The 65,598-nt window shown below is 41.9% G+C and overlaps 1 protein-coding gene across 1 annotated transcript; it reads right to left on the bottom strand.

Moving 5' to 3' along the window:
• Positions 1 to 13,280: 13,280 nt before the first annotated feature.
• Positions 13,281 to 40,062, bottom strand: rtn4rl1b (reticulon 4 receptor-like 1b). Its single transcript, XM_030066405.1, has 4 exons — positions 39,880 to 40,062; positions 38,054 to 38,108; positions 16,692 to 17,143; positions 13,281 to 14,562 (listed from the first exon to the last, which is right to left on the bottom strand). Exons 1-4 carry the CDS (start codon positions 40,060 to 40,062, stop codon positions 13,663 to 13,665), a joined length of 1,590 nt encoding a protein of 529 aa, XP_029922265.1. The 3' UTR covers positions 13,281 to 13,662.
• Between the last annotated feature and the right edge of the window lie 25,536 nt (positions 40,063 to 65,598).

Genomic DNA, 65,598 nt, shown 5'->3' with positions numbered 1-65,598 from the left:
TGACAGTCCTTTTACATCACTATTACAGCACCACGCTGGAATTCAGTGAGCTCCTTAGAACGAGCCATTCATTCACAAATGTTTGTAAAGGCAGACTGCATGGCTAGCTGCTGGATTTTATACACCTGTGGAATGAAACACCTGAATTCACTGATTATGAGGTGGGTCCCAATACTTTTGTCCACATAGTGTATTTGTGATGGACAGATATGATCACAACAAGAAGTCAAAAGATAGGTGCTGTCCTTTAGACTTGTGACGCCACAAGTAAATAAGGAATGCAAGATTCATGGCCTTCCTGTTTTCACAATCTCTGTCACCATGGAATGATCACGTAAGGACAAATAAACTCAAAACAGTTATGGAGAGAGGTAGAAGATAAATTTCAAGATCTTGCATTTTAGATGTATGCATTTAATTTACTTGCTTCTGTGCATGTATAAATTCAGTAAAGCAAGATGAAAACCTTTCCTAAAAATCAATGTGGCTACAATAAATCAATTTGTTCCCTCTCATCCTTTTGCAGCCTCTCCATACGTTAACAAACAAGCTTGTTTTTCTGACTTCACTCAAGTATTGACCAAACACCTTGCCTCCCAAGACGATATTGACATCACCGTGTTGTCACACCAGATTTAAACCACGAGGGAGATCCTGTGAAAACAAGACCTGCTCCCTGCCCTGACCTGGAGCTGTTATCTGGTGTTGGTGTTTTGGTAGAACAGAAATTATAGAAGTATTACACTGGTCCTACAGCATCTCTTGAGCTGCCATAGTCCTCGCACAATTAGCTTGGAGAAGTGCAAATGCACATATCCAATTAGAGCCTAGGCTGATACACTTGTCACAAAATCAATGCAGATCTGGCCCCTAATGCGGGAGGCAGCCATGCCTGAGATAGTGGAAGTGAACTGACACCTTTTTTACGGTTTAGCATACTTTTTTATCCCTCTGCTCAATAAACGTGCTACACCAGCCTTATGGTGTTAAAAAGCTCTCGACAGATATTATCAGAACTGCAGTGGATCACAGTGTAATATCTTTGGATATTGTTGTTTTTCATATTGCTTGTTATCTCTGTCTAGATGGGTGCATACTTAGATGTTTTGGTCTTCAGGCAGTCTGTCATCTAACTGGAGAGATCTGGCACATTTCAAGACTGGTGAAAAAAAAAAGCTAACAAGCATCTTAAAGCGATATTTCCCTTTGATAAAGCATTTTGTTTTTAGTGCATGCTCAGACAACCTTTGGCATTTGTTGCCCATGGAAAGCGTACTCACCCCCATTGTTTTCTCAGCAAATCTCTTGTGCTGATCATAAACAAATAAATATAATAGATAGATTTATTTTCTGGAGTGTAAGGCTTTTGTATTATACTGATAATGATAAAAAAAAAAAAATGCTCCTGATTCGAATGTTATGGTACCATTGAATGGACATTACTAGTGATAATCACCCACACAGCTATGGGTTAGTAGGTTCCTACTGCACCTTGTAGTGGGTCAGGAGGCCGTTATAATCTGTTCCTATCATCGATCCATCTTGACCAATCAAATGGGACCTTAGAGCCAGACGTACGGTGACATAGCATAAAGACTGACGCCGCCGGTCGCAGAAGGAGGGGGCTGGGGTGGTGGACGGGTCAATCACATGGACCTTCAGTCCAGAGCCCCAGGATGTGAGTCCTGACTCAAGCAAGAACCATAACGTTAGTTGGCAAACAAGACTGAGTTGGAATGTTAGTAGCCTTGGCTATTACCTTTTCCTAACCATAACCATCATGGCGGACCCTTTCCCGCCCTTAACAAAGACCCTCTCCTAACCTTAAGACAGTAGCTACTGTAATGAAAGCAAAGATAATGAAAGTGCATAAAGCTAATGTTTGAGTGTTTAAGAGCAACAGACAATAGGAACAGATGATGATAACAGCCTTCTGACCTACTGGCGTTTGATTGGTTAAGACAGATTGACAACGCAAAAAAGACCAGCATAATTTGGGGAATGTGTCATAGTTATAGTGTTATATGTTCTGCAGTGTTTGTATAAGAGGAGACAAAGCATGACACCCACCCAGTCTGTTGGTAGCTGACGGATGAAGAACCACATTGAGATACTGATACCAAAAAAACAGAAATATTCCCCCAATGCACAATACTGTTTTAAAGACTCAGTAAGAAAAAATACTGACAATTTCTAGTTTCCTCCAGTATCCTAATGTGCAAATGTGTATGATCAAATTATTATTTGGCTTCCAAGACAAATTGTTTGGGTTTGTCAGCTGGGTTTATTTTCTATAAACTCAGCTCCTTTGGATTCTGGTGCTTGTGCGTGGGTGCGACAAACCTACTTGGATGCCAAACCGGCACACTGATACACCCATGTGTGGTAGTGTGTGTATCTCGCAGAGAAAGGGGTGAGTGGCACCGCATGTAAAATATGTGTTTTTAACGGCGTGTTTGTGTGAGCATTATTGTGATGTGCAGCGCTGTGTGTCAATGTGGGTGTGTTTATCTGAGCAGTGCCTGTGCCGCAGGGCAGAGGCAGAGAGAGAGGGAGTGAGCGAAGCTTGAACTCAACCTCAGAGGCCCTGCAGCTTCCCACTGAGTGGGAGAGCGTGGATGTGTGGGGACACATTTCTAGTCTTCTCTTTGTTGGAGAAGAAAAACTTTAAGTGGCAGTGCTTTCTAGGAAGAGCGGCTGGAAGAGCCTCTTTGGAGATAGAGATTCACACTCCCTGCGCCTCCTCTGTTAATATTTCTGACGAGGAGTCTTAGCATGCTGATACACATGTGGTTGTTTAATTTGCTTATGTGTGTTGCATTTGTTTGTGAGGATGCTCTAATTTGTTTATCTGCATTGTATTCGTTTATGTGGATGCTCTATTTGTTCATAATCTTCAAAACGGTGTGTGAATAGCAGTGTTGCTTTTAAATGGTTAGAGATAAAGAAACAAAAACCTCCTTTGTTTATTAAACACAGTTTTACTGAAGAAGCTAATCAGCATGCAGCTTCAAAGTGTTGGTTTTGGGAGTATTGCCACACACTATTGAAATGTGTGGAGACAGTACGACAAGATAATTAGACACTGCTGGCCCAGTGATCAGGCCCATCGGCTGCAACTGAGACCCATCGCTGCGTTTGAAAAGCTCATTTGCAAAAACAGACATCTATATTTGTATGACTTGCTACAAACCATATTTTCCCAGGTAATACCCATCAAAAAAAATAAATCACTGGTAGGCTAATACATAGGCAATGTGGCTTTTGCAACAAAATGCTGGATTTCGATTCAGAAAGTGTGTAATGCCAGAATCAAAATCAGAATCAGTAATACTTTATTGATCCCTGAGGGGAAACCGGGTCAGGTTACAGCCGCTCCTAGGAGAGTAAAAAATATAAACACGAGTGAAATTGTGAAAAATACAAAATAATAATAATAATAATAAAAATACAAAATAAGAAAAAGAAATATGTACATTATATTACAGCATAAAACATCCATATGTAGCAACTGCATACTGAAAAAAGAGAAATAAATAATATGTAAAAGTATGCACATAATGCTGTAATATATAACAACAGTGTTAATAATGCTGTAAAATGAGGTCTATGAAAGTGTTAAAATGCAAGAATAGCACAAATTAGAGCTATTAGCTGAGGAGATGCAGTATAAATGCAGCACTAATGCAATATAAATATACACCAGAGTGCTGCACAGCTGGATAATTGCACAGTTATACAGTTAGATTATTATACTGTACAGTCAGCATTGCAGTTGAGAATATGAATTATAAATGACAAATGTTGAGGTTGTGAAGCTGCTGACAGGAGTGAAACGAGTCCAGAGGGTCGGACTGTTAACGCCGAGCGTATGACCCTCTGAGGGACCAGTCAAACAGCTAGATGGCGCTCTGTGGCACACGATGCATTGTTAATGAACCCTTACATACAACAGTCAGCTCTTTTGGGCTTTTTTTCTTTGTTGTTCCAGGAGCGGCCTCGTTTTTGCAAATAAACTCCTCGTTTAAAACGCCGCGGTGTTAAACCACAGCGGAGCGTCCCGGCTGCTCTGCTAAGTAAGCCGGTCCACGTTCCTCCTTTCTATTTAGAGAGGCGGAGAGGATTAAACGGGTTTGGGGGTTTCTGTCACTGTGTAGCCTCAAGGTGAGAGAGAAAATCATTCACAGCATCAGCATATTTCATTCTCGTTATACCCAGTGGTGAGAAAGTCAGAACACCAGTTTATATCTCTCGAGTTCAAAAGGGGAAGCAAGTTTGTAGAAGGACTCTGGAAAATGCACTCGGAAAGTAAGAAAGCTGGTTAAAAAACGTCCTTTTCCCTGTGTGGCGACGCTCAAGCAGAGCCGAGCATGCTGCCGGCCTGGATTTGAAGCTGTATGTGATGATCTGGAGGGCTATGCCACTCTAAAATAATCCTAGAGGGAATCAAACAATCAAATACTCATACTCCATTTTAATGCAGGAACAATGATAGAACTGAATCTAAAATGATAATATGTGAATCCCTTGGTTAGAAAGATGGCAAAAGAATGGTTGGGTTAAAATAAAGTTAGTACATTTGTTAGAAAGCTCTCATTTCAGTTGTCTTGAATGAATGCCTGGTCTGAGCACTAATCTGACAATACCTGCACCTCAATGGTGTTCACGTAGTTTTCCAAAAATGATCCTTCAGCATGGACGCTCTCTGGCACTTGTCCTTCTATTTTCTCATACATATGTACAATACAAGTGACTGGCCTTCTGTGGTTATCTTTGCTTCTCAATTTACGACAGACAGTATGTTCCCAGACCCCGAGGAAAGGGGAGGGATTAGGGGGAGCTGCTATCACGTCAATCTGATTAAACAGAGTCAAAGGAAAGTAAGACACTGCAAAACATCCAGTAACTTTGCCTGTTTTTGATTGCACATTTGCCCTCTGCAACCTGGGCAGATGCATTAAAAACAGGGGAGAGAGGCAACGAGCAGCTTAGTGAGAAGTGACCCATTTAGCAAGAAATGAATAAAAAGTTACAACATTTTTGAAATCAAATCAATGGGCTCAGGTCTCAAAGGGTCTGAGCACAGTCTCATGCGGCGTTCAGGTGCCTTTGACAAGCATTTAAAGACAAGAAATCTGATGTCCGTCCAGGTTTCAAAGGGTTAACCCAGGTGAAAAGAGAGAATTAGTGATTTCACACATCCAGCATATACACCTATAGTATATGGGGAAGTGATGCATGGAATGATTTCTTTCCTTTTCGAAAAAAAATCTATTTCAACAACACTTAGATCTCAATTAACACCTCAGAAATGATGTTTCAGTGTCTCTGCACCCTTTCAAGTGTCAGTTTGCACAAATGGAAGTTTATTTCTTGAATTCCTACAGAGGCAGAAGTCTGTTTTTTTTTTCCCAGAGACTCTCATTTATCTCCATAAGATTACAGGGGTCATCGGATCCTTTTGAAGATCTGCCATCAGCGCATCTCCGTTTCTTTCTTGACCTCTTGTGATCTGCCGGCTTATCACCGCCCTCTGCTACAACATTTTGCGCAAAAAAATTGAAAAGACAGGCTAACGTAAACTTTGAGCGTACAAAATACCGGTGCTCACTCCCAAAAGTTAATACATCTTTCTTAGGTAAAAAAAAAAAAAAATCATCATACAGTTACATAATTAATAAGTGTCCAGTCTATAGAAATGTTATGACTTTGCCTAACGAGGACTGAGAGCAATGTGATAAATTTGTTGTCAGTAATTTCCTGAAAGTAACATTTCTTAAAGGTGGGTTGTGTCATTTTCCAAACTCCTCGGCTTGACACCTGGTGACAAAATAAACACTTCAGAGGTGTCATCAGCAGTCTTTGAACGCACACTGTCAGCTTATGCGACATCTTGAACTTTTTTCACATTCATTTGCATCCTTTACACCCTTTTCAAAATTTCCCCTTGGTGAGTCACAAAATCTTTTGCTGCAACTGGAACTATGTAACATTTACATTTGCACACATTCAGTGAGATTACCGCACACACCCACAAGAACACACACACACACTCACACACACACACACCACCTCCACCTCCACCAGCAGCAGCAGCAGCCTTAAAGTGGTTAGAGGAAGAGACGGTGCTGCGGAGAGGAGTTTGCCATCTGTCAGATCCACCAAAGGAGTGATTAATCGGGGGGGAGAAAGTGCTGTGTGTGTCATTAGCCTCTTGTCTGGAACGTGGACTCGTCCGCGAGTGATGGGCCCCGCGGCTTCGCGCTCAAAGGACGACCGCTCTGTTTTTCAGGCCTTTCCAATTGATCGCGCGTGTTAATTGCAGGCATTGATCAGAACAAAAGCAGACAAGAGGCTGCTTCAATAGGCCCATGTGCTCAAAGTGAGTAAAAGAGAAGTGCTCTCGCCTCAAAAAAAAAAAAAGCTATAACAAAGTTTCCTGGTCAATCCCACGAGCGGTCTCGAGGAGAAAGGGTGTACGTTTTAAACACCGCATGAGCGAATTTAATTCATGAGAGGTAACCCTGCTCGCTGTCATGCCCGCATAAAAGCCGAGGCCCTCCCTCCGCCCTCCACCATAAAGAAGAATCATTTAACCTAGACGCATTGTTATACAAAAACATGCCATGCTGACTTTCAATAATTTTTCTGCATATTCCATCTGACTTGAGGTCAAACAACAGAGGATTAGTGAGCCTCTAATCCATGCAGGTGGTGGTGTGGCCTTGGGCTGCTCAAGTTCTCTCAATTTAGTATGCAGTCGAGCTGGTATGGAGAATTGGAGTACACCACTGCTCTTGGGGGATTTTAAGCTAAATAAATAGACAAAATAAAAGAGCTGGAATAAGAATGGGGTTTATGGAGAAAGAGGTGATATTAGCTTTGTGATTGAGTGGGGAGAGTGGGACTCCGCAGAGGAGAGCGAATGAAGAGTTACACTAGGTATAAGTATTGTGGCATTTTGTGGTGTTTCTGCTGTTAATTATTATGTCCCCCAGTGTGTCGCCTCCCCCTCTCAGTGCACCTACTTTCTTTATCTCTTTTTCAATTTTCTAATTGCTTGGTTTTAATTAAAGCCACACAGCGGTGACAGTGAGTCAATTAAAAGCGAAGAAATGGGCACAGATAGAGAAAGGATATATTTTTTTTGGAGGGGGGGGTTCTTCCGGAGAACGCCGCATCCACAGTGCGACGGCGTCTTGCGATGTCTCAACAAGCCGCCTCTGTCCTGCATGAATAAGATATGCGAGATCTCACATGCTGGGTGCTATATTGGGAAGTCCTCAGTGTGTTGGAGTGATGTGTAATAAGGGCTTTGTGGTGCTCGCCGCCACATCTACACTGTGCACTATAGGAACAGACGTCATGCCTCTTCGGCGGCTGGCACATGGATTTTTAATTAATGTGGTGGTTTATTTATTCTCTATATCATACAAACAAGTCACTTTGGTGTTATTTCCTATTTTTTTCCTCACTCTTCCCCTTTGTCCCACTCCTTTGCCCTTCTCTCCACAGTGTTATGGCGATATCTTATTCTCACGGCTGTGTTGTTGCCTTTGTGTGGTTGTGCTGTCTTATATTTGTGGCTGTGCTCCTTTTGTATGTCACCCCCCCTCCCACACGAATCCATGCCAGTTCCCCTCCCTTTAACTGCTCACTTACTGAAGCACTCAAGCCCCTCGCTCCCTCTCCCTCTGGTTCTCTCATTTTCTTAATGATACATCGCATATTTTGGAACTCGTTTTGCCTCATCCCATCTTTTAATAATGCAGTGTATTTTGGCTCAAGCTTCTAACGATGTGTTTGGTGTCCTACCTGCTTTACACAGAGGATCCTCTGAGCAGAACTAGGTTCAGACTGTATGCCGCTCACTCTTGGATTCCTCTGCAATGAGACAATTACAATTAGGCTCTTGCCTTTGAAGTGCCTTCCAAATAAGTGGGTCAAGTCAGATGAGAGTATCTGTGAGTGAGATACTAATTTACCTCAAAGTTGAGGAAAATCAAACAATTCTGTGTAAAACTCTCCACCAACAAGATAAAGCTTCCTGAAAGTGATTACCGCAAGACTTCGAGTGTCATTTATTTTCTGTTAATTGCCTATATTTGGTCCAGCTTCATTAGGCCAGCAATACATCGCCATTACACCGTGTAGTTAATCGGATGTTATGACTCTGGCAATAGAAAAGCTTGTTCAACTTAATGTCACCATGATTGCCTCACTGATGTGGGCTGTAATATAAAGTGGTATCATAGTAAACTGTTTAACTGTCTGCTTCAGTCCTAATACAGTGGTGGAAAAAGGTTTTCGGACACCCCATGCATTTGTGAAATATTGCATTAACAAATCACTCTTAGGTCTTCAAGTGCAATTTCTTTTAGTACAGTCACAGCCAAAATACTAAAGAAATCCTAAAAAAGCCATTAAAAACTTAAAATTGATTGGTTTCATAAAAATACATAAAAAAATTTGAGTATTGGGTCATTTTGGTACCAGTAGTGAAGGTCGTTCTTTTTATTAAAAGACACAATTGCCAAGCTTTGTGTCTATATAAAGCCAGCACATCTGGAAGTTCTTCAGACACAAAAATGGCTAAAACAAGAAACCTAACGCAGGAAGATAAAGATTAAACTGTCAAGAATTTAGTTTTGTTAATTTTTCTTGTAAACAATAAACAAAATAATATAATTTGTATTTGTTTGTGTCTGTCTAATGCAGCCACACCTTTTGAAACACAAAAAAGATTTTTCCACAAATATTTCATGATAATATTTGAGATTGTGAGATTGTGTAAAATTTTAACGGTGTCCGAAAACTTTTTTCCACCACTGTACATCTGCAAAATCAGCTTATAGTTGAAATAAATAATGTCAGCCCATGACATGTTTTTTTTTCCAGTGTGGAGACCTGACAGAAAATGACACTGAATCCACATTTTTGCCAAGATTTGGGCTTTTAAAGGCGGTGGTCTTAAACTTTTGATCAGCTGATGAACAGCCTATTTCAGTTTAATGGTTGTTTGGTTGCTTACTCAATTTTTTTTTGGTCTCACTCCCATTTCTTCTTTTTGCATTTTGAAGCTCTACTTAGAACCTTCTTACTCCAACAGTGCAAAATGTAAATTCTTGCAATTTCTCAACTGATCTTACTGACAGAAGGAATGTGTATATTAGATTTCCCATAAAAGCCATAGCAGAATTGAAAACATGAATGCTTCTACAAGTGTTGCTGGAGGTTTCAAGGCCAAAATAAGGCAATTTAAGTCCCAATTTGTTTGTTTGTTTGTTTGTTTGTTTTTCAGAATGACAGTTTTCTGGATACTTGAAAAACAGATTTGCAAAGGATAGTATTTGCAGATGGAAAATAAGATGGATTCTATTTTTTTTACATTGTTATTGCAGTGTTTCTTAACTACAACTACTGTTTTTCAAACACCGTCAACTTTAGACTCTAGACTTTGAATGCAAACCGTCATAAAATGTATTCAGACTGAGGAAGAAAAAGCCTTTAAATCTTTACATCTTTAAAAACTTTGCCTTTGAAATATTTTGGAAAAAAACAACACCAACTTGGCCTCCAAACAAAATGAAAACTCATGATTACCTTTCATATAGTCTGCTGACAGTAAAAAACACATAATATAGTAAAAAACAACAACAACAACAACAACAACAAAACTGCATAGGGTTATCATTGCTGCCCATGCACATTTGCACATTTACTCTCAGCCCTCATACCACCAGTGATTGAAACACCCTTTTTCTAAATGAAGGTGATGGATTTGTCTGTATGTGTTTAATACAGCATTCACACGCTCTCAGCTCCAGCTATTAGTTACAAGTGGATGCTGGAATACCCCATACTTTTCCTTTTTATCATTTAACATCTGATTCAACCCATCCAAAAAAAAAAAAAAAAAAACAGGATAAAATCACCCCAAGCTTTGTTCATGTTGAAGCTGCTCATTATAAATGAAATGAACTTGGAATCCAGGAAAAAAAGCAATTATTTCGAGGCATTTATTGGCGTTAAAAAAAAAAAAAAAACACATTGTCAGAGGGTAAGAAGTAATGGCAGCAGTGTTAAATTCTGTGCACCATCATCATCAAAGCCAGAAAATTGGCATCACTTTTGAATACACTTTGTGACCAGAGTCTGCCAGCGTGCCAAAGCACTCATTCTGCACCATTATGTGTAAACATAATGCAACATAATTACTGCAATTTCAGCATTTCAGCAAATTTATTGTGGGAAATTGGACCTGGCTTTATTACGGCTACACTCTCAGTGTCATTGACAGAGAATTCGAGTAGTGAAATATCTAATCCAAAGCACAGTGCACTGAGGAGCACTGGGACCACTGCTCACTAAAGCAGGTATACTTTATGTCTTAAGTGCCAATTTAAGTCTTTACTCTAGCATGCTGATGAATTTTTAAGCTCAGTTTTTGGTCATAGAGATGGTTTATAGGAAAGAAAACTTGAAAATTCTCAAGTCAAATATCTATGAGGTTTTTTGCACATTACCAAAACACACTGATGAATATCCAGAAGCACGGCCTACAGCTCAAATGGCATCTTGTACTCGTCTGTACTGTACTGCAGAAATCAAGTGAGAGGTTTTGGTGGATTACGTGGAGAAAGGCAGAGGAGCGAGTGTGTAGGAGGGTGTGGGGAAATAGGACGTTACGAGGTGGGGGTTAGAGTAAGTGGGAGTCACGGGGTGCGGGTGATGTAGATGAGTGTCCAACACCAGATGCGAGACCTGCCCATCAGTTCAAATATAATTACGCAGCATCCGCGTCCATGCATATAACCACCTATGCTTTATTCATTTTTCATTTAACAGAATGTGAAAGGAGAGAAAAAAAATTAATTGCACACTTACTTGCGGATCAATTTCCATCACACTGTGTGGAATATTGAGAAGAGGAAATAGAATTTATGTTCAAAAGGTCCATTAATAATAATAATAGCCTGGAATATCTACAGATTCTGTGTGACACTTTCATTAATACCTTTTTAAGTGATTTATTGAACTGCAGTTTATCATGCCACAGTCTGCATGTAGGCTTTGAATTTGTGTTGTTGTTGTTGGTTATGAACTCACTTCATGTTAAATCCCCACATGTCTAGTGTTTATTAATAAAATGTGCTTTTTGTAATTCCAGTCTGACAAAAAATTCGGTCATATTTGCATTGCATACTCTCTCTCTCTCTCTCTCTCTCTCTCTCTCTCTCTCTCTCTCTCTATATATATATATATATATATATGTATATATATATATATTTCCTAGCTGCATTGGGGAGAAGTACCTCTGTTTGTAGAGAGCAGCTAGTTTAGCCAGCAGGGTCTGATCAGGGGAGACAGATTGCAATGTAGAGCAAAGATGGAGGGGAAAACAGGGTGGAAAAAAAGATAAACTTGCTGACAGAATCAATTTCTGGTTTAAATTAATTATAAAGAGAAAGACAAGAGAGGGGGAAAAAGCGTGGCTTTTACTTTCTCCAGACGTAGCACCAAACTCAGCCTGCAAAACACAGCGTGCATGAATAAACAGACTCAAACTGCAACAGTTGACATAAGAAGATATAGATTTTAATATCTTTATAAACATTTTTGTACTGTTGTTCTTCGATGATAACTTATTGAACAATTGAAGTATGGCAAAGAAAGGAGATGAATAGGCATACAGTAGAACAAGAAATAGAGGGGGTGAGGAATTGTGCATTGTTTGGCAAATAAAGGTTCTAAAAGTATATCATGAAAAAATATGTAAACAAACAAATCAACCAGAAAATCAAAAACTGAAAGACTCCCCCTGACAGGAGGAGTAGAAAACCCTGTTATCATCATTGATGTCACTGATATTATTTTTCTCATAGTAATACAGTAAATGATTAATATCAGCACTGCAGGAAGTCCTCTTATTTCCGTTGTTAATGGTACAGTTCACATCATTGATACAAACACCATGTTATCATTAGATTTAAGGGAGGCACAAAAGCTCCAGAAGTACAGCAAGATGTCCTGTAATAGACCCTCTGTCTATTTGTATTGTACTGCATCCCCTTGTTACTCCAGAAGCGATTGTCTTGCTCTTGGATCCCCACATCCATTGACAGCAACATGAGTTAATAAAGAGGCATAATCGCAATTCTCTCTGCATGTTCCCTGTTTTGCCATGCTCGGTTCAAAATGTTTCCTCTTCTTTTTCTTCTTTTTTTTTTTTTTTTGTTATTAAATCTTTTATCACATAAAGTCGTTTAAGGTACACACACATTTTTTTCTGGAGTCTTGTTGGTCTGTTGTATTCCTTTGAAGTTAAGTGATTTAAGAAAAAAATATGTTCCTCACGTTCTCAATGAGGAGGGACGGCCACACTGAGCAGAGATCAAGTTCAGCACAGTGCAACCACACTGGGAAATTGAGAAAGCCCCCTTCGCACCCTTAACCTCTAAGGCTCCGGCCCCCCCGCCCCTGTGTGGTAGGGATCCATCTCGCGGTCCTTTTGTGTCTTAGCAAAAATCAAATGAACAACATCTGACACAAGATATAGACAGACTCTTCAGTATTCACAGCTTGTTCTCCCAGAGACACACATTGTTTCCCAAGCGAATGAAAATAGCACATGTCAGTCCTTGTCACTTCAAAACAGACAATTAGCAGCTTAATATTCAGTTGCACAAGGGAGGAAAAATGGTGTGATGGAGATGGAAGCCGGGTTATGTAGAAATGCTATATCAACGAGATAACACTGATAGGCAGGAGGTTGGTACAGTACCCGGGAAAAAAAAAATCCAGCATTGTAGTATGTTGTAAAAGAGTATTTGTTACAGTTGTTACTGCATCATACTGTGTATGAGCTAACTGGCTGCTCTGTTAGAGCTGTGGCTATAGATTTCCATTCTGTTAAGCAGTGAGCGTAGCACATTCCTATGTCTGATACTGAATGATGATTTATTGCCCTGTGTACAGTTTATCTCGCTGTTTATGAGAAATACTTCCACCCAATTGCTCGGCCCTGTTGTTGGCAAAGAATGCAATAGAAAAATACATTTGGCAAAATGATATGAGAGCAAGATAGGGCAGACAGTGGGGGCTTTACAGGGTCATCTATTTTCCATTTGCCTGGTAAGAATTCACAAACTGTGAAGTTAAAATTAAAGCTGGATGGAACACTTAGAGAGTTTGATCATAGCCATTTCAAAGCCAGCTATCTTGCTTGAGTTTTACTTCCTTCCCCTCCCCTTCTCCTCTCTCTCTCTCTCTCTCTCTCTCTCTCTCTCTCTCTCTCTCTCTCTCTCTCCCTCTCTGCGAAGTTTGGTTATCTGAGTGAAAGACAGAACTTAAAAAAATAAGAGATAAAAAGACAACTGAAGATGAAATCATACTGGCGTAAGTGGCAGTGCAAGCTTGGTCTGCGTTTCCCTTTCGTCTTTCCGTGAGTCTAAGTTCCCATGAGTCTTTCTGCTGTAGATGTTTGATGCTTGGATGTCTATTTCAGAGTCTAAACAGTAAGGCTCCCTACACAACATTTTACACACATAATCACACTCACACACACATACATAAAAGACACAGAGGCCTTGTAGTGCAGGAGCAAGAGAGGGTCTGAGGGCTGCATTTTTGTCGATTAGCATTTATTGAACCCTCTGTGCGTCAACGGAGAATGTAGTCAATGTTTATTGTTACCAAGGCTCCCAAAAGGGCATAGAGACATAGTAAGGACTGGGGTAAGGTCGCCCTATTGTTGGCTTGCTGAACCCCACTAGGGGGGCGAACAGTGGTCCGGGGTGTGCACTTGTGCTTCCTCCGTGTGATGGTGCCATCTGGGGATGTGTGGTCATATTTGCCCCCATCTGTGAAATCTGGGGAGGAATCCTCCTTGTCTGCCATGACCTCCTTCGAGTGGTGAACCTCATTGTCCGCCTTTCCCTTGTTCGCCCTATTACGAGGCTTTGTGCAGTTCCGGGAACGGCCGGGCCTCGAGGGGTGCACTATACGGGTCTGCCCCCCTGACCCCACGGCTACACCACCATTCATAGATGGGTTCACTGTGCCAGATAAGTTGCTGGTCTTACTCTGGGCCCTGGACTCAGAATTGGGTACAGTTGGCGAACAGTTAGGGAAGTCCTCCTTCTGCAGCTGTTTGAGGTCCTTCCCGACCATATCAGCTGGTGCCTGACAGCCCACAGAGGACGTGGAACCTCGGAAACGTTTCAACCATTCCCATAGCGACAGGGCCTTGCAGTCACATGACCAGGGGTTGTCGTTGAGGCGCAGATATTCCAAGGCAGGCAGCGTGTCCAGGCACTGTCCGGACAGCTCGATCAGGGAGTTGTTGAACAGGTAGAGGGTAGTGAGGCGTTTCAGGTCATGGAAGGCCAGGCGGTCGACCCACTGGATCTGGTTTTGGTGCAGAAGCAGACGGTCCAAGGCCCTCAGGCCTCTGAAGGTGTTCTGGTGAAGGCTCCACAGACGGTTCCCATGCAGGAACAGGTGGCTCAGGTTGTGGAGGTCCACAAAGGTGTCGTCCTGCAGGAACTTCAGATGATTATCCTGCGGAGACACAGACAGGACACGATCACAGGATTACATCTTATGTATTCATGCAATCAGATGGCTGTCATTCCATTGTTGCTGCTTTGTATGACACTTAACTGGCATACAGAGGTGTAACAATTTTATACCAAAGCTGAAATTCTGCATCCTTGGTTCACTACAATGTACACATTCGGTGAACCAAGACTTATTTTTATTGCCACAGTTCTTGCAGCTGATGTTTTTTTTTTTTTTTTTTTTTTTTTTGGAGCCTCATAGGGCTCTCTGTTGTGATTCTGCACACCTGTTACAGACCACTGTCAAAGGTCACATTAAATATTTTAGGCTTTATTCTTAGTATATGTTTATTAAAAGGTATAGATACAAAACAAACTGTGGCCTAAAAACCGAGGTACAAACCATGAAAACCTGTTACACGCCTACTGGTATAATATGTTACTGTAAAGCAGCATTCCTCAACCAGGGGTCTGGGAGGGACTTCTAGGGGATCTCCAGAAAAATGGGGGAATATTTTAATTTCACTATTATTTAATAGACTAGAAGTTAGCAAAATGTAAGAATGTATAAGAATGACTAGTTCACTTCATAGGTTTCACATCTTTCATTCACTGATTCTTGGGAATTTGGATAAATCAAGGATTTTGGATTTTGGATAAATCTTGGATAATAAGAAAAATGCTATTTCTGTTGGAAATTTACAACATTTTAATGAATAAAAAGAATCAAGGGCATAATCAGGGGGTCCTTTGCACATTTGTAAGGTTCTTTCATAGGTTTATTTTTAATTTGTATTAATTTAATGATTATATGTTGGCCCATGGCCTACAAAACCAGTTGTCCTCGGATAGGAGATAATCATTTAAACTTGATTAAAACAACAAAAAGTAATAATTTCATTGAATAATATATTTACCACATGAAAGAGTACATCATAATATGGATTAAAAACTACAAACAATGAGTTTTGAACAATATTTACTATTATTTTGTGGTTGCTCAAAATGTGTCCCACATATTCGTCACCACCGTCAGATATTTATTTAAAAAATAATAATAAAAAAACTACAAGGTCAACTACATTCCTGAGGAGCCCTTTTCAAACCTTAAGCTCTACTGCATGCTTCAAGACCGCTCAGGCTCCTGGAAGTTTTCTATTTTCTTTTAAATCTCTTCATATTTTGAGACACTGCTACTGTCACAACACCGTCACTTTTGTATAAAAAATATTAGATTAGATTATGGCATAAATGTATACTTTTTAAGAAGAGGTCTGATGCAGGTAGCAACAGGGCGAAAACAAGCTGGCTAATGTGAACAACTCATGCTTATCATGTGAAAGAGTAAGTTTTTGTCACCACCGTCAGACGTCACCACCGTCAGGTTTTCTGTCTGACGGTGATGACTGAAGTCTGAAAAATGCTTATAGCAGTGCTCAGGATTGTTATTTTTTGTACCAAATAGTTAAATAAGTTGTTAAGCAAGAAGTCATTGACTTGAGTGGTATAAATTTTGGAAATGTATGTTTTAATGAGGCGACTGTCACCACCGTCAGATTAATGTCACCACCGTCAGAGGCAGTTATATTTGTTTTAAATGAATATACGTACAATATGTCTCTTTGGTGCTGTTGAGTTATTGAAGTAATAGTCTCTTTTAATACAAAAATGTGTTTTTCAAATAAAAAAAAACATTACGGTGACGGTGTTGACAAGAACAAAGTAGCCTAATAACTGGGAAAACGCCTATTTTATGAAAAAAAAATGCAAAATGAGGAGGTTGCACCGGTACATTGCTGAACAGCCAAGACCTTGGCCTATAATGATATACCTTCAGATTTTGTAATTTAACTCACTTTTTTTTTTTTTTTCAAAATTAAAACCTGTTTTATCCAAATTCCCAAGAAACAGTGCATTGTTAGTCTACCAATCTATAGTATAAGACAGTTATGGGATAATTAAATCTTATAGGCGGATCGCTGAGACTACATCTCATACGGGTCCACAATCTGACGTGCATCAATTTGGGCCGGTCCTCCAACCAAAAAGGTTGAGAAGCACTGCTGCAAAGGGATCAAGACATTTTCCAATGCAGCATACTATGAAAATCAGTTAGGAAATTCTTCGTACCTGCAGGTAGAGATACTGCAGGTTTCTGAGGCCCTGGAAGATGTTGTTAGGCAGTGCACTGAGTCCACAGCGGTACAGGTGCAGTGCGTGGAGCCGCCCCAGCCCGTGGAAGGTGTCCGCGGCCAGGGAGCGCAGGTGGCGGTTGTCTCCCAGGTCCAGCTCCTCTAGCAGCGTGAAGCCGTGGAAGGTGGAGGGTTCAATGTATGTGATATTATTGGAGTAGATCCAGAGAGTGACCGTGGTAGAGCTGAAGTGGCCCCGGAGCAGGCGGTGGATCTTGTTGTTCTGCAGGAAGATGCGCTCGCTGTCGGGGGGAATGCCTTCGGGGACTGACAGGAAGTTGTGGGCTTGGCAGGAAACGGTGCTGGGTGCAGTGTAGCAGATACAGTGACGAGGGCAGGACCAGGAGAGCTCTAGCCCACAGAGAACCAGCAGGAACTCCAGCCCACAGCCTGCAGCGGGTGTACAGGCACACACACACACACACACACACAAAGACAGAGAGGCAGAGAGGAAAAGAGAGAGAGAGAGAGATTACAGACAAAGAAATCACACAGACACACACAAAGAGAGAACAGAGAGAGTAAAATGAATTAGCGGAGGTGCATTTGCAGTGCGGATTTGATTCTGAATTGAAATTTAGCCTTAATACTTTGATGTCCAATTCAGAACTTGAAAGGGAGAGAGATGTATGAAAATTGACAGTATATGTTTTGAGGAAGCCTGAGAAACTGGTTGGGAGAAAGAAGCGTTTTAAGTGGAATCAACTTATGCAAAAATGAGACAAAGAGGAGAGGCAGACAATGACGGGGAAGATAGGAAATACTGAGACAGTACAAGGCTGAACAGTGAGAGCTACAATAAGAGGGATTAGAGACACATTGGCAGTCATATTCATTTTACACAAAGAACCTCTACTCTGACAAATGACTTGTGCCAAACACAGCTACCTGTTGCTCAGCCTATATCTTTTTTTTTTTTTTTTTTTTTAATAAAATGACATCAATCTGAGGGATTGTATTCGTGCCGCAATACGTGGCGCAAACATGGACACTGCTTTGCTCTTCTATCATTGTTTAGACTCTTAAAGTCTAAATCCCCAAAGTGCCCGAGTGGTTTTCCCTTTTAGGTGTGTGCTAAAGAGTCTATTGAAGAGAGCAAACAATAACACCTGCTCTAGTGAGTCACAAAATATCTCAGTGAGGCTGACTGGATCCCTGGTGCAACAGTGTGTTTCTACATATATACAGTGATTTCACTCCACGGTTTTCCAATATTCTGCCACCTCCGGGAGACGTGCTGTTAAGAATTCCCCTTATCTGGGTCCACTGGCGCTACTTTGCAGCAACAGGAGGCCCTGATCAGTCTGTTTGTGCTGTTTAATGGGCCGCGCAATACTCATTTAAACTTGTAGTAAGCTTCTCTGCGGCGCTCAGCCTCCGTCTGATTGGTGACATGATTCCCCAGATCCTTGAGTCAGGAGTTGCGACTTATCCACAGTCCCATCTAGAGTGAGCAGAACTCACATCCCATCATGAAAGTCCCTTCTGAGAACCCCTGGCTGTCTTCTACTCAATTTATTATTCCAGGCGTAGTGATGGCGTGATTCACTGCCTCTAATCGATACGCCTCTGTTGCCTTTTAACTCACCCTGTAATCCCGGGGCTTTTACGCTGGAATTCAGGAGCAGGAGAATTACTCTCCACCAAGAGACAGGCGTATTTATCTGAATATATTTTCTACCCAAACTGTGGCTAAGCTGTGACATTCAGCGTCTGACTCCACTGACCTTTAGCAGTAATTCTTTCTGTCTGCTTGCAGTGCCGGAGCACCGCGCTGTGTGTCACCTGAGCGGGCGTGCGCTCTCCCGGACACGGCTCTAATCCTGTTTGTTAAGCCACGCTGGGCAACAATGCAAATGCATGCATCCTCCCGAACCACCGAACAAATGTGCCCCCTAAATGAGGTGATTCTTCACAGTAGAAACAATTGTCAAAAGGTTGAATGACTGCACGAATTGTGTGAATATGGGCGCATGTGTGTCTGCATCATGTATTTGCAACTATGGCATGCCGTGAGAGGGCAAGGCCTTTCTCTTTCTTTTTTCTTTTTTTTTTTTTTTTGTAAAAGGAACAGTTCGCCTAAAACATAAAAAAAAAGATATTTTCTCAGTGCCGCCCGGTTATTAACAAGATCCAAAAAACGAGATTACATCAACCCCTTTGCCTTGCATCCCTTCACCGCCTCCCTGCTCATTTCAGAATCAATTTCAATATTTTCCTGTTGTGTTCAAATCTCTCCGTGATCTCACCCGTCCCTATAATTCTGAGCTTCTCACCGCCTGTAACACCACCAGGTCCCTTAGGTCCTCCCACTGCGGATTACTGTCCATCCCCCGTTCACGGATAAAAAAACGCAGGAGTTTTCTCCATAGCGGCCCCTTGACTCTGAAACAGCCTGCAAGAGACCATTAGACGGGTCGAGTCAATTGAACTTTTTAATTAGTTCCATTGTCATTTTTATTTTTCTGCAAAATTCTGCCTCCGTCCTGATCTGTCTGTGCAGCCTGTATATACTACCATAATATTTTGTCTGTGTATTTTTTTGTGTTTGTGAAGCACTTGACTGCAAAATTTGTCTTTGTTTTTAAAGTGCAATGTAAAAGAAATAAGCTTGAAACCTGAAATTGGTGCACACTAGTGACTTAGGCAAGGCAAGGCAAGTTTATTTGCATAGCACATTTCAGCGACAAGGCAATTCAAAGTGCTTTACATAGAGCATAAAGGCATTAAAACAATATAAAAGCAACACAAGAAAACATACATAAAAACAATTAATAAAAAGAAGCTAAAAGGAGAATAAGATAGAGCAGGAAATTAAAAGTTACAGCGAGGTGTTCAGTCTGCTGCAGTCTTCCCAGTCTTCCCTTCACCCCAATGCACAAACCGGCAAAAACCTACAAGTGAACAACTCAACACCAGCTCTCTTCCAAAAGCTACGACACAGATATCCAGAATAATCGACAGTGAAGAGTTTTACTGGGAAGTGTCTCCTGCCAAAGAACACCGGCAAACTGTATCTAACTGTATTGGCGCTCCTTGGGGGCGGACAGATACGGTTTGCCAGCGTGCTTGGGCAGGAGATAGTTCCCAATGAAACTTGTCGCCCCTGAGGGCTGTGGATTATACCAAGCATGTGTGTCATTATTTTTGGAAAGAGCTGTTGCTGTTGAGTTTTTTTACATGTAAATTTTTGATGGGTTGAGCTCCACAAAAGCCCCACTGAACTGGGGTCCTGGGAGACAGGGAAAGATCGTGGCGGAGTGGAAATCTCACCAAATCCCACAGAAACTGACTCTATTAGGGGTAAGAGGAAAAAATATATGAATTTTTGCTGTTTTTTGGGGGGGAGCCGTTCATTTAACCGTCCACCAGAAGGTCACCGATGTCATGAAAGCTTTTGTGGGTCGCCTGTACCAGGATGCACATCCCTCACTCAGAGAAAACTGCATTACCTGGATCTGTCACGCTGCCAAGGATAAAACAAGACACGCTTTGACTTTCTCACTCCACCTCTCTCCCTTTCTGTGTTTCTATCTCTCTCTCCCTCTCTCTCGCCTGCATTTCCATGGAGATGTATCGAAATTGGCATCTGCTCTCTGACTGAATAAGTGAAAGCGTTTTGCATCACTCTCGGGAAATAAAGGTTTGCCGGAGTTATCAAACAAATAAGCAAGACAAGACAAAGTACATCTTCAGCCTTCTGTTTGAGGAACATTTGCATCGGATGCAAGCCACCAGCAGGTACCTCAGACACAGCTTTGTATTCACTTCATTGACAGCCTTTCAATAAACACCGATCCACTTAAAGTTTTATTACAACATCGACCCCAACCAGGAGAACCATTTTTATATGAATCATAAACCATACACAATATAAAAACAAATTTCACCCAATATCACTTGTGAAGCTTTTCTGCTTTTACATGCCATTTGGACTGACACAAAATGGTATTTTTTTTTTCAATCAATTGCCTTAGCAGGAAAACATCCAAGGGAGATTTCATTATTCATACAACTGATGTTCTTTTCAGTTCAGTAATTGTATTTTTTGAAGCCTTGAACTCTCTCCATTAACACTTTACTTGGTGCATGTCTTAAATAGAATCAGGAATCAGACTCCTAACAGGAAAATGATCAGAGCGGCTGAGAGACACAGACTGATAGGGAAAGCGGGTGAATGAGAATGTAGATCCCGCTTAGATAGTGAGACCATTTGAATCAGTGATCTGCTAATCATGTTGGACATATAAGGATGCCCGTCCCCTCCTCTCTCTCCTCAGCTTGTCAGGACGCAGTAATTGATTCTTTACCGTGCTTAATCCGTTTCCCTCAAATGGCTGCCTTTACCTTCCCTGTCATTGCTATATGAAGAAAAAGCATTTGGAGAAAGGAGATTGAACATAACATATGTCGCATCAGAGATTTCCTTCCCTTCCTTGCCTGCCTGCGTTAGCCCTGATGAGGCTTGAGGAGGTGGGGTCTGTTCATGTGCATGCTCCTAAGGTCTTGAAAATATCTTATGTGCTCTCCTCTGGACGCAGTCAGAATGAAGAGAGGGAGGCAGCTCCACCCTTTCCCTGTTTTCAGCCACGCTCGGGGCATGGCTGCTATCTCTTATGCAGCTGGCATAACCGGGCCTGCCGCTGGAGACCTCCACACCTGCCAACTCACCGATCTCACCACTCCCTGTACCAACAGCATCGCTCCACACTACACACAGACCCATGCACTCACACGGTTAACAAAACGCAATACGTGGAGGCTACATGCGGGTATGCAAAGAAGCGAGCATGAACACATAAACACAAACGCGAGCACAAACACATTTGGAATGAATGGGACAGATTACGTCAGTCTGACATGGATAAAAGGCTAAATGACACTTGTTTACAGAGCACAGTGGAAAGCAAGCATTGTGCCGGGCTCTTGTCATTAAATGAAATTGTAGGAAATGCATGTGTCGTTAACTGCATTGTGCACTCACACAATGAGCCATTCAGCTCAAATTGTATTATATAAATAGCTTTGGACATGACGGAGCATATATATGCCAATAGTGCCTATTGGAATTTGGCAGAATAAAGGAGAGGCTCTGAAAGAGAGAAAATGTGTTTTTGGAAATTAAGAGGCACCGCTATTTCTGGTACGAGTCTGAGCTGCGTACAAATACCCTCATCGCAAGTCTCTCACCTCCGAGTCTCCATCGCCTCCCCCGGCTTCACGGGGCCCCCCTCTCCCTCCCCGGCTGCTCATGACGGGTCCTATTGATAGCTCTTTACAGAAGACTGATTAAACAGCCCGCAATAGGCTCTGACGTTTGACCCCGTGACCGCAAGATCACCAAGTTCCTTTCTTGCTTTCGGGCAAAAAAACGGAAGAAATAAATAAATAAATGAATAAAATAGAATGGCTTAGGGTCCCCTGACAGACAATGAGAGGCAACTGTGTAGAATATCAATGAAACATAGTTCACACTAGATTTGCCCTCATGAATAACACATCTCTGCTAATAGGAGAGAAATGGTCCGTCTGTAGCGCTGCGTGACTCTGCCCACCATTAGACTGGACAAACTCAATTTCCTGTGTCTCTCCGAGGAACCTGATAAGCACCCTGGTGTTTTCGCTCCTGCTGTTGGCCGGTCAGAAATAGCACCTTGGCTTGCTCCCCACTCCAAAGGTGTTTACAGTCATGCTCATATGCAGTGGTTAATAATGGCAAAGCAATAAATTATGCTATTGATTGAATCTTGAATCAGCTCGTTGTTCTGGGGAGCTTAAAAAAAAAAAAAAAAAACAATGTCAGAGAAAACGTGCGGATTGTAATTATAACCCTGTGGTGTCTCAGGAGCATTTGCCATGATTCCCATCGCTGATGTACTCACAGTGAGATCAAACTGTGTTAATACTGCAGGCTCACTGTTTGGCAAGATCAAGTCACTGCTGCTACGGCATCTATTCCGTTAAATCTGTAAAATCTTGCTTGGTTTACTTTATCTTGTCCCTTTATCAGTAAGAGCCTTGGTATCTGCACTGATGTATGAAAACTGTGTTATTACTTGTTTATAACTGTTTATTAATGATTTATAAAGTGTGCAACCTACTTTATACCTAATTATTATACCTAATTATAAACCATTCATAAACCTTTATAAGGGCAGTCTTTTTTTTTATACACTTATGCACACGTTTTTTTGCACATTGCTTTTTGCACACTGGGTTGTACTTAGATCTTATTCTTTATTTTTTATTTATTTAATCTGTAATCTGTGGATACTGCTGAAAAACTGCGAATTTCCTTCGGGATGAATAAAGTATCTATCTATCTATCTTATTGCAAGGTTGAAATTAAAGCACTAATGAGATTATTTCTTGGGGATGAACACAACACGAGCGCTACAAAATGATTGCTTTCATTCCAAAAGTCGCTCACTACTTTTTTGTTTGTTTGTTTGTTTGTTTCTGTTTTTTTGACACACAAATTCAGTGATAATAACTATCTGCTGACTGAACTGCAAACTCAGAGATGGGGCAACCTTGCCAACAGCTATGACCAGCCAAAATTTTTTTTTTCCATGGTGTGTTTGTTCTTTACAGCCTGCTGCAGAATGTTATCTGTATAGATTTTGTCTCATTTGCCATTCCCCATCCCTGCGGAAGGCGATATTGGCCGCATTGCCTCAAAAGGTTGCCTGACTATCTTTCTAGTGAATGAAAGGGAAACAGGAGAGAACTACGACAACTCTGAGATCTCCGGGAAAAGAGTCGAACAATTGCAAATACAGTACGTCACCGTGATATTATTCGGGCACAGACGCAACAGCAAGTATGAGATTGCTTGTGAGTGTGTCTGTGTGTGTGTGTGTGTTGGGGAGCAGCATAACTGGTCTCATCTCTTATCTCATGCCAGCACACTGCAGGAAAATTAGGTCACACTGAACTCCAAGTGTAATTAGTATATACACTGAATGCACAAAATATGAGAGACTTTTTCCTGATACTGAGTTGCAACTCCTTTTGCACAATCCATATCTCAATTGTCTAAAAAATTAAAAATCCTTCCGCTTCTTGTTATCGCCATCTCTCCTCCTCAGTGATCTGTATACATTTACGAACAGATCAAAATGCAATCGCGGCGTTTACCTAGATTTGTGAGCGTTAAAACGGTGACAGTCTCATATTTTTTTTTGCGAATTCACAGTCGAGGACAATCGTGTCAACATGTTCAGAGGTCCCAATTTTATCTGCTATTCTGAGCCGTCAATTTGCTGGAGTGTGGCTTTGTTCCAAGTTTGCTTCTTTTATCTTTGCACCATGCCTGCCAGTGTTTCCTGCAAAACTCAGAATGTCAGAATGTCTCTGCAGCAATGTCGCCAGTTGTTTTACATTGTAACTGTTGTTCTTCTCTGTGTTTGGCTTCACTCCAAGGGACCAGACTATCACTCCTTAATCTTTTTTTTGTTTGCATCCCGCTGCCACACTTACAGTTGAAGACGAGAGGTGAGAATCGGAGGCCAGTCATTCAGCAGGTTGGCACGCCGTCGGGTGCCAGGCTCTGTCAGCTCTAAATGGATCAGCGTGCCTCCTACATTATTGATATTTATGTCTGTTAAGTGCTTTTTTATTTTATGGCTGTTTGATATTGTGAGCAGCTGTGAGTGGTCAATGAGGCGGCTCTGCCAATAAATCTCTTCGGATTTCAAGTTTGGAGCGAGCAAAGTGAGAAACGGAGGCAAAAGAGAACCATAAAGTGAACAGGATATGGAGGGAAATAATCAGGGAGAGATGGAGGGATAACAGCGTATGGCAAATTGGGACAGAGGCCTGCCTCGCCCTGAAATGTGCGGCGCAGACACCTGCAACTCCGACCAGACGAGGATCTTATTGAGAATATTGCCTCTCAACACCCAAACACACACATACAAAGCAAAGCAAACGAAATGAAAGCCGAGGAGAGCAAAGCCAGATACAATAAGAGCGACAGCCACATTTTTCAGGTTGAAGAATCAGAGGGTCTAAAAATAACTCCCCTAAACAAGCGGTGCCATATGGAGCATGTACAGAGTGAAGGGGAAGACGTGTGCCGGAGCGCGCCGGCGAACGAAGCTCATTTGTTTCTGGGATGGAATCTGAAGACGCTTTGAGGGGAAGCAGAGGTGGATGGCTGTCGGCTGAGCTATCCGCGGATGTTTAATATCTACATTTTAATTAACCGCCTTAATGGATGTCTGGTTGGTGCTAATTCTGTTTACTGACAGTCACAGACCCATTTGTACCCACTGGTCTTTCACACCTCGTGACGCTCTGTGTGCTGTGTACTCTACTGTGGCATGCACACAGACGCACTCCCACACATAAACACACACGCTGCATGCATGAACGGACACAAGCATGTACAAAGGCGCGACAACAGCACTGTTGGGGGGCAAGACTATCAGCCACCGACTACATTCATTCATCATGACAGCACGAAGCCAAATGATTCAAATATGTTACATTCCCTGTGGTGGTGTTGTGCTACACTGGCCAAACTAAACTAATGGTTCTGACAAACTCATATAAATCATCCACAGTGTGTCCATATGTAGTTCATATATTTCAGTTAAAGTGATGCGGGGCATGTATAATAGCATTCCCCATTGTTTGCAGTGGTGTAGATGCTAATAATTATCTTTCATGGTTGATGGTGTGTGGCTCTCAGGGGGACGTGATGCAACACAGGAGCCTTTAGTGTGAGAGGAGGCCTCGCGGTGCAGCCGCCTTCCCCAGTGACAACACGAGGCTTCGTCACATCTCCTCTGGCCTTGATCTTCCTGGCCGTGCCTGAATAATTCTTCGAAATGATTTCAGCACCTTACTCAGCCGGCGTAAATAATGATTCCTAAATTGTTTGCATGAGATGTAAAGATGAGAGTATTCTCTGATTAAGGTGGAACTGAGAGGCATAGTGACTCTCATGTCACCGCAATACCTACGCCAGTGAAATTTAGCTTTGATGCTGAATGCAGCTTTATTATGTTGCAAGTTTTCAACAGCACTCCTCTCATTTACCATGAAATTGATTTAGACAAATGAAACGTCTTGTGGTTGCCCATATCTTTTCTATAGCACTCTTATCCCAGCATGCACTGCGGTATGGCTCTGGCGTGCCTTAAAATACAAAATTACAGACTGCTAAAGATACCTCTGAGTGAGATGTTAAAAAATGTGTTTACGTGAAGTGCAAAGAGTGTTAACTGTGTTAGGTGCCTTCCAGGGCTCGGGGGTGCAAGCCTGTGCTGGCAGAGGAAAGTGTGAGCAATGTGAACTTTCTGTGGGGTGTAATGTCTGTCACCTCCTCAAAATTCACTGTCATCTGTCTGCCAGAGGAGAGCACAGTCTGAACCCGAACCCCAACCAAACAACCTCATTTGGATTCTTCACATCAAAGAGTAGAAGAAATGCTCAGTTTTTGTTGTTTGTGTGCATGAAAAAAAAAGTTGACCAGTTAAGGACAAAATGTAAAAAAAAAAAAAAAAAAAAAAAACACAACTTTTTTTTTTTTTTTAGTTAACGAGAATTGCTAGTGGCAGCAGAGAACTATTTCTCCCAGTGCCAAAACATTCAAATTTAAATTTAGTTGAACTACAAATACATACGGTGAAACTGCTCTACAACGCTGGTGATGCATTATGACCCCGAGTCAGATGACCTGGTTTCAAGCCCCTCGTCGGCTAGCATCTGCCTTGCTGAAGTGTCCTTGAGCAAGACACTGAATGCTCACCATCTCCAGGGCTGACGCTGTGCTTTGACCTCTTTGTGGAAAGGGACGAGCGAATGCGCAATGTCCTCATGGGGACGGATAAATTATCGCATTATTTAGACAAGGGTGAATGAGAGGACCAGTGTTGAGACAGAAGCAAAAGGGAGAAGATTTATTTCTCCCTCTTGGATCAATACACCGATCAATGTATTGAATATGCCAATGTGCAGCACAATTAGTCCCAATGTGTTGTGCATTTTTATCTCGAGCCGCTGAAACTAGAAACAAACTACAGCAGAGGAGCGTTTAGTTTCTTGTAGCTACCAGTTAGAAGCATTAACCCCGATGTGCATGGCCTGAGAGCAGTTTGCTGCATGACTACACAACGACCACGAGCGAACATGAATTATTGCATGCTAAATACCACACACATTTTAATTGACCTTAGTTTCTACATTTATATCGAGTTGCTGCTTGGTTTCCGCGAGTTAAAAAGCTAATTGTATTGGCTCAACCATCGACACTCTTTACCCACCATTAACCTCTGCCTCTCCCTCTGCCTTGTCTCCATTTATCAACTCCTCTCTCCATCTCCTCATCCCTATTCATCGCCGTCGTTCACACTCTCAACCCTGACTTTTCAACTTCTGAAAGCTGCTAACTAAAATTACATCATATTGATATGTGAAGATAAAACCCTCCGTAGCCTTGGACACACACACACACACACACACACAGACACACACACAGAAACAAACATGCATACTCAACTACAGGTCAGTAAAAGCTTTTCTTGATGAATGATTTATAACTTGTGTTGCTATGTTTTGTGCCCATCATCAGGTAGGTGCAGCCGTTGATATACCTGTGCTGAAAGGTGACATTTTCCAGTTCACTTAACCGCCCCCCGCCCCCCAACACACACACACACACACACACACACACACACTCCACCCAGCCACCCTTTACATGATTCCCCCAAAAAGAAGCGGTAAGGAACCCGCCTGCTGCAGCAGCTGCCTAGTTGCATACAAACCTCATGCGCCCTAGATTCAACAGATCAATTATTCATAGCAGGTGAGTTTGGCGCTCCATGTACGTAAAGGCACACACACACACACACAGAGTTTCAACAGTCTCAACTAATAGCATCAGAGAGGCAAGACGAACGGTGAAATCAAGCAGAAAAGTGTGTGGGGGGAACAGCGAACGCATTGTTGCTCATTAGCTGAAGAGGCAGTGGGCTGACCAAGGCGAGGAGAGGACTGACTGGGTGGAAGAGCGCTAGTTAGACTTGACAGGCAACCTAGGGGGGGAAAAAATGGCATGAGGAGTGCACGACACAAGCATACACAGCCATCAGAGTGCACTGAGGTGTGCACGTACAGTGTAACACACTTCCATCCACACACACACACACACATACATGAACACGCACACTTCCACTTATGCACAGCACATGTGCACACATCTAAAATACATCACACTTCAGGCCCATTGCATTAAGGAGTAAAGCAGAGGAGGCACACACTGACATGCCTACGATACCAAGTGTGCACACTGTAAATATTGTTGTTTGCATGGGATGACTTGATCCAATTACCATGCAACCAATAACACACTGCGCAGTCATTGTGAAGCATGTTTAATTTGTGTGCATGTGTATGCGTGTGTGTGTGTGTTTTAGTAAGATAGGCTGGGGTGTGGGGTGTGGGGGGGGTAAAAAAAAAAAAAAAAAAGCAGAATAGAGTACAAAAGAAGAGAAAAAAAGGAAGAGGGGGAGGAAGGAAGGAGAAAGACCTTGATCTTAAGAGAGTAATCCCTTTTCATTAAGTGTAGTTTTTCAGACCCTGAGAGCTTCACCATTGATCCTGGTGTAATGTCAATTCATTAACTGTACTGGGCCTCTACAGGGCTTATCACCATGAAGGCCGCCAACACTCTCTCCCAACACACACACTCAGCATTTCACTTTTTCCACAGTGGGAGCGGTAAAAAAAAAAAAAGAAATTACACACACACACACTCACAGCAAAAAAAAAAACCCTCACACGTTATTCTCTTTGCCCGTCCCATACTGTACCTTCAATTTTCATCAAATCAATTCATCTGCTTTTTTTTTTTTTTCTTGGACTCCATCTTGGCCTTTCCAGTCTTTTGCCTCACTGTTCTGTCTTCATTCAGTCTGTCTTGGGTTTCATATGGTCTACCTCCAGCTTAGGATGATAACTTATCATCATTTCTTTCGCTCAATTCTCTGCAGTGTATTAGAGCCGGCCCTGAGTCACTGTTGTGTCTGCATCCACACTCAATGCACACACACTATAGCTGCGCCTATTGATTCTACACTGTCTCAAAGGATTTAGCAGCTTCCATCTTGAGATCACATCTATTTACATTGTAAAAAAAGACTCCTTATTGACCATAAATGTCACTAATTGTATATTACTGAGGGAGACCCAAGTTATACATCCTCAGTGCTGTTTGTGACCACTGGTGGCGCTGTAGTGCACACTCGGCAAACTGGGTCCTGAACTGTTTACTTCATATGTTCTACCAGAGCACGGGGGAGACGTATTACACATGCTGAAGCAAACCATGCAGATTTAAAAATACTTGAAAATGAGCAAATGTAATTAGTCAGGAAACTGTTAAGGTACTGATTTATTATTATTAGGATTATTAGGATTTGATTACTTAGGCCCAAGTTATTGTTTACAGTCTCAAAGGGCTTTATGGGGCCACAAGTTTACAAGACACAAAACAGGGCTACACCTCACTGTGGACAAGGAAGAAAAAAAAAAAAGAAAGAAACACCCTAAAAAAAAAAAAAAAAAAAAAAAACAGGGGAAAAGGGAAAGAAGTCTTGAGAAGGACCCGATTGGAGCGAGCCCCATCCTGGCCTGTCAGGGGTGCCATAGTTGCTCACCATGGGCCGGATTCTCCAAAGGTTCTTAAGATTAAATTTCTTCTTAAGTTCCACTTTTTTTCTTAAGTTTGGGTTTAAGAAGATATCTTAAGATATTTTCGAATTCACAAACAAAATATCTTAAGAATCCAAACAAAAGATCTTAAGAATGTTCGCAACTTTATTCTTAAGATTTTTCTTAAGAATAAATGGGATTCTTGAAAGAAATGATCTTACTATTTTTCTTAAATAGTATTGTAACTTTAAGACAGGTAAAGGTCGTCTTAATTAACCACATGCTGTGTGAAGGTAAGCTATTTTTCAAACATCTTTGATTAATTTAGAGCCAAATTTGATTATATAACATAGATTAAGGTAGTAGGCTAATACCGTAATAATTTTACATTGTATAAGTTAACATAGTGATAATCGTTATCTAAACTGTAATTCAGCCTAATATCTAAACAAGTATTGAGACACATACAGGCTATTGTTTCTGAGTCTATATGAGGACATTTTGTTTTGCCACCAATCACCACTCAACTGTCAATTATATTTAAATTCTATTAACTAATAGGTTAGTAATATCGTCGCTGTCCAATACAAAGTATGTATCTCAATTTTTGAGAAAACACTTTTATAACATCAAATCAAAGTCAAGACTATAATGGATATTGTTTTGTTGTATTTTAGATGGAACTGCTGTGGGTTGCAGCTCGAGGCTGTTTGTTTACATAAAGGTAGAGAGTTGAGAAGTTCGTATGTGGAAAAAATTAAGAAATTCTTAAGATAATGTGTCGTTCTTAAGAAAATTATGGGGAATAGCACTTGAGAACATTCTTATGAACTTCTGATTTTTTCCTCTTACGAAACGTCTTAAGATTATTAGTAAGAACTTTTTGGAGAATCTGGCCCCAGGTGTGCAAATTATTAAACTTAATTAGTAAATTACACTGGATTGAAAAACAAATCAAATCTCCAAGAATGCAACATGCACTGTCAAAAAAACAAATTCAATTAGCTAATTACACAAGAGCAGAACAAGAATATGAGATATAAATTATATGAAGGAAACATACCAGTGTGTGTTAACCAAGCATCATCTGAGCCCCTGAACTGCAGCCTTTAAAAAGACATGTCAGCTTACCCAGACATGCTGCTTCCCCGGCCACCCCACTGCTGACTTCTCTGTGCGTTGCTATTTATTGTTTCCGCCCACCTCGTCCCCAGCTTCACCTGCCTTGATCTGTTTTTATGTGCATATCTCCATGGACTGTATACATGTTAAACAGTGATTTGTAAGATCAAATGTGTGGGCAGCAGCAAACAGAAAGTGCCCAAAGTCAAACTCACTGTCACGTTGCACAATTAACAAACACATTTGTGCATGAGTGGTCGTGACTGAAATAAGGCTGTGCATGTGCGCTTTGCGGTGGGAAATGCATTCGACGCGTTTATTAAGCCTCAAGGACACGCGCTGTGAGTTATGATGGGAAATTTTCAACGTAAACAAAATCAAGTGTGCTTACAAGGAAAACTACATTGGGTGCCTTTAATGTCGCTCGTGCTCATTCACAGAGCTGCTTCTCCCCGCAACCTGTCCCTTTCTCCCCTTTTTTTACTCATCCCCCTTGCTGTTTACTTGATTCTGTTGTTGTTTTCCAAAGCTGCAAAGCAGGAGGCTTCACTGGATAAAACACAGTCACTGCCTAGTTGTGATTAAAGAGAACCCAGTCTGGCCGTTTGAGATAGTATAGCAGCTTATGGGATTCACTGAGTCACTGGAAAGCACTACACCAAACCACAGACTCACTTCAAAGTGTTCCATCACCAACTCTTCAAACGCCTTATCCAATAATGAATTTCTAATTCTTATTACTTTGCCCCGATGCCTCTTTCTTATCCATAGAGGGGAATCTGAGGATCATGACAAATCACTTGACAATCTTTTCGCGAGACACTGTGGTGTTTCATCACCGACTGAGCGAGGGGTGCAGCTTTGCTACAGCTCTGCCATTTGAAGTTTCTATTTTGCGTTCCTCTCCTCTATTGTAAACCTGAACACTCTTGAGGCAAACCACACAAACTACTCTGCTTTGTGAGTGCTTTCTCCTCCCTCTCAGCTCCTTGTTTGCATGCAACTACCACTCACTAGTGAGTGCTCCCAATCCCCTCTCTCCTTATAAAGCCAACTGCCTTGCTGCAGACGTTCCACAGATAAGTGGTTTATTTTTTTTTTTCCCCTCCATACTGATGGCCTAAGACAAATTTTCACTGCATGTAATGACTTGGTCCCTTGAACCTTTCAACACATGACCATGGGAGAGGCTTCCACCGAAGAGCGCACCAAGTCATAAACAACAATGATGTGCAGACAGGCACTCGCTAAAGGAGACGTTAGGACTCCATCTCAGCTCATATGGTTAGATGATGAAACACGATTCCCTCCAGCCCCTCTCCCTTCTCCTTGAAGACGGCTAACGAGAGGCAAAGTCAAGGACAGAGAGAGCCAGTGAGGAGTTTGTTTACACAAGAAATTGCGCGTATGGTATTTCAAAGAGAGAGAGAGAGAGAGAGAGACAGAGAGAAGAAGAGAAAAAGATAGGAAGGCACAGAGAGAGTGAGAGAGAGAGAGGGAGAGAGAGAGAGAGAGAGAGAGAGAGAGAGAGAGAGAGAGAGAGAGAGAGAGAGAGAGAGAGAGAGAGAGATCCAAGGCCACCAGAAGTAAAGACGGAATAAGTTGAAGATTATGCCTTCAGCTTCTGTGTGCAATGCAGGACTCCTTCACAGCAGACTGACCCAGCCTCGTAAAGCACCCCTGCCTTGCATATCTCCCCACTGGGACTATTATCTTCACACCTCTATGCCCTTACCACCACAAATGCTGGCTCCCCACCCTGTCGCCCTCTCTCACCCACCTATTCTGCTCTCCCCTCAGGCAGCATTGTTGGCAGGGCTACTTAAACTGGGCCCCAGTCAACCATGGGAGGCTGTGATGGCAAAGCCCAAACTCAAACACACCGGGTGTGTGCCCAAGTGATTCTTTCTGCTAAACTCTCCTACTCTTGCAATAATAGCAAACTTTATTTGTGTAGCACTTTTCAAAAGGATAGGCTCCAACGTGCTTTCTAGACAGCAAAACAAAGAGAAGTAAAAATCAATAGGATGAACAATGAAAATGACTTGACAAGAGTAAAAAAAACAAAAAAAAAAACACAAATGCATCAGGGATGAAGTAAGTGAAAGCAACTTATGGAAAAATCTGTTGTCTGTAAAAATTATGTTTCACAGTGAGGTTTGGCTATCAGTTCAAAAGTACGAACGGCAGGGTCGGGGGCTTTTTAGGTTTGCCTTAAGTGATGGTAGAACCATGATTCATGGTTACCTTTCAGGCAGAAGTATAGCGATAATTAGAAATTATTGAAGAAAATGAAATCTTTGTGGTGTGATAATCTAACAGGAACACTGTGGTTTACAGTATAATGCCACTGTTGAGCTTTATATTGAATAAAATACTGCTGGAAATCACTGATGGTGTTAAAATTGTGGCTTTAAGTTAAATTTTATTGTCGATTTCAACATAAAAGTGAAATTCACCTGCAGTAATGTACTAACTAATCTCTAACACTGGCATTACATCTCCTAAAGTGCTAAAAGTGCGACTGTGAGGTGAGGGAGTGAACTGCGAAGAGGTGCACCATCTATGCAAATACTCCTCCCTCACCGCCTCCATTTTTTGTTTCTGAGAGTGCAAACCCCTACAGTGTATAATAAGCTCTGTAGTCAACATTATAATAAAACGTAATGTAAATTATATTAATGGATATCAATCTTAATATGCAATTTTTGATATCTATGTATATTAATCCCCTTTCCCCATCCCTTGAAGTCTATTATACAACATCCAGACTTACTACAATAAATGTAATGAATCTTACTTACACAGAGAGATAATATGATCCTCCTTTTCCCTGCTTCAGCAGACACTCACTAACCAGTTTATTAGACACATCTATCTAGCACTAGGTGGTCGCCCGCTGCTAACACGTCTGTGACAAGTACCAGTGAACTCGGTGCACTGAGAGGATGTTGTACTATCTGTTGCTTGTTTGTTTGCTTGTTTGTATTTTGCAGAACATGTACCAACAGAAACTCAGTCTCTGGTAATTTCGTCACGGAAAATCGTGCACATGATTGTGCGAGGAAGGTCCAGGGAAGTGCTGTTTTTGCATTCTGTGCAAGTTGTTCTTTGGCCATTTTTTGCTTGATAGTTAACAGTGCAATAGGACAGGATGACATTACCACCAAGGTTATTAAATTAACAAAAACAAGGGGTGAAAAAAACATTTTTCATGAACTGAAATAAAAATGAAACGAGGCTTTGCAAAAAACAAAAAAAGATAACGAACTTAAATTGAATTGTGTGTATACAAAACTAACAAAAATGATAGAGACAATTTCTTTATTTTTCATCTCTGTCAGTTTATTTGGTTGTTCATCTGTCTTGAGTGAATACACTTTCTACAATGGTATGATGTTTTGTTGTTTTTATTACGCAATACTTTTTTCTGACTTTTTTGAGGCTCACCCCTGACAAATACTCTATAAAACTAAAACTGAACACTAAAACCAATAAAAACTAAACTAAAACTAAGCATTAAAAAAAACAGTAAATCTGCTTTAAAAACGAATAAAAACTACACTGAAACTGAAAACAAAAAGTCAAAATGATGAAACTGATGATTTGTTTGTGTGCCAATAAGACAAGAGATGAGAGGGAAAGGGGTAACACATGACAAAGGTTTGAACCCAGGATATTGCAGTCACAAGGTGTGTGCCCTAGCTCACTGAGTCACCTGGACACCCGCCCAGGAAAAAAGGGTTTCTGACCTGGGACCAGTGTGTCTAATCCCATTTGCGGTCAGGTGGTGTGAATCACTGGTCGGTGAGACAGTAGCTCTGCCTGTATGCTGCCTGTCTGCTGCATGCTGTACGGTAAATCACAGCCAGATGACTCACTGTCTGATGAAACTTTTGTACTGCTCCCCTGCTCTCACCTTTTCACCTGCCTGCGAGCCATCTACATATGACACATTTTCTTTTCATTTTCATTTCGTCTGTCCTACAGATCCCCATTGCATTCCGTTCACCATCTCGAGATTCTTTAGTGCTCTCGAAGCACCACTCAGCGCTTCTATAAGAGCCGGATGCTGTGTGTGTTCACACGCTCCCTTCATTTGTTTGTCTGCGTGTATGTAGCGCTTTTCCCCATGCGTAGTGCTTAAGGGAATTACATATGCAGTATTCGGGCTTTGAAGAACCCCCAAATCCCCTGCATAGGAGAAATACAGTGCATGGTCATGTAACAGGTAGTACCACAGGAGTCAAAATAAACATCAACCAGCTCGACATTGACCCGCTGTACGTCCACACAGAGGGCCACAGTCCAGTGCCAAAACATGCCCGGACCCTAGAGGACAGCGAGGCAGCAGTGATTTAAAAAACAAAAAAATATTCAGACATCCAAGTTCATTTAAAAAAGCACACAGTACAGAGGGCAAATGGTTTGAATGTATCATGACAACACAGGCAAATCTCTGCAGCCCTTTCAGCTAGATAGTACCATGACCCCAGACCCTAAAGGAATACTCCAATGTTTTGGGGAAGAAAAAAACAAAAAAACAAAAAATACACTTTTTCTGACTCCACCAGACTGAGACGAGCCATTTCAGGAGCATTTAGATGGTTGGAACTAGAACCGATGTACTGATGTAAGCACGGTACAAGCACCTTCCCATATTGTGATATCACTAATACTTTAATTATTACCTGTTCAGGCCTACTGGCAAGTCCCAATATTTGCTCCTTCATTTCACTGCCTAAGTCAAATGACCTCGTTGGTGGAAGACTTTTGGATGGGGAATGTTAACTGGTGTGCTGACACAGTCTGAACATAACTTCAAAAAATTCTCACCACCAGAGGGGGAAAACACAGCTTTAACACTGCCAGGAAGTATTGTGATTTTCTAACTGTAACGGGTGAATCAAAGCATAAATTAATTCATGCACCAACACTTTGCACACAGCACTTTGGTGTTACTGGAACAGGTGGTGTTTTTAAAGTCAGCATAGCCTCGCTCAGTCCAAACATTCAACAGCCTCTCCAAGCACCCACAAAGGCACGAGTGCACTTTTGCTCTCCATCATAACCAGCCGGCGCCTGTGTGACAGTGAGCGATGATAAAATAATTATAGAAAGTAATGACAATAAGAAACTACATCTGTCAATGTTAAGCCTCACTTATGAATCAAATGTATGCAGCATAGCAGAATGGAGTAGATGGTGTTCAAATCAGCAGGCTAATTCTGTGGTCCTGTGAGTTTGCATGCACAGCCCACTACTGAATGACTGAGTGAGAGTGTGAGTGACAAATGGCAGCGCGTTCATTACAATCACCTCTTTGGCATTATAATCCCGAGGCTGCTCGCTCCCTGCCTACCAGTGACAGCCTGTGTGTTTGAAAGTGTAAATCTGTGGGGAGATAATGCAGTGCACCCTGTACTTAGAGGAAAGAGAAAATGAACCTTTTCTCTCTCCCAGAGACTAATGACACCAGGGGAGTTTGAGAAATGGTGATGGTGAAAAAATGTGAGGCAAATGCTTCTCAGTCAAGAAGAAGAATTTCCTGTTAAGTGTAGGAGATTTTTTGTATCCTCTCTCTCTTTCTCTCTCTCTCCCTCCCTCTCTCTCTCTCTCTCTCTCTCTGACATGTACTTTGGTACTCTGACGGGAATTCGTTCAGTAGATTGCTCCAGTTAGAAATGACAAAATAGAAATTGAAGGAATATTTCTCTTACGGAAATAAACTGAGCTAAGGCCGAGGAGTCAGACAAATGCAGCTGATGTGTTGAGGGATGGAGAGTGAAGCACTGCATCCAGTTTAGAGCCATTTCAAATTTTTATAGTCCACCTGGCCCACAGTCATCGGCGATGATGAGCGTAAGACTGATGAACACATTCATATTAGATGCTCTAAAAGCAACAGGACCTCTTTTCGGCTCCCTGCAGTTTCCGAAATAGCATCTGTTACGGACCATTTTCTAGATTTGGATTCATAGCAAGATGTGGGGTTGGCAAACTAAACTACATTTGTGCACATCTCCAGGTGTGCAGTGCCGAGTTGAGGTCAACTCACTTCCAAGTCTACACTTTCAACTTCAGTCAGTCTGAGGCTCTGGATTAACGTCCAAATGTTCTGATAAAATAGTGACACTATGAACCGATAATCATGCTCATGTGCATTTGCATGCTGCCACTGTCCTGTACATATAATATTTTATAAAGGGGCTTGCTAGTAATTTGCATATCAGAAGACACATTCTGCATATACTTAACCTGGCATTTAATTTTTTACAATGGATGTCTACTTGCCAGGATACTTGTATACACATCCTGTGTTCATTTCAACTCAAATACAAAAAAAAAAAAAATAAAAAAAATGATTTAGGTTCAAGTGATGTCAGAGCACATAAAAAATAATGGAAAAGTTGTCTTTTGTTTTTATGGTTGAACTAATATAAGAATGTCTCTACTACTTGAACAAATACTGGAACATAAACATTTATTCCCCTTGGAGGAAAACCCCATCTTTCTTCTTCATGTTGCCATCCATTTTTTCATGAATTGACAGACAATCTTGACACAGGTTGAAAATTTGCAAGTCCTATGTTCGAAGTAGAAGTGAATGCGGCGACATGCATGACCTTTTGTTGACTACATGTGCATTGGACACATGAGCTACTTGCACAACATGTTTATTTCTGCGCACGCACATTTGCTATTGCCGATTTTCCTGTATTGCTGCCATTTTTTCATATTACACATGAATATAGTGTGAATATATATTTATTAAATATTCATGAATAGATATTTATAATCAGAGTCGTGAGCAGTGAGTTGACCTCCTCAGAGTCACACGCCTATCAGACGGACTGGGCCGGGCCTCTACAGACGTCTCCCTCAGGAAACAGAGATGTCACACTCCAGTGATTAACTGTCTAACTAAATGCACTCTTCCTGACATAACATTAGTCAAACTTCCATCAATGAATGTTGACTGAAGCAAATAAACCAGACTCTTTTGCATGAGAGGAGCCTAAAAGGCTGGCTCGCATCTCTTCTTCCAGTCCTTTCCCCTCACAACAAAGATTAAATATATAGATAAGATGGGTAACATTTAATAAGATTTTATTAAATGTTATTTGATTTATTTATTTATTCATCTTTATTTGATTTTATTTATGCATGTAACAGGGAAAATACATTATTCAATCCAAGAATAACTTTGCCAGTGTAGGCCAATTGGCTAATTTTCAGCTGTGGCCCCAGATTTCAAAAGCCAGAAACCGTCGTTAAAAACACAACAAACAGATACGATTCAGCTTCCATACAGATGAACAGTACAAAAACAGCAGTTAAAATGCAAGCAAGGTAACATCATAATTAACAGGCACACCACATATCATACAACTTCAATGAGGCTATGACTTGCAAAATAGGCTAATGCACACTACACAACTTTTAAAAAATGCAAAATTGCTGCAATGCTTCGATTCCACCACACTGTCTGTATGTGCACACGGCACAACTAACCACAGACAAGGTTCACAAATGACAGGATCTTTATCTGATCCTGAGACTCACAAAACTGCATGACAGAAGCAAAAACACATGAGAAACGACAATTTTGCCACAATAAGGCCAGACAGGGAGGAGCTTCTTGCTGTGCATTTGTAAGTGGCGTCAGCATGGCTTCATGGTTCCTTGGCTTATTTTGCTCTGAATAATGAGAAAGGAATTTCACATGATCATCTCTGTCATAGTCCCAGTTTATCGCAGACTTTTCAAACATAGTACGTTTTTAGCTATATGTATTTCTCTCTGTTGTTACCGGGTTCTTCTATTTCTGTAATGGTTTTCAGGCTGTTACTAAAGGCAGGCTAAACACCTCGGACTCGCACTCTTCTCTTGTGCAACCGAGTGAGTGCATACCTGCCCTACATTCCTCTGATTGGCTAGTAATTGTTGCCTTTTTTTGTTGAGGTTAGGGTTAAGCTTGGGTTAGGATTAGTCAATCAGAAGCAGGGTAGGGGCGGGTCTTCTCAGCTGGCATGCCGGGTATTCACACCCAGTGCATCAGTTTAGTCTCTACCCTCTTGCAGCAGCAGGAGATTTGCTGACAGTAAAATTTGCTAGATCGGGGTGAAATGCAAAGTTGGGAAAAGATAATATCGTCGGGGTAAAGTGACTAGAGCAGAGGCTCAGCCACCGCAGGTTATCTGGGCCAAGAGTCTACCTTGCTTTTAGCAAAGCAACTGCTTTGACTTGAAAAGAGAAATCAAAAAACCCCAATCACCACAGAGAGGCATATATGCATAAGTAAAAACGTTTAATTTTTTAATAGCCTATGCTGAAAGCAGACTGTTCGTAAAGGATTCTTGTACAGTTTAATCAGTCTGTACTATTCATCGCATTGTGTGTTTTTTTTACCATTTGTAACAGTGTTGTATTTTACCTTTTGTTTCACTTTCCATGAACCTGCCTTGTATTGTCTGCATATCCCAGAATGCATCCGACAACCCCCTGAGAATGTGCCTGAACTTCCTCTTGCTCCATTCAGCTGCAGGTTATACGTGTAGGTGGAGAGAGCAATGATGCCAGTGATAGCCATAGTAAGGGAAAGTGAGAGAGCTTTTCTAGTCAACAAAAAGTGAGTCATGCCCCTTGCTCAAACCGCGGCTCTTGGCTGCACTGCATTATGGTCTGTCGAGGCAGCTGTGGATGGAAAAATTAGTGTCTCTTCCGCTTCTCTTTCTCCCTGTGTTATTGCTGAAAGGTTAGGGTTAGGTGCAAAATGTTATGTCTAGAAAGAAACTATTTCTGTTTGAACTGAAAAGGCTGACACCAAAGCCTGATGTTTAGCACTGATGTTTCTCGATGGCTTTCATTTTTGTTTTTTTTGTTTTTTTTGTTTTTTTAACTCTATAGTAGCTGCTCTTGGCCATACAGAGGAATGAAAAAGCACACTACAAAGCAATAAAACGCACCCAACAGACCCAGAAAAAGATACACTGCCAAAAGCTCTTTCTTAACACTACTGAAGAAGTATGAGGAAAACTCTACTGTCTGCTCACTGCCTCGGAGAATAGCTGATGTGTATGATAGCACTTCTTCACCAACCACCCCGTCTCTTTTACATGATGACATAATCTTCAGAATAAACTTTCCTAAAATGAGTTCAGCACCAATCAAGTCTGATCACGCTTTGCACTGCAAGCCAAAGACCCCTCTCTTTTGCAGGACTCTGTGCTCTGCAGTCAGGAGGAGTTCTCTTCAGACAACCCCGTCACCATGGCAACGCTTCAAGCTCACAACAACACATGTGGATGCGGCCCAATTCAGCAACCACTTCTCCTCACCCAGGTAACTGCTCCTGGGTTACCGACTGAGACTCCACCCAGGTAAACCGAGTTCATTTTGTTTATGCTTACGCCGGCCTCCTGTTGCAGCTGCTGCTGCTCCTCTGCACGATCCCTCCTCTCCCTGCCAAGATCTGTGCCTTCCAGCCTGAGCATCCAGCCGATGAGGATGTTGCCACCCATCCCACGTCTCCCTCTTCAGCAACTGCTGTTAGCTCCGCTGCATTACTTGCCTCATGTCTGCCGACTGCATAGTTTCAGAGTAACACTATTCTGGCTTTCTGTTTACCCATGCTAATTGCACAGAATGTATTATATGTGTAGTTGGTAGGAGTTCAGGTTAGTTTGTCTAATTTATCCATTTTAAATATGACACTGCCAGCTGACCCTGTATGTTTAGTAAGTTCACCATCTCATGTCATTTATCCTCTGTATATTCCCACTTAAGTGCACCACGTGTTTATCTTTGAAGCAGATTTTTTTAGATATAAAACGCAGGTGAAACAAAAAGCCGGGCAAATTGTGTCTGATCCTATTCATCCCCTTTTGAAAGAATTCATAAAACTGCCCTCAGGAAGACGCTATAGAGCCACTGCAGCAACCAAGAACATAAAAAAAAAAAAAAAAAAACCCACCAAACACCATTCACACTGGAGCCATGTCTGTTTTTGTTATCTGTACTCTGCATGTTGTGCTTTTATTATTGAATATACTGTGATTTACTCTGATGTGTTCCCAGCTTGTGAAGCTGAAGGCTAATTTCTACATCTGTGGACAATAAAGATTTTCTTTTCTTAATGAATTGCATATTTATGAAGACCTTTGGCTTCCGTGCAAGATGATGAATCTGCAAGGCTGTACATTTACTAACTTCAGATAAAGACTGACTGTAAATTCTTCATTTTGTAGCCCAACGCTGTTAAATTCTCAATTAGTCTATTATGTTGTTAGTTTTATGTTTTTGCATTCATTTAAACATTGCATTCATAGGATTATGATAGATAGCTTAGATAGATAGCATAGGGTTTGCAAACAATTTTTAGCAAAGGAAGCTTCCCAGTTTTGGGATTTGAAACGAAAACTGACTTAATGAATGAGTTGTTTTGAAAGTGAATTGACCTCAACTGTGATATAGTGCAGTGTGTGTGTCACGCTGGGGGACCCACTGGGCTTCTCACAACCTCATTATTCATAGTAACTGTCCCACATACGATTAATGTTTTCTGCTTGGTGAGTGCATGGAGTCCATAAAAGATCGATACACCACATGAGGATTTCAGCATAATATATTAAAACAACACTGAAGCCCTTATCATGATGCGTCGCTTGTGTGAGGGCAATATGAGTGGTAGAATGCCTGGCCTGTGGTAACAACCAAATACACAAAATGTTTACTGATACTCTACAACATCCCTGCAGTCTGCACGCTGACGATGGTGGAGCTCATTAGCCTTTAGTGTCAGTGGCTGTTGTTTCTCACTGTACCCGGGCCAGGCTGGGACATTAATTGAGGCTGGGAGTCACACACCCATCCAGGTCACTTTGCCTGCACATAAACAACACACACTCCACCACTGAATACATTACAGTGAATCAATAGAATCCCCATTAGTTTGATCAATTCATATACTTTTCATCAGTAATCATCATTCAGTTCAAGTCTGCAAATAAATATCACCAATATTCAACACACAAACTCACACACACGCACACACACACACACACACAAATCATGAACTGACTTTTCTCCAGAAGTTTCAGTCTCTGTCACCAACAGTGCAGCAAACCAACCAACCATCCATCCATCCATCCATCCATTTTGCATACGCGCTGATTACTATTCAGGGTGAGGCGGCTGGAGCCTATCCTGCATTGGGCCAAAGGCCAACAAACCAAAATCATATTCAATTTTGGCTGAGAAATTGCCTAACATTCTGCGAAAAGATATTCCATTTTGGACTGTTAGCCCTGTATGCCATGTAGACATAATCACTGCAGCTCAAGCAGCAACTGTAAAATGTATGCAGCCAGTCAGGGTCAGGGGCAACTTCAAGTTGATGGGTCTTATTGTTCAGTGAGACAAAATAAGCAAAGTAAGCGAAATGAGACAGATACAGGACTGGTCTACCTTAGCAACACTGTTACTTGCAAAGGCGAACATGGGGGCCCTTTTTCAATACAACACTTAAACCTATTGCTGTACCTTATTCAAAATATATACAACTATATATAGTTGGGTGCAGTGAGGCGCTCACAATGTGTTACACAACATGATTTCACTGATAACGTAACACTTGCTGCAGTGGGCCGGCCCAGTGTCCACTCAACAACGTTAAATGCAGCTCATTTTTTATACCGCTCACTGAACTGGTCGAGGGCTGTTCACTTACCTCTCCTGCACAGGGAACACCACTGACTTTATCTTTACCTTACAGGGAAACAGCACACACAACAGTTATCTATTCATTATGGTGACAGTCTCATAATTTATGGTGGTGCTGCATGTCCTCCATTCACATTGCCGATAGCACAGCTGCCCCCATGTTGTGCAATTTACCTAACAATTTCCTCAGTTATTCATAGTAGGTGCATGTGTGACTTTGGCTACACTAGCTTAGACTAACATTTGGGCTGCTCAAACATGCTCTTGACATCACAACTGAGCTGGTAAGGCACCTCTGTGCGCTTACATTGAACCACATGAAATTTGCTTGGCAAGAAATTCTTTCACTCGAATAAACAGGTAGACTCTTTGCTCGATCGTGAAAATGTGCCTCCGTGTCTATGCTGGAAACTATTTCTTCCTGAAATTGCAAGAATCGTGTTTTGAGTGACCCATGCTGAAAATCACGGTGCCAAAGGTTTGACATGTATTTTGTATTTTTCTTTTCACATTTTTTTCTTGATTCCTTCTCGCTCTGCTCCACTTTTTCTTTTCCTCTGACCACTTCCCATTCATTCACACTTCGTGAACTCATTCAGAAGCAAACTATACAGACCAGCTCCGTTATGCCATGTACTGACTGATGACATTTTGACCAGTTCCATATCATAACCAGCATAAACAAAATTCTCCACTCTCAGTTTGACTGGCCACTCAGTTTCTTGATGCTATGCTTTGATCACGGACCACAGCCACAGGCCAAATCAATGACCAGGCAGGCTGTCGGGAGAAACCCCAAACCTCCAAATGTTTTATTTCATTCAAACAAAAATGTCTAGCATGGCACCGCTGACAGTACGTCACGCCTTGATAACTCAGCCCCTCATGTTTTTATCTGAAATAACACTGAACCAACATTATTTTATGCTATACTCAACCAGCTGAATATTCCTATAAAACTATTAAAAAAAATGCAATAATGAATCAGTCAATTAATCAATCAGTGAATGCAATAAATAAATCATTGCAAAGCATATTCAGTTATGACAAGTGAATGAAATCCATTTCAAAGTAGCCGCAGGAGCTTCACAGACAAAAGAACATGATAATTGTCTTTACCTGTGGGTTCATATTAATTAATTTGTTAACACATTATTAAATTGTGTGCACAAAATGATGTCCATCCAGTGCTTACTGTAATGCCAGTGGCATCACAGTAGGTAGCTGTAGTATACCCCTCATCTTTGCAGTCTTGCAATGATTTGAAAAAAATGGGGTAATGGCTCATACTGTGCGTTTCTGAATTTAACAACAAGTCAGTCAGAGAACACAGAGACTACACGAATAAGACCCGTGTGTTGCTTGTATGTTATGCGCCCCTCTTGTTTTCACTTACAATGCCTGCTGAGCTGCTAGGTTTATGGGAGCCACAGACAGAGGCAAAGCCCTCACTGGTTTCAATAAGCACCATTCTGTGTGCTGGAAAGGTGACAGCATTGTGCCTTTCAATGCAGAGAGCGAAGTGGAAGCGCCTTATTGTTTCACTGACATGTAAATGGCCCTTTGAAGGAATAATCACCCTTGAAACACTGTTAAACACTGTGTTTACTGGTGTATTTTTTGTATTCATACGGATATCTGGTAACACATTCGGCAGAGAGACTGTCAGGCTGTGGTATTTTCAGGACAGCTGCAATGGAAAGTTATATCACAAAAAAAAAAAAAAAAAATGAGTTATCTAATTCATCAAACATCAGTCCATCAGAATCAAAGAGGATGAGCCTCCTTACAGATTTGCCATTTTGCACTTGCAACAATCACAGGGAGAAATCCACAGTAGAGGAACCGGAGAAGACAATTTCTCCATTGATAATAGTCTTAAAAGACCATAATGCAGAACAGCCACAAGACAAGTAGCATTTTAAATAAGGAGCACACAGGAAAATGTTTTGCTCTCTTGCCCTATTGCTATTGATTGCTTTGCCTACACAAACTGTACAGTGTAGCTGAGAGCAACAGGTTTTTCCCTGTTCTCTAGAAATCATGGTTGAAGTAGAAATAGATGAGTTATGTTGAGGGAAAGTGGGCACACCAAAGAGCTTTTCATCACAAAATAAACCTGCAATGCAGTGAACATCACAATGATATGTAGCATAGGCATATGTACAATAAAATAGCGAAAGGGTGGATATTTCCTTTAAATATGGACATTTGGGGCATTTCTTCATTCTCAGAAATTTCAGATATTTTGTATGTAGTGGGGCTGCCTCACCTAATGAGGCCAACCAATTACACCTAATAACTCAATTCACTTGGCAGCCATCAAAAGAATAATGCAGCTGGGGACATTTCACTTTTTATACCTGGTCAGTTCAGGTGACGTGTATCTGGATTGGATCCAGACAAGGTCTAGTTTCTCCCTTTGAGCAGAGAACACTGTACGGTACACTGAGGTAATGAACCCATGACATACGTTTGAGTTTACAATCTGCTGCAATGCTGCTGCAATGCTGCAACAATCTGCTGCTGTGCATGAGTGTGTGTGTATTTTTGGGCCAGTCTTTTTGGGCCAATACGGGCCAGTCTTTCTCTCTGTCACGAGCGGTACAATTTTGGGGACTTTTACGAGAGTAACTTTATGATGCCGTGCTGTGTTTTGTGTCAGCTACCTATCAAAGAGTTGAAGAAGGAACTGCAACTCAGTCATGTTTGATTGAGAGTCTGTTATTGAGCGACACACTGCTCTGGAAGCCCATTTCAGGAAGAAAAATTTGCATAATTGGTGCCCTAAAATGTGACAGGCTATGATTATGTCTGGACAGCAGCTCTCTTTCAGCCCAGCTCAGTTTTTTTTTTTTTTGAATATCATGTTGTCAGAAGTGACTGGACACAAAGCCCATATTCTGTCTGTGCTCCATGTCGCTCCTCATTTCTCCCAAAACACTTAAAAGCTATATTGTCGTGGTAATTACCGTCTCATACCTCTGATCTTCTGCCAGAACCTCAATGTTTAATCTTATCAGAAGCAATCAACACAAGGAACAGCTCCCATATGCTTGATGTGAGACTGCAAATCCAATTCCCTTGATGTTTTTATTCATTTTTATCCTGCAAACCATCATATTTGTACTTCCTTGTATGAATTAGGCTGAGCTGAGCTGAGAAAGTGGCTCCGCTATGCTCCATTACAGCGATGCATTCCAGCCAATGAAATTTTGGGCTCATTTTCAAAATTGCTATTAACACGCACACACACACACACACACACACGTATGCAGACATACACAGGCACACACACGCAAAACTTCTACGTCAAAGCAAACCAAACCGAACACAGCCTTACTGTGAACTATTTATTGCGTGATGTTACTACACCTACCCTGTTTTACCAAAGTGTTATCTCCAAGGTAGGGATACCATATGGCAGCCAGGTCTATGCATGGCACATTTGCTGATGATCTGGGCTGTTAAAAAGACTACTAAACTAAGCATGAAAACTACACAATATCCTGTGCTTCCTGGCTCAGAGAAATCACTTAAATGTCACACATGTGACTAAGGTCAAATGTGAGTGAAGTCTGCGTAATCCTTTTCTGATGAGTCAAGTAAAGTGTTTGTTTTTGGTTTCTAGCGGTTGAGTCACACAGCCAGAGGATGTAGGCCCTTATGCTCAGGGAGAAATATGTGAAACACGGGAGTAAGCAGCATAATCACCAGATGACATGCAACTCCACTCGCAGACATTAAGGCGGATTAGGGTCCTTCGTGCCAGTTTAATAGCATCTCATGGCACTGAAGTTTAGCATCGTTTTGTCAGAGAAAAAAAAAGAAAAAAGAAAAAAAAAACTTCTCATGTTCTTTATGGACAGATTTGTCATCATGCAGATGAATATGTAGTAATGACCTAAGGAGCTTCAAATCAAAACTCTCCAGTGCACAACACAAACTTTCTTGGCACAGCCACTGTGAGGAAATCTTATTTGGCCTAAGCTCCTGTGATCTGCAGCTTTCTTTTCAGTGCTGGAGGTTGATTGACTTTGCTGTGGTAGAATCCCACTTCTTAATTACCAGTAATTACATGTTTCTTCTACCATGCCACTGTTTACATGTGCTGCGTTTAATTTTAGATTGCGGCATCAAATGATTCCCAACTGTCGTACTTATCCATGAGAGTGGCAATAATTATGGTGATTTGCAGTGTTTGGTAAAAACGGCGAATCAGAAGAGGTTTTCACTATCATGTCTATGAGAGGCTGGATCTCCTATTTCAATGCTGTTACAGATCGCAAATGGCAGGTTGGGAGCTGAGTGATGTGTCTGCTTGGCAATTTTAGCAGGGGACAGGTACAGTGTAGGCTGTCTGTGCACACCTGTGTGTGAGATGATCCCAAGAGCTCCCTATGTCTATCTATCAATCTATTTATCTATATATCTATCTGTCATTAGCTATTATTTAACACCAGCTGGAATGGTGATATCCTATCAATTACAGTTTCTACCAGCTACAAATAATAAAACAGTTTTAGTGCAATGTGGCAGTGAACTCTGATGGTTGGGGAATCCATCCACCAATACGTGTCCTATTTTCTCTTATCTCTGCGTTTGTGTACAGATGTCAGCTCACAGACTCGCCTATTTTGTGTCGAATTGTGCAAATGCCTTAACTTCAATTGCTCTTTTACACTAGCGTCGTCCTACACAGCACACCGTGTGAATAGATGGCTCGGTTTCCCTGTGGTCCCCGCAGTCTGGAAGCTTTGCCCCTGCCTCCTTTGGTAGCTGGCAGGTAAAAAGCCCGCAGAGGAAAGGGGCTGTGTCTTTCCAAATGTGGACAAACACCTGGCTCCCCAGCCTGAGGACTGTTGTTTTTAACAAACACCAATTATTTCCCCTTAATGAGCTCCCGTAGTGGTGGATGTGCTGCCCCATCATCATTACTGTAGGGACAGCAGTTGCAGCACGGGGTCTGACTGGCAGCTTCCGCAGACCTGTTCCCCCTGACTGACTGCAGCCTGAACTCCCTGACAGCTGGCAACCGGCCTCCCAGCACACATGCGCAGGAGATTACATGCCCATACATATGCGCGCGTGCACACACACACACACACACACACACACACACACACACACACACACAAACTACACAAGTGCACAGTAGTCTTGTCACCAAACTCGACTTTGATAACATTATTAAGCTTAGTAATCAGAAAATTCAATAATACTAATTACTACATGCTACTAATTACTCTTAATTCAATACCATGGCGAAATAGAAAACAAGCAATGTCACAGCACCGGCATCCTGCTTTAAGGTTCTGTGATAAGCAGCATAAATTCAGCATCTCTTTTTCTTCTTTTACCTATTCAAATACATGTTTTATGCATATCTCCATGCCCTCTTGGGGTGATGCTGAAATTGAATTTCATCTTGTAGAGCATATTTGGTGGAAGTATCTAACGTTTATAAAATTAAACATCAAATTCAATCTCTTGTAATTTCAAATCAAAGCAGTGTTGAAATTACAGTTTTGTGACCGCGCTGCTACAGTCACAAGAAATTGATTATGATCATTTCTTTGGAATTTATATGATCTGTAAGTGTGTTGAGTTAAACCCTCTTCCCTCCGTCTCAATCCTCCGATCTGTACCTGCAGATTTTGGATCGACCCCGGCATCACTAGTCAGCAGCAGCACAGAAAGCAGTCGCAGTAGCAGACCTACACATAACTAGTAGTATTACATCAGCACTGTACTCTGGCTCTCAGTGTGTGCTTTATGCGGTTAAATTAGTACAGTAGTAAATATCCCTCTCAAACTTTGAGAGACTTCAGTTAAAACTCTTCAAAGTGCAATTGCCTCTTCCCATGATGTGTCATTCTGATGATTAATATAACTTGCATGGCTTCACAATAGCTTTCACATCACATTTCACAGTATTGACTCTGCCTGCGGGCATTGCATGCAGAGAAAACCTCAAAAAGAGCCTAAAAAGCGGCTGAAAGAGAAGCCTGAAAAACAGCCATTACGCTGCAGCATGTTGTTCATACACTTTCATCTCGCTAAATGTAGTATGCTTTCATAGAATAATTGTAGATCCTATTTCCTCTGACCCCATTTCCTTCACTTTATCTCTGTACAGCAGCTCCCTATCTGTTTCTGTCACTGGTCACTATGCCAGCATATTTGTGTTCGGCCACATTTGACATATTTTTACTGGGAGTATGCTGATTTGCACTTTCCTTCAGCAAATGGAACTGATGAAACAAAATGGGAAAACAGAATATTGCAGCAATATAAAACAAATGCTTTGCTCAGTGTTACCACAAGGTGACTATGTCCTTAGACTTTCATTGCTTTTTCTCGCCGAGACTCTCCTTTTCTCATATCTTCGCTGTACAGAAATTGTAATTCTCCAGTCCATGTACTACGTACTGTAACTTATCTGTGGACCTGGCCCTCATCTGCTGAGCCCCACCACATTCTCCCAGGCTAGCACACAGGCAGCCGACTGGCCCGGGTCTGGCTGGGACCTGGGAGCCCCGGGTAAAGATGGGTGCATCGGTTTGCAGTGTCACCCAACATGTCTGCTACCCAATGTGTGATGCTGCCTGCAGGCACACTGACGCAAACGAGGAGATTCACCATTTCAGTGTTGTGCGTGCATTGTGGATGTGTCATATTTGTGTCTTATGTCCTAAAGGCCGATTTATGCTCCTGTGTAGAATCTACCCAGAGCCTATGATGTCGCCGACACAGCTTTCACACTAGTCACTGGAGTGTTTACGTCGCCCTGCAATGACATAACCAAAAATGCTAGTTGGCAGCTGGCGTTTCCATACCAGTTTGTATACCTTCTCTAGACAGCAGAAGTTTCTCTATCTGCTTCAAACGTTGGCGACTGTTACCTTGGGTTTTGTGTATTTGTGAAAAAAAAAAAAAAAAAAATGCATATGTAAAAGCATGTGTAAAAGGTTTGCTTGTCCAATTTTGCCTTAAATTAAACCTAAACAAATGTCTGAAAAAAGGAATATTTGTATTTAAGACTTGTTTGAAATGTTACAGCAGATAGGGAGAGAAAAAATATAATGAAGAGATGCTGAGAGAGTAATATTTTGTTATGAAGCAAAACCCAAAGGGCTATATTTTGAATATGACTGAAAGTCCTTTAATTTTCGGTTGACTTGATGCTTGTGGTTTATGGTCACACCATTAAAATAAATCAAGGTAAATGCTGACTGTATATATAAGGTGGAAAACCTGAGTGTTAACCCAATGGGAAACTGTTACTGCCAATATAAATGAGAGGCTGGGAGTGTTTATAATGTTGTGAAGGCAAGTCATACTAAACCATATTTGTGAATCTCCTGAATTAACCTCTCCTCAATTTGGCCCATGGTTCCCTCGACTGGCTGGTGAAGAAGGAGACGGAAAGGCGTAGGAGACAGAACAGTGCAGTCCAATCACAGTTGTTGCAGTCTGCATTGTCAAAGACGTGTGGTTAAATTTCTGGGTATGTGCCAAATCAGGTTATAATGTAGCCTATGGTGTCTGGTACGGGGCCACCGCAGGCTGCACCGTAATTCTACGCAGAAGCATAAATCAAGCCTAGCGAGGATAGAAAAACAAAGAAAATCCCCCAAAGTGAGGACACTCGGCGTCGCACACTGGTTGGAGCTTGAGTTTATGCACATATAGCGGAGATCAGGATTAGGAAATTACTGTAGCCACTGAGGGGCCTCAGAATATAATAATCCAAATGTCTCTGTGTGTATAAACATTGTTGGGTGGGTATTAGGAATATATGTGTGAGTTTGGCAGGGTCTGAATGTGTGTGCGTGTAGGTGTTTGTGTGTGTATTTAATTATGCATGAGCAGTGGAGGCTGGATAGTAATCTTTTGTGTATGGTGTGTGTGTGTGTGTGTGTGTGTGTAAGTGTGTGTGTACATGCATTCAAAAACTAAAAAATATTCAAGAGCATCTCCCTCTGACTGAAAAAGGAGTGGGTGGTTGTGGAATACTCCTGCACCTTTTTTTTTCTTTTCTTTTCTTTTTTCTTTTTTTTTTTTTTTTTTTAGGGAAAATGTTGATGGTTTAATAACTGAAACCTCCAATGCTTCTTGCACAAAGCCTGCAGAGGCCACCAGCATGAATTGTGTACATGAGTATGTTTCAAGAAGTTCTCTATCATTCCTATTAAAGTTACCCTAACATTTCGCATTAATTAAATGCCTTAAGGCAGTCAATTTCTGACAACTTTTTTTTTCCATTTAGAATACCCACTAATCTCAAGTTTGTTTTATCTAAAGGGAAATCATTACTAACGTACAGACTGTGTAATGTTGTTTATTTATAGTTTGTCCTACAGAGGGTGGATAATGAGGGATTATTTTCAGCCCTTTTTATATGTAATGTAAATGGAAGTTTCTGTGGAGACTTAATGATGTGAAGTGAAATTGTTTTGTAAATCCTTATTATTTCTTTTTATTATGATGCTTTTCATGCACACATTTCTCAAGACACAGCGTGCTCTCCCTTATTCCTCATAATTACAGCCAAAAACCCGTGTTTGTAATAAACTGACATATGACAGCATCTTAAAATTGCTGATTTTACATAGGTGGTATTTATAAATGTGTATTTCCATGTGCACAATTTATAGGCATATATAATTCAGAATATTAGCAAGAATTATAAACACGTAGAGAATGTTTGTGTAGGTGTGCATGTGTGTAGTGGGTGCTAGCTTGATTTGGAGAAGGTGGGGCATAAACTCCAAACATTTATCTACTGAGTGAAAATGCCCAGATTAGGCCTACTGATTACAAAATAGGCCAGTCCGAGTTGTTAGACTAATCAGCCAGACCTGTTATTAACTGAACTGGTGATGTGTCCATAATGAAAACTCACTAGATGCGTGAATCTTGCCAGTGGAGTTGAATTGGATGAGGATGATAAACGGTCCAGCGGCATCCAAAGAAATAATTGGCCAAATTCCTTCATGAGTGAACCTCTTAGAAAATACCTGTACATGCCACCGTGTAAATGTTGTGCTGTCCACCACACTGATCACTGCAAACTCATGTGGAAAAATAGTGTAAAATGCTATAAAATGTGTAACACACATGTGCACACTCATATTATACGGTATATTCACAAAGACCATGTCATCAACTATGTCTGATTTCGGACATATATTGACACTGAATAGGGATGTGGTGGATAGCGGATTGATGAAACTTGAACTGATTGGTTTGCAGTGTGATGCCACAAAAGAACAAGGGAACAGGGAGGTACAGGGGAAGTCAATATTTCAAAGAAACTGTGGCAAGAGGAGGAGTTGAGGTCCTGCCCCAGAATCTCTGAGAATTAAAGAGTAACTCAACACTAAATCACACATGGCAGAAAACCTCTGAGGGTCGAGACTTTCAGGCATGTTGCACTTCTGGTTACACCAAATCAGTGATGTGGCAGCAGGTATTTTAGCAGCTGTCAATGGCAGAGTACCTGCGGCTGCATGACTGATTGGGCGTGGCCAGAGCTAAAAGATGCCTGGAAGTTTCAACCTCTAGAGGGCGTTGCGGCACTTCAGCTATTATGTAAATCTCTACAGTTCGTACATGTATGTGTTAATTAACATGCATGCACACATACATTTGTATCCGATATCCCCACGTGTCCAATACTCGGTAAGAATAGGTCACTGGGCCAGTCGTCTCTCCGACAAGATGACTGCACCGGGTCCTAGTGCTCTCCAAGGTGGCCGCCTAACTGCGCCTAATGAACGGGCCAGCTGTGATCAGTGGATCTTTGCACCGCCATCAATATCACACTGAATGTGCAGAACACAGTGACCTTGATAGCCAAGCTCAGAGTGGATAGAGAATGAAGATTGACAGAAATGTAATGAACTGTTTGGGAATATTAAGTGCCATTCTCGGTGACATTGGATTGCAGTTTAGAGGAGATATTATTCTAAAATTGCCCACTGCAACTGTAGAATTTCTATCCAATCCCCAAAGTCACCCCATAAACTATATAAAGCTAAAGACAAGAAAATAAATGGGTTCAGCTGATACCGACATCTGTGATGAAAAACGTGCAACTTTCCTGTCTGGCTTTGATTAAGTATAGCAGGGAAACTGTTACTGATCATCATACAGTGAAAAAGACCTTAATTTTGCCACTGGCAGAGATGAAGCAGGTATGTAGTAATATAATTGTCCAAGAGGTATGAGGTATTTGACTAGATCTATAAATTGTATACAGACAGATACTTCAGGGCTTGTCTGCTTTTCCAGACAGCTACTTGCCACGCACCCCCCCCCCCGCCCTTATTTTTCTGTGGCCTAGATCCCCACTCCATCGAACCATGATTGCTTCTTGAAAACACTGTTTTTACCCCTCTATCCCCACACTGCACAATTGCAAACACTTGAAAAAATTCAGAGTGGGAAAAAAAAAAAAAGAAGAGAAAAGAAAACAAGAGAGCAAAAGAAATAGTGCCAGTGTGGCAAGGTCTCATGCACATATTGGAAAAGGACATGTAAGATGAACTTTTTATACTTTGATTCAGTTTCTCACACTCGGGTTGTCTTTGCCCTGTTGTTTTCCAAGGACTTGAGGAAAGGTTTTGATACATCAACAAGACATTTGTGATTTTTTTGTACATCTTATCCCTTGTGCTATCAGCTGTCTGCAGTATCTATCATGCCTATTATTCAGCACAGTGTAAGGAACATGTTTCAGTTTGTACTACAACTAAGTTCAATAAAACCTCATTTACATGAACTTCATATTTTGCCAAGTCTATAAAACGAACATAATGAACCATGTACGTTTGAGAAATTCAAAAATAATCTCCACTCTGCACAAAAGTGGGAATTTGTAATGCATGCAGTTAAATGGTGTTTTAAAAGAAATGAATGAATATTGCTTCATAAATTCTCTGCCAATTAATGCACTTCAAGCAGCTGTATATTTTTCTCTGAACACTTTACTTGAACAACCCCTATTTCCAAGTGGTGCACAATGACTACAATGACTCATAGTGAAGAAGAGGGTTTCAGTAAGAATAGCAATAAAGTATACATTTTAATGTAGCATGTGTGAGTGTGCAAACATAATCAAAATTTACTTTGTATATTAAACATTCTCACTGCAGTGTGTACCCCTGGCATGATAACTCTGTCCCATCCAGTCGTGTGTAAACAATAATATTCCATATATAGGAAATCGCCTGAGCTCCAAAACTCTGAGTGATGGATTCTCCAGCATGTCGTTCAGAAAATTATAAGCATCAGGGCCATAAGCTCAATGTGCAGGAAAGCAAAGAATCTGAATGAACACTGCAAAGGAAACTGGTTTATGTGAGTTGAAATGTAGAATGTGGGCATTAAACGGAGATTCATCTCAATTACCTCAAGAAGCTACGCAAAATAAAAACTGCCCATCCGCAGCAACAGCAGGTCTAACATCAGCGCAATGGCCTGTTCTTCCCTTTAGAGAAATTCACTTTACGATAGAGTCTACGCTCCACAGGGGTTTTAGACCAACTGTGTCACAAACTGTGGCCTGTCACCCCTCCGCGGAGAATTGAGACGCTTCTATTTATTCGTCTACAGCTAATTCTGCATATTTAGTAGCAACATATTGAGCTTTTTTTTCGACTTGACAATAACAAGCTGTTAGGCGTCGCAGGTTAACCGTCCATGCTAGAGACAACACCCTGCGCTGCTTAGACGCCGTGGTGAAAAACCAGCGTGGTGTGTGGACCTGCTTCAGAGCTTGTTGCGTGCTGGTGTGTCAACGCCGTTTTCTTAAGCTTTCCTGCGAAGCACAGCATGGCCAGCCAACCCCATGCCATAACACATGCATAGCAAGCTGCGTCTTCCGCTCTAATACTTAGGAGCTACTGTAGCTTGCTTGATCTCACTGTTATCTGACAACTAGGCTACTATAGTTTGCTTTACTTCAGTGAGTGTGTTTTCCACAGCCAAAGCCCCTGCCGTTGCCACTGATATTGTCAGAGGTAGGTCTTTCCTGAGAGATTGTGGAGGCGATTGTTGAGGCTTATACTGCAGCCAACTGTGGGTGGTTGGGCCCATTCCAGTTGAGAGATTGCGTCTTCTTTTGCAGTGTTTAGAGGCATTTCTGTCTCGCGGATTTGTGCAGTGACTAGCTGCACTTCCCCAAATTGATTTGTTAGGTCTTAACGTGCAGATGCCACCGAGCCTTCCCGTGTTCATGCAGACAGTGTGGAACCTGGGGAGGGTGCACCGTGCGGGCTCCACTGGAAGCTGGTTGCTGGCAAAAAGGGGATATTTGTCCCATAATGAGATTTTGCCTGATTTAACAGGGAGAGAATTATAGACTACACATGTAATCCTAGAGCTCCGACGGCAAGGAAAGATATTTTACCAGATTAGTTAGGTAGTTCAGTAGGATAAGGATTTGGGACTTTGGGGGCTGATAATAAGGTTCTGAGACGACCTGCAAAGCCCCGATATGCCTTTTAGACATGATCAGATAAGGTTTCAGAGGATGCCCCATGAGAGGGTGTGTCCCTGAGTGAGAGGTCTCCTTTCATCTTCCTCAGAGAAAAGGGGTGCTGGCATAACTTTGAGTTATCCTCTACGCTGGCCTTCTCTCTCAGGCTCTCACACACATGCATACAAGAATATGTATACACACACACACACACACACACTAGTCCATGCAAGTCAAATTCCAATCTCCTAATTGCTCTCCCTCATATGAATTCTCTGTGCTCGGCCTGTCCACTCAACCTGACACACTGTGGAGATACAGTAGCAATTTCAGGGAGTGAAAATAACACTCACCCACCTTCATCTCCATTTATCTATTCTAAATGCATTTTGCATGAATGCTAATATTTGTAAATGGTGTGCTGAAATGTAGCTCAGTGTTGTTTGCTGAAAAGGCTCAGTGTTTGTGGAAACAACGAGCACAACACGAGGTTGAGAGACCGCGAGGAGATAATGCGAAGGAGAGGATGAGGGAAGAGAAGGGAGTCAACCTGAAGCTCGCCGGCTCTAATACAAACTGGATGGACAGGCCTGGCTGGTCCAATTATACTTGAGCCAAGGTCAGACAGAGCAAGAGGTGCGAGCGCAGACGTTCATGTCACCTTGGAAAAACCAGAATGGCTGGAGCATCCAATGCAGTTTCATTCATTATCAATGGGCACTGAACGCTACAATAAAATTCTGTGATGGAAAATAACTCCCCACTCCATGTAAACTGCAAAGCACTTCTCTAAACTTCAATTTTTTTGTCCCCCCTATTTATATACATGAGGGGGACAGAATAGTGGAAACAGCTCTCTCTCAATAAATAACTCAATAACTCTCAGTAAAATGCAGTCCAGTCCAACAGCAGCACTAACTATGAGCTCAATGCCAAACATAGAATTGAATGAACACCTCTGTTACTGTGACAAGAAGAAAACCTGAGCATTATAGGCAACAGGAAAGTAAATATTATGACAGAACATTGTATTAGATTGTACTAGATTGTAAAAGTGTACCTAATAAAGTGGCCACTGTGTATGAGTATGTGTGTGTGTGTGTGTGTTCATCTTTTTTTGAGATGGTAAACCAACATTGTGTGGTGTTGTCTGAGAGAAAAGACAATAATACTAGACAGTAACAGTCAATATTCACCACCGCATTGCCTTGGTTTTTGACTATTCACACCTGCAGTTCGAAGTGAACACACACATATTATGCACCAAAAATGTTCAGTGTTTTCTGTTGAATCCAACGGTGCCAAGGTTTAAGCAATCTGACCTCTACGTTTTTACACTACAACCGTTGAAACTGGGAACATCATGTTCAACACAGATTTTGCGAGCAGATCCCCCCTTGCTCTGCATGCACTTTATGGGTTTCTTCGTTCCCACATTTTTATACAAACATAAACATGTTATACATTAAAAACGATCAGCATTTCTGCTGAAACAGATGCAAAAATAGCTGGCAGAGAATCTGTCGCAGTCAGGCATTTAGCCGGCAGCTTGCGCTTGTGCACATTGACAAATAGGCCTACCTCGTATTTTGTTTTAAAAGGTAGGCTATTTGATAATCAATATAAATGTTATATTACAACAACACAAGTGTTATATGGTTTTCAACTGTGTTATGGTGGATTTTGGGAGAGAAAACAATTTTTCGTCCGCTGAGGTGTTGTCCATGGTGTTGAGAGGTGCACTTCGTAAGTGTGCTAAATGTTGAAATAACCGTCCTCCCATCGTGATGCAAATGCTTATGGTGCATGCATGAGCGCGTGCATGTGCTCGTGCATGTGCTCGTGCATGGACGTGCGGTGCACCTGAGAGTCCCAGTTTGGAGGTTTCAATATATGGTCGTGCTACTTTACTGTGTGTGAACATCATGAGTTGTTTTATAGAGCCTCCCTTTATTTTTTCCTGTTTGTCATCAGCTTCATTTGACATCAGCTCCCCCCGACCCCCCTCCTGCTCCCTCTCCACCGCAGCTCTCCACACCCAGCGCATTGCATTTTTCAAACTAGTGGGATAAGCAGAGCGGAACTGAAAGTGGTGGTACTGTCATCCTTTATACAGTTGGAGTGCATCATGTCTTTTTGATGAATACATGTGCTAACCTGTGGTTGACCAGATGACAGGAGAAAGCAGAGCAAAGTCTTCATGTTTGGTAGCGGTCAGGACAGTGTAGACACTGTACTACTTTGCTGCACAATTGAGCTCTGGGATCGGGGGCAGCAGGTTTGCCTGGCACAGGTATTCTTCCAAGGCCTCTTCTGTGTTTGTTTTTGTGCATGCATCAGAGTGTGTCTATATTTTTTGCCTGTAATCACCCTCTTTTATTAGAGAGCTAGCCTGTGCAGAGCGTAGTGTTTTTTGTATTGTTATGGGAGCAGCTGGTTTGTCATTTTGGCTGATCGATATTTGATCTTTTTGTTTGCTGCATTGTGGCACAATGGAGGCGAGAGGAGGCAAAATAACGGGGTGCTCCTATGGGGCAGCAGGTAGGCTAGCTGTGAGGCAGACAGCAAAGTCCTTTAAACATCTCCCTGGGGTGCACAATGACCGTGCAATTGCACTGGCCAGACAGAGGGGCAGGATAATGGATAAGGAGGAAAGGGGAATGGAGTCGACGAGGAAATCACAGAACGGGTAAAGTTTATTGGAAGTGACGCAAGCGTATTTTGTTCTGCTTTAATTAGAAACATAAACAAGCTGTTGCTCTATTGAGCTGCAGTGTGAAAGCCTTGTTGCTGCTGATAAATGCCCCTTTTTCATCCCGCTTTTCATCAGTTTCAGATAGACTTTTCGCTGGGCCTTTCCTCTCTCTCTCTCTCTCCTTCTCTCTGATTCATGTATTTGGTATTTGGTGAATCCCTGGAGGATAGAGCCCCGTGGAAAACTGACTACAGCAGTGTCCTACATCAACCATGAAACTAATATGAAGAATTGCCCAAACTTAGAGCTAACTTAGAGCCAACTTCTTCATTAATTGCATATTTTAAAAATATCAAGGGCACTGTGGCTCACGCGGTCTGCATTCTCTCCCTCGCTCTCTGTCTGCCTCTCACTCTATCTCGCTCTGTCAATACGCATCACACAAGCAGAGCTGTCAAAAATATGCATCACCACAGAACGTTCGACAGTGACGTGCCTATACATAACAATTTTGCTGTTTGCAAGATTGGATAGGTAATTTAGGAATAAATGATGTGTCGGCTTCCTGAATTTGTGGCATTAGGCGTTGTTTACGCTGGGAGATTACTGCGCAATGTAAATATTTCTTTGTAGGCGAGTTTTCCTTGATTGATGTTTCTGGCAGATTCCTCCTCTAGGAAAACAGCAGAAGACTTGTGCGGCATTGCTTAAAAGGTTAGTTTGGATTTTTTGAAGTGGGGTTGTATGAGGTACGCATCCGGTCCCGCAGATTGGAGAAGCAGATAGGAGTATAAGCCACGGAAGCCCAGCAATGTACTGCTGTGGAAGGGGGTGGAAGGAAAATGCATTTTAGCCACCTAAAAAAAGGCCCACCTTAAAAATCAATATCAGTTTAAGTGTACACTATCTTTAGACTATTTTCTCCGCTTTACCTTGCAGTTAGACGGCCCTTTCCTTTGGCACTGCATCCTCTCAACCACAGAACGCCCGTATTCCTACGCAGACAGCTGCGTAACACTGCAAAAACGCAAAATCTTACCAAGATTATTTGTCTTATTTCAAGTCAAAAATGTCTTATTTCTAGTTAAAATATCTCATTACACTTAAAATAAGACATGATCACCTCAGAAGTAAATTGTTTTTAGACAATTTCCACTTGAAACAAGAGACAGTTGTCTAAAACAAGTTACTTCTGAGGTGATCATGTCTTATTTTAAGTGTAATGAGATATTTTGACTAGGAATAAGACATTTTTGACTTGAAATAAGACAAATAATCTTGGTAAGATTTTGAGTTTTTGCAGTGAATACGGCAAACGGCACAGCTGGGACTGCCATTTACTGTCAGTAACGCACTAACCATGGATAAGAACCTCATACAACCCCACTTCCAAAAAATCCAAACTAACCCTTTACGCACACTGCTTATGAATGGCTTCTAACTACGGCTACAGACCCATACAAATCCACGATGACACCGGAGCCCATCTATTTAATTTTTTACATGCTGCCTCCATTGTCCTCAGAATACAGCAAAGCCAGCATGAAATTGCAGATGCATGACTCTGGCTAAATTACCGCTACCGGGCTCAACTAGCGCTTCCTAAAATAGACGAGAGAGAGAAGGGGTCAGTTACACTTTTGTCATCCATCGATAGGAGCAGCTCATTCCAGGCCTGTTCCCCCTACTTATTGTCAGCAGGGACAATTCCCACATGTGTGATGGGCACGGGAGCCTGAGAACTGTCACTTTGATTAATGGGACAATAACGTTTACAGCCACCATCCAGTTTATACCCCCCCCAAATATGTGTCCCCGAACTCTATCCCATTTTGCCCATAGTCATTTTCCATTGGTTCCTCATCGGAGCTGGAAAAAGGCGATATGAGCAAAACAGCGCAGGAAGTCCACTTGGCAGGCCCTCCATCTTTTTAAGTTAAGACTGGCCCTACAGATAGAATTAATCTGGGGTCACTGTGTGCGTGTGAGAGCGGGAGAGAGTGTGTGAGAGAGAGAGTGAGGAGGGGCTGTGTGAGTGAATATGAGTGATGGTTGAACTACTATAGTGAGGTGGTTGCAGAGTGTCATTGAGGATAGGCAGACTATTTCCAGGTGTGATGGTGCTGTGGCACAATTTTGGCTCCAAGAATGTGTGAATGGGTAAAAAAAAAAAACTTGTATTCATGTGTTTGAGGTCTCTGTGTGCATGTGTGTGCGTGTGTGTGTATGTGTCTTTTTGTGTGCATGTGTGGTTGTGTGTTTGCCTGTGCGCACATGCGTGTGATTGATGTGCGTGTTTGAAGTGTGTATGTGCATATGTGTGTCCGGGGCTGTCAGGCTGAGAGCAGGACAGTGACAGGTCCTGACTGTGAGATTGACAGGCCTACTGGGAGTTGGGAAAGAGATGGATTTGGCTCCACTAATTGAACTGTGAGAGCACTGAAGCTTTCAAAGAAGCCAGGCTGAGCAGTATCTTCACTTAAGGGAGGATGTGTGTCCATTCGTCTGTGCATGCATGCTTGTGTGTGTATGTGTGTGTGTGTGTGTGTGTGTACAGATATGTGTTTTGGGTCAGTGTATGGCTGCAGTGCTTGCAGCGTGTACCTGCAGTACCACAGGCCCTTAAAGAAAGTCTGGACTTGATTGAGATTTCCCTTTTGTTTTGTAAATTGTCCTTGACAGGTTGTGCTGAGGCCCCATGCCTCACTACTGACAGCTCCAGCTCAGTGTTACTTTTGTTATTCATCAGCAGATTTAACAGTTGACTTTATTCAGCCTGTGTGGAGATCTGAGATCTCACTGAGCAGCTCCAAAAAAGACAGTCAGGCTCAACAATATTACCAAAATCTCAATACAGCCAAGTGCAATATCCAAATCACAGGAGCTGCAATATTTTGGAAGAAGAGTGTGTGATGAAGTACTAAATCAAGTATTGAGGAGCTGCTCTGGCCCGAAATTCATATTCTCCAGACGTAAGAAAACATGTTTGCAAAAAAATTGCACCATTATCATTTTAAATGGCTGTTTTTCAGTGAAAATGAAAATTATGAGGCAGAAAAAATATTGTAACATGATTTCCCCCTCTCCATATCTTTCAACCCTGAATGAATGACCACGATCACCTACATCTGTGAGAAATACATTTTAATTTCGATAATATATAAATAAAATTTACGGTGTCCAAAAGGATGTAATGCACAACAATGTGCAGGCTTACGCAGGCAAATATTGTAAATACCCTTACTCAGACACACACACACACACACACACACACACACACACACACACACCATAGCCTTCTTGTATGATGGGCTGATGAATCTTTTATATGTTTATCCATTTTAACTGCACAGCTGGTGTATTATTAAGTGGTGGTGTGCAGCTTATATTAACCCTCTCAGACAGGGCAGAGATGGACTATGACGGGTCGAGCACTTCCTCTCTTGTCTCTCTGTCTTTTTGCCCCCTCTATCATCTTCTGTTCATCTGCCTCTGTCTGTTTACTGGCCTTGTCTCTATCCATCTCCCTCCTGTCTCTCAACCTTGCTCGCCGCTGCCCTCCGACTCCCTGCAGCTCCTCTCCTTCCCCTCCCTCCCTCCCTCCCTCCCTCCTCTCAGGCATCCCCACCTTCGATCTTCAATGTGTGTGCGTATATTTATATTTCGGCTGTCAAGGAGAGTCCCTATGCTTTCTCTCTGTCTCTCAGGAGCTATATATCAGACTGAGGCTGTCTTTTTGTCTGTCTATCTGTCTGTCCATCTGTGTACTTTTCTCTGTGGATGTATGTATGAGCCAAGGGACCCAGTCCTCCTCCCCAGTGCCTGTTTGAGCCTGACTGTGCTTTGGCCATGGAGCTCTGACGGGAACTTTAGAGAGCCTGCCCGGGAAGAGACAGTGAGGAGAAATTGAGAGGGTATTGAAGAGGTTATGAATCCCAGCACCAAGTCTGAAGCTGACAGGCAGCTCATCCCTTCTGGCTCTGAGTCAGAAAGCTCCGGACTGAGATGGATGAGACAGATAGGCAGGCTGGATGGGACCCAGCCAGAGGGACGGCTTTGAGTGGTGACACGGGCAAAACAGCACCAACAAGGGATAAACCTAGTGATGAGAGATTTAGGAGGACTGAGTAAGTGTGAGTCTATACACACGTCTATGTGTGAGTCTGTGTATGTCCACTACAGCCTGACCAATATACAAACAAGTGACAAATTAAAGTGTCGTAGTAGGCCATCGTGAGCTGCCAGAACTGATTCAGTGTTTCTTGGCATAGATTCTACGAGTCATGGCGCTCCATTCTTCTGAAAGATTTTCTCTCATTTGGTGTTTTGATGTTGATGTTGGTGGTGGAGAGTGCTGTCTAACTGCCCCCCACAGCATAACACAGCTAGAGGACCCCATCACTGTAGGGGTCCAGCATCCAGGCCTGCAGCTTTCTGTCCAGAATATGGTGAAGGATGACTCTTCTGACCATCTCACTTTTTTTCCACCTCTCTATAGACCAGTGCACCACAGAACTCTAAACTGTGCATTAGTCTTATAATATAACTCCAAGTGCATTAACATTAGAGCTGGGCTGTAGTGTTAACATGCACGTTTGTATATGAGCGTTCATGCATGCCTGTACTATTTATTTGTGTCTGTAGGGGAAGAGGGAAGGGGAGGAGATAAGGAAGGATGTGTCTAGCAGTGGAGAAGGCAGGGCACATTATGCCTGGAAATTCCTGCATACATATGTCAGCATTACAGTGTGTGTGTGTGTGTGCATGTTTGTGTGTGTGGACTGTGTACAGTGAAAGGGGGAGCTTGGGTAAAAGCGGCATGGGCCGTCTCAGGTCATGCTGTTTCAGTAAGCTGTGACTCAGTATGGTCCTGGCTGGTCCTGACCTGCCTATTGTAATCCACCCTGCCTGGCACAGTGCTCTGGTTACGGCCCTGCCCGTCCCATCTGGGCCCGGGAGGAACACAATATTCCCTCCACAGACAGGGCCTATTGATTGCTGTGTCAGGGGCCATATTATACCGTCCCCTCGTTGGACTGGCAGAGGTTTTATTCAGTGTGGCTCATTCTGTGTGTACAGCCAACAGATGACATTTAGACTATGGCTGGTGCAAGCCTGCTGGACTGAAGCTGACAGCCTTACTAATGGCTACTTTACAGATGGCATTTCACTATTGGCTTATTAACACTTTTAAAACAGCTTGTTCACACAAGGTGAAGGCCAATCATGTTGATTTGGCCTTAGTGCATGCAGTTTAAAACCAAGAGGTATATGAATATTGCATTTTAGAATGTGCTATTTAAAGCCCTCTCAAATTAAAGTGCTGTTAATAGTATGTAATTAATATAATCCGCGGCTTAGCTTTTCTTGCTTGACTTCTGACCAGTGAAAGAGAATTATAGAGGAGGGTAATACATAAATGTATAGAAAAGTTACACTAGCATGTAATTCACTTACAGCGCAGGTTAGATCCCATTTAGAAATGAATACAAACCGTCACACTGGTGTTCAGTAATGCATTCAGAGCCACAGCGGACTGCCCTAGCCAAACAGTTTCAGAGCCAGTCCCAAGAAAGCAGGAGCTACAGTACCTATTAGCTGCCAAGCCCACTCTTTTTCCCTCAGCAGCTCAGCCAAGCGCACCAGCTCATTTAGATCCCATTTAGAGAGGAATCAGTCATTATTGTCATGGTATTAACCACCTTGATGCACACCGCAGCTCAAAGACATGTCAGAATTGGTTTAACACACATTTGGATCCCTCTATGTATAGCTCCCTGGGTAATTGGCGTTCTACTCACGTCCACAGGCAGATGCCACGGTTATATACGGGAAGAAAGGACTGTCTTTGATAAAAAAAAAAAGGAAAACATATGATTAAACAGAGGTGGGACAGAAATGACCGTGGGCAATTGCATGCAGTCCCAGAAAACATCTGTTAAAAGTGTTTTTGTGCCGTAACAATGCAAGCCAGGCTTTAACACAGTGTCAGCCACGACCAGGAAACAGGTGGCAATGCTTGTTCACAGCACATGATTTGTATGTAAAGCGTATGCTATAAAAATACATAAAATAGTAATTGCATTTTATAATTGGCTATGCAATCTGGCAGGCAGATCGTCACTCTAATTGACATCCTTCCAGCAACTGTTCATACTATCCATGTATGTTGAATGGCACTGGTGCATGCTCACTTGCTTTGACGTTACCTTTGGAGGAGAAGTGGTTAATCCATAAATCCACTATCAACAGAACTGAAGCTGAGATTGTGCATCCTTCTCACACTGCTCTGTCTGTTAACACTTCTCAGAGGGCCTGGTATTTTTCACAGCAACACCTATGAAAAACCGCCAGTGTGTGACATTTTCATTCACATAATTAAGATGGTATAGACGTGGGCCCGAGTAAACAAATGTAGTTTAGTGTCAGCGATAATAAGGTGATGAATAGGTATGGCTTGTGTCCTGTCACACGAGGAGCACAGAGCCATCAGGGGGGGTAAGGGTGGGGGACAGGACATGCACAGAGCTGAAACCTCACCTGCACCACAGGGGAAGAAAAACATGGAGAGTGACAGAGGAGAGAGGTGTGGAAGAGAGACAAGGGGAATAGTGGAAGGAGACATCAAATGGGAGAGAGAGAAGTGAGGTACTGTCATTACCCCTGAGAGGACAGGTGCGGACCATGATTAAGACTGTTTCAGTGGCAGCCATCTGGAAACAGCTCTCACATCACCCGCAAGGGACAGGACACTTGCAACCATGCTTAAACATGTGCACAGACACACACTTGGATACACACACACACACACACACAGAATTATCTTTATGAGCATACTGCTCAGGTGAAACAACCAAACTATACGGTGGTGCCACTGCAGTTGAATTTGAGGTTAGATGGAGCCTTGGAATGAATAATGAATACAAAAATATTTCCTTCCATTTTAGATCTTCCTGTTACAGCTCAGACTCAAACACACACACACACAAACCCAGCTAAAGGTCTCAGCCTGTCTGTCCTTACTACTGTGCTGGCTCACCCCAAATCATTTCCCTTCCTTTCTCAGCTGCAGGGTAATAAGGGAACAGGCAAAGAGGAACAGAAAGAGGTAGAGTCTAAATGAAAAACCAGCCTCGGTTTCACATCTCTTTCTGAGGCACGGCTAAGCTTTATTGGATTTTTTTTTTCTTCTAGTTTTTTTCAAATCAGAAAGAATTCTCTCATAACCTTTGGCACATGTGCAAAGTCAAATCTAATCACATCCCATGTCAAAATACACCGCACATAAAATTAAACTGAAAGGGAGGTACAAATAATAACTCAGTGTCTGACATGTATTGCATATTATGTGGTCCTTCCACCCTCAGCTCGTGTTAGACAAAGTGAAGATGAAGTCTCTGCCTTGCATCATAACACTGCTGAGCAGATACTTTAATAACAAGATATATGAGATGCAGGAATCTCATGAACCCACTTAATACCCATCATTACTGCTGTCACACAGTACAGAGATTGAAACATCATCTTCAGATTTCTCATTTTGCTCGGAGATGCTGCAGCGGGACAGTTGACTTCAGGTTGTGTGAGGGTCAAGAGTCTAGACAGAGGTGAGGCATCAAAGCTGTAAGAGCATGACAGCTCACTAGTGTATGATTCTTTAGAGCACGTGTTAATAAAAAAAATCTTCTCAGTCCATGTTGCTCAGCAGGATTCATTAAAAAAAAGAGTGGAATCCATCCAATCATCCATCCATCCATCCATCTATCCATCCATCCATTCGTCCATAACACAATAATTTGCTTTGCTGATGAGGCGACATATGTTAAAGGTCAATCACAATTGCCTCTAATGGCTCACACACTGTTATTGCACACTCCAAACTAAAGTGTCCCCTCTTCATGCTTTGGTCACATTAATTTTAGCCCGGGTTTTGAGAGTGCTGCCTGTGTGCGTGCATTTCAGTGAGAGCTGCAAAGTGGTGGCGTGAAACTGTGAAAGAGGAATTATGCACACTGCCCTACGGAGCCAAACAACAGTATCTCTGGCAGTAGTGAAATGGGAGCAAAAATGACTACAACGTTAACATCATGCTCCGGCGAAACTGCAGCGCTGAAGATCAGTTAACAGCATTGAGTTATAATTTTTGTTGCTATA

This window comes from Myripristis murdjan, chromosome 13 (genome assembly GCF_902150065.1).
Source record: "Myripristis murdjan chromosome 13, fMyrMur1.1, whole genome shotgun sequence".
Classification (NCBI taxonomy): Eukaryota; Metazoa; Chordata; class Actinopteri; order Holocentriformes; family Holocentridae; genus Myripristis; species Myripristis murdjan.
Note: the sequence above shows the minus strand (reverse complement) of the source record. Positions and strands in the feature narration are given on the sequence as shown.

Bases quoted from the DNA above. Each gene is read 5' to 3' on its own strand.
- rtn4rl1b (XM_030066405.1), bottom strand. From the start codon at position 40,062: ATGGGTGGCAACATCCTCATCGGCTGGATGCTCAGGCTGGAAGGCACA. The intron at 17,144-38,053 runs GTTAGTTGTGCC...CACCCGCTGCAG, and splicing joins ATTTGTGAACCTTGTCTGTG to GCTGTGGGCTGGAGTTCCTG. The intron at 14,563-16,691 runs GTACGAAGAATT...GTGTCTCCGCAG, and splicing joins TGCAGTATCTCTACCTGCAG to GATAATCATCTGAAGTTCCT.